The sequence below is a fragment of the Jaculus jaculus genome, chromosome 12 (assembly GCF_020740685.1).
Source record: "Jaculus jaculus isolate mJacJac1 chromosome 12, mJacJac1.mat.Y.cur, whole genome shotgun sequence".
Classification (NCBI taxonomy): domain Eukaryota; kingdom Metazoa; phylum Chordata; class Mammalia; order Rodentia; family Dipodidae; genus Jaculus; species Jaculus jaculus.
Genome location: NC_059113.1, coordinates 43,576,493 through 43,648,581, shown reverse-complemented (window position 1 = coordinate 43,648,581; position 72,089 = coordinate 43,576,493). Strand labels below are relative to the sequence as shown.

Below are 72,089 nucleotides of genomic sequence, written 5' to 3'. Positions count from 1 at the left end.
CAACAAGGAGGGTCCACTGGGAAGGGGTAGATCATGGATGAACCTAAACAATGGTACCAAACTGCCTGTATTGGCTGAAAAGAAAACTAATAAATTAAATTTAAAAATAAAATAAAATAAAATTTAAATTCCTTAATGAAATAAAACAACTCAAATTCTACATATATGTTAAGGTTACTAACTGGCTCTTCTTTAATCCCTAGAAAGGTCAGCCTGATTATTTTTAAAAGAAGACTGTATTATGATTAGACAGTGACTCTGCATAGGAACTGGACATGATAAAGCTAAACATGGAAGTGCCCCTTTTGACGTAAAATAATCATTAATATTTACTACTTTTTCCATGTGTAAACTAGGATTTTTCCCATTTACAAGTAAGAAACTGAATCACAGAGGGTGACTAATAGCCTGTAATTATAGAGCCAGTGTCAGGTTTTGTTTGTTTGTTTTAATGTACAAGGGATCCTGGAGCCCATCCATGGCTTACCCATAGCTCTGATTTCCACATTTTATGGGATTCCTCTTTTTAGTGAGATTCTTTCTGAGGACAGTGACTCAAAATAATCGATGTATAAAAGTAATACCTTTCCTACCTACAGATATTGATGAAAACAAATATGGCATTTTATACACCAGAAACTAAAACTCACTATTATGTTTTAACAACATCTATTCAAAATGTTTTGTACTGCATTGTTCACAAAACGTATTTGTAGCAAAATGATATTGAAAAGTTAAGAAAAATCCATTTTGACTCATAGAGTTTAAAACTACCATATATTTGTGTATGGTAAAGTATTGGAACTCAAAATAACTTGTCTAGGAGAAAAATGGCAGTTCCCACAAGATCAGTCCCTGGTTCAATCAATTTTTCTCACTATTATGATTTATTGCAAGCTAAGGTGGTCCAACTTTAATAACTACAGCCACTTAAATTTGAGTTCTTGAAGATCTAGCTAGAACAAAAAGTTCAACTAAATTTAAATAAAGAACACAACTCTGTTTTGCTCACAATGATTGCTATGATGTAATATATTAAAATTTTCTAGCATAATTATTACATGATATAATTATTCTACAGTGTGTTTATTCATATATATCCACATATATATGTAGACACTTAAATGAAATTATATATATATAAAGGTCTCAGAATGATCTGTTTGAAAGAGTTACATCTTTTGGAAATATTCTTGTTTTCAAAACTAACCGTTTTATGGCATTGTTAACAAGATAATTTAATAATGTTGAACTGCAAAGTAGGTTTTCCTTTCTAAGTTTGGGTGTCATTGTAGGTTTTTGTGTATCTTTGGAAGGTTGTTTATCTAGTTTAGGGCACTAAACTTCACAAAGGTCATGCTTTCTTTCTCTTTTTTTTTGGGGTGGGGGGAGTCTTTTTATTCACCCTGCTCCTTCCTCAAGTATGTTTGACAAAGAGCTCACTTACCCACAGACTAAATAACTCATCCATGTCTCTCAGATAGATCTCATAACTTTTCAGTAAATTTTAAATGATGGCTCTTTTTCACTAATAGCATAACAATAGTACATTTGTATTTATTTAAAAAAATGTTTTTATTAAGTATTTGCAAGGAGAAAGAATTGATTGATGCACCAGAACCTCTTGTCACTACAAATGAAGTGTAGATACATGTTCCATTTTGCATCTGGCTTTATGTGGGTACTGGGGAGTTGAACCAAGTCCATCAGGCTTTGCATGCAAGTACCTTTAACCATTGAGCAATATCTCTATCCCCATACTTTTATAAATACGAAAAAAGATCTTTTTATTCATTTAAAAAGTTTAATGTTTAGCCAGGAAAAAGTGGGAGAAGATGATGCATCCCACTTTTAATGGCAGATTCCAAATGTCAGTACGGAAGTGTTTCACAAAGGTTACTAGGTGGCTACTGTGTTCAACTGACAAAGCTGTATGGAACATCAGACACAAAGCAGACATAACAGAGTAACTAATACAACATCAGCAGGAGAGAGAGCCCTTCCCAAACCCTGTGGTCTTAATCACCAGCCAATTATTGACTGAGTGGCTGTGCCTGAAGTAGTAGCCAGAATTGGTGGTTGATGGCAGCTGTGGACTTCATCCTTGGCGTTGTGTATATTGGGTGGCTTTGGTTAGGGGTATGTCCACAGGGTGGATCTGGGAAAAGAAATGCAAACAAGCCAGTGGTGTGGTGCATACCTTTAATCCTAGCACTTGGGAGGAAGAGGTAGGAGAATCCCCATGAGTTTGAGGTGATCCTGGGGCTACAGAGTGAGTTCCAGGTCAGCTTGGTCTTGAATGGAACCTTACATTGAAAATAATAAATAAATAAATAAAACCAAAAATAAAGAAAGAAAAAATAAAAAAAATTGTCAAACATTTTCATATTTAAAATAAGAAAGTTGGGCTAGAGAAATGGCTCACCTATTAAAGGTGCTTGCTTACAAAGCTTGATGGCCTGAGTTTGATTCCCCAATACCCATGTAAAGCCAGATGCACAAAGTGGCACATGCTTCTGGAGTTTGTTTGTAGTGGCTAGAGACTCTGGGGTAACTATATTCTCTCTCTCTTTCAAATTAATAAATAAAATAAAAAAATAAGAAAATCAAGTGTCATTAATTAATATAGTGTTACACAACACAAATACAATAAAATTGAACAAAAAATTGTTGTGTGGTTAATTATTAATTTATAAATTAATTATTGTTTTATTTCTCTTGTACAGTTTGGGAGAGAGAAAATCAGCAAAAAGGAGTCCATATGCTTATGAGAACTTAGTGGAAAATAAAGTGCAGGGGCTGGAGATGGCTTTAGTAGCTAAGGCATTTGCTGGCAAAGCCAAAGGACCCAGGTTTGATTCTCCAGTATACCCATGTAAAGCCAGATACACAAGGTAGCACATGTGAATGGAGTTCATTGTAGTGGCTAGAGGCCCTGATACACCCATTTTCCCTTTTTATCTCATTATGGCTCTCTCAAATAAATAAAGTATTAAATATTAAAAAAGAAAAGAGCATTCAACAGGGATTATTTTTAAATTGTATGAGTTTAACAGAGTGCAGTGTGATGTAGGTGAAGGTATGCACCTGAACTGAAATGAGGGAAGGTATGAACATTTACATAAGAACCCTTATGGGAGGTTACATGGATACATAGTAGTGTGCCTGCCATATAGAATCACATGGAACAGTTTAACTGTCATGAAAATCCAGTGACTCTGCCTGTCATCCTTCTTTCCAAAAACCCTGTTAACTGCTGACCTCTTTCTGTCTTCATACTTCACCTCCTCTCGAAATTATATATCTGAAATCACACAGTTTGAACGTTGTCAAATTGGTTTCTTTTAGTTAGTAATATGCATTTCCTTCCTCCATGTGTTTTCTGACTTAATAGCTCATTTCCTTTCAGAGATAAATAATACTCCTTTATTTGGATGGACCGTGACATTACAGCATTAGTCACTGGGTGATGATAGGGTTGGGCTGGAGGGAAATTGCCAGGCAGTGAGCAGCTTTGTGATATGAATTCCCCGTGTGTACCTAAGGACCTAAGGATTACCAGAACCTTGATCAAATGTAGGGCAGAGGAAACAGAGGGAAAGGTGATGCTTCAAAAATATCAGATAGCAGTAAATAGAATCATTAGGTTATGTAATTTTTAATTATCACATACATGCATTGATTAGTTACAGAGCCATTCTTGAACACTCGTACTGGGTAATATGATACAATTATTACCCTAAGTAGGTAAAACGTGTTTTATGTTATAGTTGATGGTATAAAGTAATCCTTCTTAGTGGTTCTGTATACTATATCCTGGGTCTTCATCAATCCCAGACCCTTAGTAGCTGTACAACACTGTACACTATTCAGTTATCCAATGATTAGTTACAAATGCTGGCCTGCCAGTCATTTCCTCATGTTCAGAAAGCGTTCTGAAATATACAGTCACTGACAATCTGCAATTCATCTCCTACTGTCTGTTCAAAATGAACTCATCTAGTTACTTCTAAACAGAGGAAGAGCTATGGATGGGCTGCAGGTCCTGTAATGCCTGAACCTCTCTACAACCAACCCTATACTTGGATGCTTACCTTGTAGTACACAATGATGTCACAGCAACTTTCAATCATTTTCTTTAAGTAGGATTTCATTGTAGTCCAGGCTGACCAGGAATTTACTATATAGTCTCAGCAATCCTCCTACCTCTGTCTCCCAAGTGCTGGGATTAAAGGTGTGCACCGCCATGCCTGGCTCAGCCTTCAGTTACTTTAAAAAAAATTTTTTTTGTTTGGTTACTTTTGCTTATTTATTTGAGAGAGACAGAGAGAGAAAGAGAGAGAATGGGCGCACCAGGGCCTCCAGCCACTGCAAACGAACTCCAGACGTGTGTGCCCCCTTATACATCTGGCTAAGGTGGGTCCTGGGGAATCGAGCCTCGAACTGGGGTCCTCAGGCTTCACAGGCAAGCGCTTAACCACTAAGCCATCTCTCCAGCTCCTTCAGTCACTTTTAATCAGCTTTCATTTATCATTTTATTCAGTTGTCCTCTGTGATTTTGCAGTCTCTACTATATGGTAAGCACATGGTTTCCTATTACTTTAGCACAGGATGTTTTCAAAGGAAAATGCTACTCCTCAGGCCACACACTGCCCATGAAATGTCACCAGATGTCTCGGGGGGGAAGACACACATTGATTTTTTATGTTGGAGTCCCAGATTTTGCTCTTGACCCTGTCTGCTGTCCACTTAATCATCTGCCTCAAACATCTTCTAGATGAATGATAAGGAGCCATATTTACCCTAGGAAGTCATAAAGCTGGGTAATATAGCAAGGATTTGGGGCCCAATGCCCTGGGTTTAAATGAATCCCAGGCTATTAGGAGCCACATGGCACTGTGCAGACCATGTGAACATAGCTTTTAGTTTCTTCATCTGTAAAATGGAGACGAAAGTAGTTCCATTCTCAAAGGAACAGTGTAAGGCTAAATGTTCCATGTGAAGGGCAGGTCCCAGGATCTTGCATGTCTCCAACACTCAGTATGTGTGTGTCCCATGCATTACCAGCATGCTATCTTCAGTGGTACAGAAGTGAGGGTCTGGAGGCAGCTACCATGCTGTCCTGGCAAGTTGTCACATGCAACCTGATGTCACCTTTCATTAACTTCACTACTTTTCTTTTCCTTAGTTAGACATCCCAGAGTTCTTATGTTTAACATAGTATGATGATTTACTAAGTATTAAAAGTTGTCTTACATATATACAATGCCAAACTATTAAGTATCCCCCCTCCCTTCCTTTCTCTTCCCTTTATATCTCCTTTTTAACTTCCTGGCCTCTGCTACTGAGGCATTGTATATATGTAAGTTGAAGAATAGATTAGTGGGGATGATAAGGCCCATAGTGAGGTCAGGGGAAGAGATTGAGTAAAGCAAAGGTGGAGGGAGGGCTAATCAAAATCTAAGAGGATACAAATAAATCATATGGAATCCTCTGGTTTTGGACAATGGAATACTCAGGAGCCATAGATCATTGTTAGAAAATTTTCAGTGCCAGAGATGGGATACCTCCAGTGACTTGTTGGCCAGGGAGTTCCCTGATGCCCCCAAAACATATAGGCCATTGTCATAGTCCTTAGTTTCCCACCAGGAATAGATGGTAAGACCCTATTGCTGAAGACTTCACATACTTGAGCTGCAAGGCCACTGAGAAATCCTGCTGGAACTGAGCTGATAACCTCCTCCATGTAGACCGGCTGACAGAAAGCTAGAAGAAGCAATTCTACATGTAGTTCAATGGGAGGAAGAGATACCACCAGTGAAGATACTCAACAGTGGACACTGCAAACCTTATAATTGTCCAGCCTGGAAAATGAGCCAATGGGTGCAATAGTGGCACATCTGTCATGGTGGAAACGAACTGCCCTCCAACTGGATTGGAGGCCCACTCCATGGGAGGGAATACATCCCTGATACTGAAAACTTAAAATGGGTAGTCATGAACCCTAGGGGTGTAACATCTGCTGATGTCTGGATAAATGCTTATCAAACTGCCCAGTAAGTACTTCTATTAATACTTATATCCTTATATTAACTCTACTCTCACTTTTGGTAGAGATTCATCTCTTTTCAGATGGTAGTGACCTTGGGATTACTCAGAAGGGATCATGGTGCTGGAAAGAAGTGACAGGTGTGCTCAGTACTGCAATATCTCTATCACAACCTCCAAGGCTCAGGTTCTAATGCGGAAGATGTGGCAGAAAGAATGTAAGAGCCAAAGGAAGGGTAGGACTCCTTACAATGTGCTCCCTCCAGACATAAAATGGCCTGGATATCCATGACCTCATAGTGCCTGACATTACCTAAACAAGACCATCATAAGAGGAGGAAAAGATCATGACATCAAAATAAAAGAGAGACTGATTGAGATGGGTAGGAGATATGATGGTGAATTGAATTTCAAAGGGGAAAGTGGGGGAAAGGAGGGTATTACCATGGGATATTTTTTTATAATTATGGAAAATGTTAATAAAAATTGAGGAAAAAATTTAAAAAATAAAATCTGTCTTAATAAATCAGTTCATTTTCACTTTGGGTATATTTATTTTCTGTTTTTGAGAAATATGGTCTCACATAGCCAAAATTAAAGCTTTACTATATAATTGAGCATGACCTTGAACTCCTGTCCTGTAACTTCCACCTCCAAAGTACTGGAATAAGAGGCATGTAGCACCATGCCCACTTTTAAAATTTTTGTTTATTTATTTATTTGAGAGTGAAGGGCAGATAGAGAGAGCAAGAGTCAGATAGACAGATAGAGAATGGACGCACCGGGGCCTCCAGCCACTGTGAATGAACTCCAGACGTGTGCGCCCCCTAGTGCATCTGGCTAAACGGGTTCCTGGAGAGCAGAGCCTCGATCCAGGGTCCTTAGGCTTCACAGGCAAGTGCTTAACCACTAAACCATCTCTTCAGCCCACCATGCCCACTTTTATATGGTTCTGGGAATGTAATCCAGGGCGTCATGCACACTAGGTAAGAATTTTATGATCTGAGCTATACCCTCATCCCTTCAATTTGGGTGTCTACACACTCATTTTTGTCACTTGTGTTAGATAGTCATTATTGTACGTGTATTTTCTTTTCCTTTTCCTTGACAGCTTCCCTATTTACAGACAATAAACAATGATAATTTACTGTCTTCCTCCACTATCTCCTTCACAAATCCACACTCCATCATATCCCCTCCCTCTCTCTATTAGTCTCTCTTTTATTTTTATGTCACCATCCTTTCCTCCGATTATGAGGGTCTTGTGAAGATAGTGCTAGGCACTGCAAAATCATAGATATCAAGGCCAATTTCTGTCTGGTTGATTGCACTGTAAGCAGTGTACCCTCCTTTGGCTCTTACATATTTTTCTACAACCTCTTCTGGAATGGACCCTGAGCCTTGGAAAGTGTGATAAGAGATGTTTCAGTGCTGAATATTCCTCTGTCATGTCTTCTCAGCACTATGGTGCCTTTTGAGTCACCCGAGTGGTCACTGCCATCTGAAAAGAGAAGATTCTCTAACCAAAAGTGAGAGTAGCATTAATATATGAGAATGAACATTAAGTGCTTACAGGGCAGTTTGGTGAGAATAATATATGCATTTAGCCAGGCAAGAGCAGGCAGTACACTCCTAATGCTGATGATCTCCTCCACCATAGGTTTTATAGGTTTTTGATTAACTTTTCAGCACCAGGCATGTATTCCCTCCCATAGAATGGGTCTCCAGTCCAATTCGAGAGCAGTTGGTTTTCCCCATAACAGATATGCACAGTTGCACCCATTGGCTCATTTGGCCTGGCTGGCCAAACTGGAGGCTTGTAGTGTCCACTGTTTTTACCACTGATGGCATCCGTCTCCCATAAGGCTGCATGTAGTGCAGCTTTTTCCAGCTTTCTATCAGCTGGTCTACTGTCAAAGGTTTTCAGCTCAGCCCCACTTTGATTTCTCCATGATCTTGCAGCCCAGGCATGTGGAATATTCAGCAATAGGGTCTTATCATATATTCCTGATGAGAAACCCAGAGCCTTGGCAATAGCCTGTAATGTTTTGAGGGTGCCAGTGACCACCCCCCCCACCACCAAGTGACAACTCACTGGAAAGTATCCCATTCCTGACACTGAAATTTTTCTAGTATGAGTCTATGGCCTCTGGGTGTGCTCTTATGCAAAAATGTGGGTTACCATGTGGCTTATTCGCAATATCCTGAATTTTTATTAACCCTCCCCTACACTCCTTTTACTCAGTCTCTTCCCCTGACCTCACCTAGGCCTTCCACCTGCAGTAATCTATCTACTTACATATATACAGTACCATCCCCATAAGTCCACCCCTCTCTTCCCTCCCTTATAGCCCTCTTGTAGCTTACTGGCCTCTGGTACTGATTTTTAATTCAATTCACACACAAGGATGATCATTTGTAACTAAGATCCACATATGAGAGAAAACATGCAATGTTTGGCTTTCTAGGTCTGGGTTACCTCACTTAGTATAATCTTTCCCAGGTCTATTCATTTCCCTGAAAATTTCATAATTTCATTTTTCTTTACCACTGAATAGAATCCCATTGTATAAATGTATCATGTTTATATTATCTACTCATCAGTTGAGGGATATCTAGTCTGGCTCCATGTCCTAGCTACTGTGAAAAAGTGGCAATAAACATGTTTGTGCAAGTCTCTTTAAGGTAGCGAGAAGAGACCTTGGGATATATGCCTAGGACTGGTATAGCTAGGTCATATGGTAAATCTATTTTTAGCTTTATCAGGAACCTCCACACTGATTTCCACAGTGGTTGTACCAGATTATATTCCCATCAACAGTGTAGAAGAGTTCCTCTTCTTCCACATCCTCACCAACATTTATTTTCATTTGTTTTCATGATGGTAGACATTCTGACAGGAGTGAGATGGAATCTCAAAGTAGTTTTAACTTGCAGTTCACTGATGGCTAAGGATGTAGAACATTTTTCATATATGTTTATATGCCATTTGTATTCCTTCTTTTGAGAACTCTATATTTAGTTCCTTAGCCCATTTTTGAGCTGGATCATTTAATTTCTTATTACATAGTTTTCTGAGTTCTTTTTATATCTTACGTATTAATCTCTGTCATATGTATAGCTGGCAAAGCTTTTCTCCCATTCTGTAGGTTGTCTCTTTACTCTATTCACAGTGTTCTTTGATGTACAAAGACTTTGTAATTTCATGAGGTCCCATTGGTTAATTAGTGGTTTTATATCCTGAGCAACTGAGGTTATGTTCAAAACCTCATTGCCTATACCAATATGTTGAAGGATTTCCCTGCTTTTTCCTCTAGCAGTTTCAGACCTTCAGGTCTGATATTAAGGGCTTTGATCCATTTGAACTTGATTCTTGGGCATGGAGAAAGATAAGGTTCTACTTTCCTCCTTCTACATAGAGATATCCAGTTTTATCAGCATCTTTCGTTAAAGAGGCTGTCTTTTCTCCACTACATGGTTTGTTTTTTTTTTTTTTTGTGTGTGTGTGTGTGTGTGTGTGTGTGTGTGTGTGTGTGTGTGTGTTTGGCATTTTTGTCAAAAATCAAATGGCTGCAGCAGCCTGGATTTCCATCTGGGTCCTCTATTCTGTTCCATTGTTCTATGTGTTTGTCTTTGTGCCAGTATCATGCTGGTTTTGTTCCTATGGGTTTGTAATATAGCTTAAATATATAGCTTTATTTTTGTTGCTCAAAATTGCTTTGGGTGTTTGAGGTTTTTGTGCTTCCAAATGAATTTTAGGATTATTTTTCTATTTCCATGAAGAATGCCATTGGAACTTAAATAGGGATTGCATTAAATGTGTAGATTGCTTTTGGTAAGAGTGACATTTTCACAATACTGGCTCTTTTAAAGTCTTACAGCAAAGCAGTAAATAGTTTACTTGTGAATTCTCTAATTTCTTAATATGGGCATTTAGAGCTATAAATTTCCCTCTTAGAACTGCCTTCATTGTGTCCCAAACATTTTGATATATTGTATACTCATCATATGGTTCTATATATTTATTGATTTCTTTTTTTAATTTCTTTAATGACCCATTGATTATTCAATATTGTACTGGTTTAGTCTCTATGAATTTCTGTATGCTGTGTAGTTTTTCTTGTTGCTGATTTATAGTTTAATCCCATTGTGGTCAGATAGAATAGAAAGGGTTATTTCAGTGTTCCTTTATTTGTTAAAATTTGCTTTCTGTCCTAATATATGGTCTATTTTGGAGAATGTTCCATATGCTGCTAAGGAAAAATAATGTATATTCTCTAGCATTTGGATAGAATATTTTGCAGATATCTGTTAGTTCCATTTGTACTATGATATTATTTAATCCAGATGTCTCTCTGTTTAAGTTTTTCTGGGTTGACCTGTCAATTGATGAGGGTGGGTATTGAAGTCACCCACTATTTTTTTTTTTTTTTTTTTGGTGTTATATGTGACCTTAAGTCTAATAATGTTTGATGAAATTGGGAGCCTCCATGTTAGATCCATGTAAGTTTAAGATTGTAATGTCCTCCTGTTGGAGTGTTCCTTTAATCAGTATTTATACCTTCTTGGTCTTTATCTTTATCATCTTTATGTTCCCTCACTATTGTTGGTTTGAAGTCTATACTGTCAGCTATTAGGATAGCAACACCTGCTTTTTCCTAGGCCCATTTGCCTGAAATACCATTTTCCATCCTTTCACCCTAAGATAGTGTCTTTCTTTTATTGAGAGATGAGTTTCCTGGAGACAATAAACAGCAGGATCTTACCTTTTATTCCAATCTGCAAGTCTTTGTATTCTGTTTGGAGCATTGATGCCACTGATATTAAGAGTTATTATTGAAAGGTATGTATTCATTCTACCCATTCTTGTTTTGTAGAGCTTCCTTTTTTTCTCTTTACTCCCTTGTTTTAACTGTTATTTGAGTATGTTCTATTTTTTCATATTTCCTCAAGTGTGTGTTTTGCTTTCTCTTCAGCATGAAGGATTCCTTCAAGTAATTTCTGTAGATCTGGCATAGTTGTCATAAATTCCTCTAGACTGTTTTTGTTGTGGAATGTCCTTATTTCTCTATCAAGTTGGATAGATAGCTTTGAAGGACAAAGTAATCTTGGTTGACAATTGTTATCTTTCAGAATTTGGAATACATCATTCCAAGTGCTTCTGGCTTTTAAAGTTTGTGTTGAGTAATCTGCTATTATCTTGATGGACTTGCCTTTATAAGTGACTTGCTTTTCCCTTCTAACTGTTTTTGATATATTTGGTGGGGGGGGGGGTTGTGTGTTTAATAGTTTAATTATAACATGGTGAGGAGAAGTTTATTTTTTCCAAGTTTTGTCTATTTGGTGTGATAAAAGCTTTCTTTGTCTGCATTGGCATTTCTTTGCCAACATGGGGAAAATTTTCTTCTGTGATTTTGTTGAGAATGCTTATGAAGCCTCTGGTTTAAAATTCGTCTCCTACTGTTTTACCCTGAATTCTTATGTTGATCTATTCATACTGTCCTGAATATCTTGAAATTTCCATTCATACCTTCCTATTAGCTTGTCTTTCTCTTTGTTGGACTGTATTAGATCTGCTACTTGGTCTTCTCATTTAAATATTCAGTTCTCTCCTTCATTCATTTTACTAGTGAGACTTTCCACAGAGTGTTTTCTTTGACTTACTGTGTTTTTCAGTGCTAGTATTTCTGCCTGATTTTTATTCAGTATTTCTATTTCCTTATCCAACTCTTACAATAATCTCCTTATTTCATTAAGTTGGTTTCCTGTGTTCTCTTTCAGGAATTTTTTTTTCTTTATTTCCTGTGATTTCTACTTTGATTTCTTTGAGTATACCTAAATATATCTTTTTTAAAAATCTTTTCAGGCATTTCTTCTAAAATAGTCTCATTGGGGGTCATTTCTGATGGAGTTATAATTTTTGGTGGGAATGTATCGTCTTCATATCTTTGTGTTTCTTGTATTATAGTGTAGCAATTTGTCAGTCCTAAATTAATTTGATGTTTGGTATTTCTAATTATCTGTAGTGTTCTTAGAAGTAGAAATCCAGCTTTATGTACTTTCAGGGTAGAAGTTTTAGGTGCCAAGTGTAGCTCTTGTACTCCAACCCAACCACAGAAGTACTCCTAGGTGTTGAGTTTGCCTGCTATTCAAGTATTCTAGTGGGTGGGATGAAACAATGTACTGGCAAGTTCTAAAATTCAACTGAGCAATATACACATTCAACAAAAACGAGCACAAAATATGCAAGTGTGGAGAGTAAAACAAACAGATAGCCTTACAAATCCAAAATCCCTAAGGCTGTGTGTTGCTCTACACCCTGAATCCTGTCAGCTGAAATGGGTCCCAGGTCAGCCAGGGTCTCTATGAGACCTTGCCTCCAATAATGACAGAAGAAAGACAAAAGTCCTTTAAATCTGAAATCATCAAAGACAACAATAGTCAACCCCCAAATGCAGTTTACTTGAGAATGATAAAGCCAACCAAGAATATGTACCATAACTTGTTTGAAATGGAAAGAGATATTAGCACTTCCAGTGCAAGCCGATGTGCCTGCTGTTTCATCAGTTGGCCTCATTACCTTCTGGGGTGGTTTCCAATCTCACCAATGCTGAGTGTCCACCTGGATCTCTCTGTGTTGTGCTATGGATCCGCTGTTCTGAACAGCTATGCTGGGATGCTCTGCCACCAGAATGAGGGCAGAATGAGTTTTCCAGAGGTTGGTTGTTCTGATAGTTGGGGGTGGAGAGTGCAGGAAGCCTTGAGTTATACTTGAACTGCTCAGATGGTCCTTCCTGTGTCTCCTTTAGCAGCTCCTCAGCTGGTCTCTGCTGTCTTCCCTTTAGGTTTCTTGACTTTGCAAGGAGGCTGATACAAGTGGAAAAACTCCTACTTTGATCTCTGCTCCTTCAGCTCAGTGCTGGGCTGGGCGGGTGTGTGGATACATGGGGCATGGGGCTGCAAGTGCCTCAGTGGGATTCTGGCAGGCTTCCTCCTTTCTGGTAGGTCTTGGTCTCTTTGCTTCTCTGCTGAGGCTAATAGTCACCTATACACCTTCGCTTTTCAGAAGAAGAGTGTTTTCTGTTTTTTGGGTGTTTTTTGTTTTTGTTTTTGTTTTTGTTTTTTGCTGTGGTTTTGCTTAAATCCTTTCCTATGTTAGTTTGGCATGACTCCTATGCCACCATCTTACCTGGAAGTCTCTATTGCATGTATCTTTAAGTGGCTTATTTTGACTGATTTTCTTGTGTGGATATTATAGAAATTGCAGGGATATTCAATGAATTTATACAAAGCACTATTTTTCTTTATTTTTTTATGTGCATGTGTTTATGTGTATGTGTATGTGTGTACACATATACATGCACCTATTGACACGTACATATGGAGACCATAGTACAACCTTTGGAGTTATTCCTTTTTCACCAACTACCTTTTATTCTGAGGCAGGATCTCTCATTATTTTTGAAGTGCTGTGCTTCTGATGTGTGTTTACATCAAACAGCACTATTCAAAGGCAGAGAAATAGTGCCAAAAGGTATGTCTCATTGCTCAGCTGAGGTGGAAACAATCCTGTCTAGAACACATTGTGAAAGACCTGTTTCTGTTTTCTAATATCACAGCTTGTTCAGTTAATTAGCTTGGTACTTAATTTTAAAGCTCAGAAATATAATCATTAAACTCGGTGTTTAATAAATTCTTGTTTTTAAATTCTCCATAGTATTATTATTTTTGTTGAAAGTAAAAATCAATTTTCATGGCACTTGATATGAAGTTAGTATTTGTGAGAATGTGTGCACATGTGTGGATGTAGTACATGTACGTATGTGCACATGTGGGGTGTGTGTTTGCATTTGTTGTATATTGTGTGTATACATATCTGCACATGCATGCGTGCCTTTGTGACTGTGAGTACACAGAGGTGTGCAGCTTATGCAGTGTGGTTTTGTGACCACCACTGCATTAATTAATCAGTATTTATGCATGCCAGGAATGCCACTGGGCTATGGTGAAACAGTAGTGACACATGGTGACAAGGGCTCCAGCTACCATCAGCATGCTGAGAGACAAACCCAGACATAAACTGATGAACAGCACTAGGGCCATTGCTGGTGGCTGCGGGAAGGTAAGGGGCTGGCTAAAGCTTTGACTCAGGTACCTACTGTGGACATACCATTTCCTCTGAGCTTGGACAGTGTTAGAAAGTGCAAAGGCCTACACAGGCAGAGGTCAGGGCCCAATATGGACAGAAAGTCTTTCTGTAGTTGAGTGGAGTGAAAAATATGGAGATAGAAGGTGATACCAAGAAAGTCGCAAGGCTCCAGTGGTCCTCCAAGGTTGATATCCTGTTAGAATATCTGCCTCCTTCTTGTTACTGCTGCCTTCCATTCTGCCATGCAGCTCAGCTTCTACTAGTGGTACCTCTTCTTATGTGGCTTAGGGCCATCCATGGAGTCGGTCTGGCCAATAGTAACACACAGACAAGAAAACATGAGTACCGAGTGTGTGGTTCTGTTTCACATAAGTTTTCTGCGGCTTAACAAGGAAGTGGGTGCATATTGCAAACAGCTGGAAGAAATGATGAATAAGCATAGTATGAGAGGAGTCTGCAAATTACCCAGATGTGATCATCCTGTAATACGTATCACATACTACAACCAAATATGCATTTACTGTTGCAATGTGACAATCCAAACTATTGTAAGTTCGTAAAAAGAAATAGGACCTTTCTGAGGCGACCACACTCTGACGAAGCGCAGGCCACTTCCAGAGAATTTCTGTCTATAGCTAAAATATACAGATATGATCCAGTCCCAGGCACATGTACTGAAGATGCCTCCACTGACTACTCCCCTGCCTGCTAGACATGCTCATCTGTGAAGATACCTCTCTTAAGGTCCTCAGATCTCCATGCTATTGTGCACATCCAGGATGCTCATGCCAACTCTCACAATCTTGACTTATGAGGACTTGCTGCCTGATCAGGGAGTCACCATCTGTACCAGAAATTAAAGCCAGATTCTCTCTTCAAGGGACAATGTACCCACTGAGATAAGTTAGATAAATGTAAGAAGATTATAATTTATATTGTGCAACTTCTAAGAAAGAACCATGAAGATCTGGTCATAAACCCACCAAAAAACTCTTAAATCTGATAGATACTTTCAGAAAAGTAGCAGGATACAAAGTCAACATTCAAAAAGCAGTAGCTTTTCTGTATACCAATAATGAATTCAAGTGAGAGACTTTGGCTCAATAAATAATGTGAAGTGTGGTCAAGGTCAACACCCATCTGGCCTCTTCAAACATGCAAACATATATACTCAGACACACACAGAGAAAATAAGTATAAAAGAAATAAGAAAATGAAACATCAATCTCTCCTATAAAAAGATTCTATAATCATGAACATAACATTTAAAAATCCAATTCAACACATAAAAATAATAATACATGGCACACAAGTTGAGTTTATTCTAGGAATTCAAGTTTTCATTTAACTTAAAAGATATTATAAAAAGCAATTAATAAACTACCTCATCATAACAAAAGGTTAAATGTCACATGATACCCTAAGTGGGCATAGAAAAAGCATTTGGCAACATTCAGTATTCATGATCACAATATAAATAACCTGGGTAGAAGGAAATATGTCCACAGGAGGCACTCCTACACATCCTATGAAACATAATGGAAGAATCCTGATATTAAGAATGAGTGCAGGAGTCTTGTTATCGCCTCTATTGCTGGGCATTAGATTCCAAGGTCTAGCTGGCCTAATAAAACACAAATGAGACAACAAAGTATAAAGACTTAAAAGAAAAAAATGGTAAAGTTAATTTTTATACAGTGAATGTATATGTAGGAAATACAAAGACCATCAATGAAACTGTTATTCTGAGCAAGACAGTCCAGCAGGGTTATTAGGCAAGTTATCTCAGGAGCAGAAAGCATGGAACAAAACTTAAATGCATTGTTTGTAATTAAGATAGTTAAGAAATCACATAAAAGATCCCTGTGTGGAATATTATAAAACATGTTGAAGAATTATCCAAGATGTAATTGGTCGGGGATGATTTCCTTTAGGAGAATAGCAGGCTAATGGGATGGGAGATTAAAATGAGCCATCATCAGTTGTATCCACAGAATCCAGGCTGCACAAGAATAATCACAGCAGGAAGACTTGCACCAGTTGGCAATGTGATTTTAAAATTTGTGCAAGAATTGTCAGGGCTAAGAATAGCCAAGATGTGCAAACTGGATAAATTAACCCAGAGCCACACACACAACAGGCTTTCACATTGTAGTCCCTGTAATGCTCTCCTGTCCTGCAAAGTAGCACTTAAAGTGGCAGTGGATTATGGGAGCTGTCTCCTGTCTACTGGGTCATTAGAATTTTTTTTTCTCACCCCCTTCTGTAGGAAAACATGCTGTCATTTAAATCTCTTCTCCCTTTAACACCAGCTGAAGACTCCAGTGATGCATTTTCTGCTGCTATAGAGACAGATTAGCCTTAACATAGGTGTGAAGGATGTTTTTCTTGGCTTGTTTTTTTTTTTTCCAAACATATCTTGAAACAAATGAATAAACATGGTTATGACATAACTTTATATAGTCCTATTGAGTAGTGGCTACAATCACTGGGAAAGTAAAAAAAAACAGATGAGGGTGGCTGAAGGAAGACCTTGCAAAGCTAAAAGGAAAAAGCTGTGCTCAGTAGTTGCACACAAACATTGAATCTCTGGAAAAATATTGTGTGAATTTGAAGTTTTATAATTAACTATAATTCTGTTTTACATATTTATTTGAGAGAGAGAGAAAGAGAGAGAGAGTGCACCAGCGCCTCCAGCCATTGCAAACAAACTCCAAGAGCATGTGCAACCTTGTGCATTTGGCTTACATGGGACTTGGGGAATTGAACCTAGGTCTTTTGGCTTTGCAAGCAAGTGCCTTAACTGCTGAGCTATCTCTCCAGCTCAACTGTAAATCTCTTTAATCAATATTTTTCCTTTTGTGTATATGACTCTATATTGATGTGTGTATGCTCTCACATGTGTTAATGTGCACATATGAAAGCCAGAGAACAACCTCAGAGTATTGGTCCTTTTCATCCACTTTGTTCTGCTATGACAGAATACAATAGTGTGAGTGATTTAGAAACAACTTGTTTCCTACAGTTCTTGTGATTGTAGTTCCCATATGAAGATGCAGTGTCAGCTGAGGAATGCCTAAACAGCTTCTTCCCTGTGTCCTCAGATGGTGGAAGAGACAAAGGAGCTCTCTGTGGTCATTTATAAGGTCATTTATAAAGCATTCCACATGCTAGGAGTTTTGCCTTGGAGCTAGGTTCACAACATATCAATTTGGGAGAGACACAAACATACAGCCCACAATGTCCTGTCCTGTATATTCTTATATTTTCAAGGTCAAATGTACTAAGTTCCCAAGAGAACTCTCTTGATATCTGGGACTACCAAACATAAAAACTAGCTGGTTTCCATAATTACACATTTCTCTTTACATATGCACTTTAGGTTTGCTGATATCCTCATTAATAAAGATTTTTCAATAGACACTTGTATTACTGGCAGTATTTTCTGGGCCAGATGTTTTCAGGTTCTTGATGCCTTAGTCAAAGAATTGGAAGAATGTGCACATGTAACAAACAACACAGAGTCTTATTTAAAGCAATATCACAGGGTAGAAACACTGCAAGGGAGCAGGGTCTACTCTAGGAAGGTTGCCCAAGATCCCTAATTATTCCCTGGGGCTCCCATTTATGGACCAAGGAGGAGGAGCTTGTTACTAGGGATGACTTTCTGTTTTGACTGACAGGCTTGGTTTATATAAGCTTATGCATAACCTGCCCCATAATGCATCTGATTTTAATCATATGAATGCCCAATCATTCAAAGGCAGAGTTTTAAGTAGGAACTTCTCCCTAAGATTTCATCTTGAAGGCACAATTTATCTCACTATACATGCACCTATAACCAGCTCATTCTACATCTGCCCATTGCCTCTAGTTCTAGGTGGTATTTGAACAGAAACTAACCAGAGTGGGATCTTTTATGGCTTGCTAAGGCAGTGTTGTCCTTGTTTGGTGGGAGGCAGTATCTTAATATGGGTGAGGGTCAGAATGCAACACATTTTCTTATAAGTGTGTATGTAGCTCAGTCCAAGAGGAGGTCCAGGTTGCTAAACTATCCCTACACTCACCTCCTTCCCTTGCAGGTATCACTTTACTTTTGATTCATTTTCTATGCCCATGCTTTTGTTTTTTTTAATTTTAGGACTATTGTATCAGTAGTGGGATAAAAGATGTGTTTTCTGGACCTGAAGAAATGACTAAGTGGCTAAAAGCAGTTTCTTGCAGTCTGCAGACCTGGATTCGATTTCCCAGTACCCACATAAAATTCAAATGCACAAAGTGGCACATACATCTGGAGTTCATTAGCAGCAGCAAGAGGCAATGAGGTGCTTATTCTCCACCCCCTTTTTCATAAATAAATACTTTTATGTGTTCTCTAGATCTGGGGAGTTCTCCTGGGAGCCCCCTCCTCCTCATTTCACTGAGAAATATCCACAGCAAGTGAAGAGGCCATTGGTTGCCAGTCTCCTCAGCTGCTGATACCTTCTAGTTCTCTCTGCCTCCAGCTGGATAGAGTAAACCAACCATCATGGTGTCATTTGAAATGGAATGAAGTGATGGACCCCAATGAGAAAAACACTTCTTTCAGATGGTAAACTGCAAATACGAATTTTTCTGCATGTCTCAGCTGCCCGAAACTTAACATCTAAAATGTAGCAACTTAAAATATTTCCTTTTTGCATTTTATGCAAATTTTAGAGAGACTGATTTATGTTCACTTTTTGGTTACTATGACAAGTTACATGGAAAAATTAACTTAAGAAAGATTTATTTATTTTCGCATGAATATCTGTGGGTGGATATGTATATGAATGTATGTGTGGGGTGTGTGTGTATGTAAGTGTGCATGTATGTGTGTGTGGGTATACACACACACAGATGCATAAACAGACAATAAGTAAACCATGGTGTCTTCCTCACTGGCTCTTCCCAGTACTCACTGGATCACCTAGACTAGCTAGCAAACAAGCCTGGCAATCCTCCTGTCTCTCCCCACTGGCACCATGCACTGCTTCTATATGGGTGCCATGGGTGCTAGGGATCTGAACTCAGGTCTTTATGCTTCTGTGGCAAGCACTTTACCCACAGAGCCATCTCCCTAGCCACCCAAAGAGGGAAGATTTAATTTGGCTCACAGTTTCAGAGTGGAACCCAGTCAGCTGCTTCCTTGTTCTTCGGCCTGAACATCATTGGTAAAGGCATGACAGAAGGAAACTTTTGGGTTCATGAGAACTAAGAGTCAGAGAAATAGAGAGGAAGTACAGGAACAAGGTACATTTTTAAGGGGTCTCCCCTAGGGATTCACTTCCTCCGAATAGATCCACTGCTTTACAATACCAACATATTATGATTTGATTGGATCCCTCATTATCCAATTACCTTACCAAGGCCTTGCCTTTCAATGCTACACTGGAGAACAACCCTTTAATGTATTAACTTTGGAGGGTGGGTGGCACTTTGAAATCATAACTGTTATTAAAATGTTAAATGAAGTTATGTATATTTAATGAAGTGTTATAATTTTATTGTACAAGCTCACAAAATGAAATGACAATAAAACTAAATTTGGTTATTCTCAGAACCCAATATAAACTCTCAGTGGTGGGCTAGAGAGATGACTCAGCAGTTAAAGGTAGTTACTTACAAACCCCACTGGCCTAGGTTCAATTATCTCATGCCCACATAAAGCCAGATACACAAAGTGGCACATGCATCTAGAATTTGTTTGCAGTGGCAAGAAAACCTGGTGTGACCATTTTTTCTCTCTCTTTCTCTCTCTCTTTCTCTCTCCTCCTATCTCTTTTTATCATTCTCTCCTTGCAAATAATAAAATTATTTTTTAAAAAGCCCCAGTGGTTATGATACTTTGTTAGAATCCTTGCTGTCAATAGAGATCTCTGCTCTCTATGCTATATGGACAATGGAAACAAATGAACCTTGTCTGTTTTGGTAGACAACACATCAATGTTTCATGCATCAATTTAAAGACGCAGAGGTATGAGGAAAATAACTCCATTTGTGTGCTACACAGTGGTGGAATAAGATTTAGCCGAATTGGAGGGAGTACAGCCACTCTTCAGAAGGAACAATTGTGCTGTTTTTAAAGGAAAGACCTAGTTTTCATTCAAGGCCTGAAGTTCTCCATTGACCTCTCAACTCCCAGTGGTCAAAAAAAAAAAAAAAAAAAAAAAGAAAACAAAACAAAACAAAACTTCTCAGCAAAGATCTTGACTTCATGCAACAGGTTAACAGAACACATGGAGTTGTGCTCAGAGTGTTAAGTATTCTCCTAGGAGTTGAGTGTATGCTTGCCTCTCAAACACTCAGTTTCTTTATGTGTGTCTATTTCATTAAATGGACATCTGGAAGACTTAATGCCAGCCTAAGCCAACAATAACAAATTAAAACAGTTTTTAAAACACAGGACAAAATGATCTTAAACATGCTTCAGTATAATTGTAGCATTGAAATTTATACATACATACATATATATAATTAACGGCATCTACCTATCAGTAGTGATGAAATGTTTTCATGTTTTTACTAGTCACAGATAGTGGTATCAATATTGGCAATTCAGCAAGAGAACACCATTGTGCAAACACATCCCTTGTCTTCTTCCCGCCTGGTTACAGAACCTCAACAAGGTTACATAATTTTGTCAGAGTGTACAACTTCACACTACAAAACATAGCAGATCTGAAGACATTGACATCCAGAGAAAATACTCAAAACAAGGATTCCCCTGAGCTCTATTAGCTCATGTCCAAAAATAGTTTTATTTCTTTATGAATCTCTAATACAATCTCTCTCTTCTTTTGTAAGGGAAGTAGAAATGCCACTAGGAAGATAATTGTGGGTTTCATAACAGCTCTGTACCAACTCTCTCTTTCATTCCATTGTCCTTCAGCTCCTACTTGACTGGGGAACCGATACACACATGCTTATATAAGAATAGCTTCAACAATGGTAGGAAGTAAAAGGTCCCTATAGTCTTGTTGAATATCTTCCAAACACTCTTCTTATCTTTAAGTAGTGCATAATGTGTCTAAGTTTGCAACACAGTCAAGAAACTTCATTTTTGGTATTCATGACCTTCTTTCATAATTTGATAATTTGTTGAAATATTTAAGAGTATGTGACAGTATATCATGCAGATTTCACCATTATTCTTCAAAATATGTCTGAGTCATAGTGTCACCTAGGGCCCCAGTGAAATAAATTGGCTGTTCTGCTTTCTCCTGGACTGGCCATGGAGGAAGGTGATGCTGGGAAAGAAAAAAGTTCCCAGACATGGTGTCATGACAGAGACTGGCTTTCAAATCGATTTGCATCTCTCACACTATGCTATATAACTCTGTATTTCCAATCAATATTTAGCTCACCTTGTATAAATACCAATTGGGAGTCTCAGCTCCCTGGAACAGCTCTAAGGTCTGTCCACCAAGTGAGAAAAGCATCCTCATGCAATCCATTCCTCACCCAAGAAAGGCTGCCAGCATGGAAGCAGGATGCCCTCAGGCGATGAGGCGGTGCTTTCTAGGGAAAGAGGCTAAGCATGATAAAGTTACTTTGACTGCTTTGGGAAATCGCTTTGTCCTCTTTTCATATTTTTGTAGGATTGGTAAAAGATTTCAAATGTATTACTGGCATATATTGAGCAGTCTTGTTCCAGAAGCCGGATAAAGGACAGTTACATCCCTTGTTGCTTGTCACATTTTCCACCAAATTACCTTTGTGGATAGAGTTTTTATTATGAGATATATATATATATAACATAACATGTACTATAGGGATTACTTTCCTGTGACTGGAACAAAACACCTTACTAGAAGCATTTTATGGAAGAAAAGGGTAAAGTTCCATCATGGTGGGAAAGCATGGCAGGAACAGAAAGCCAGGACGTACGTCTCTCTAGTAGCGGGGAGGAAGTAGAGAGAGTGAGTTTACTAGCACTGGTAAAAGGAGTCAGACTGTAACACACTCCAGTGTCATACTTTTTCCAGCAAGGCTCTAACTTCCAAAGGGTTCGCCAGCTGGGGATCAAGCTTAATTACAAATACATAAATCTATGGAAGACATTTTACCTTCAAACCACCACACCTGCTAAAGGCGTTTCCCATCAGCGAAATCATGCAGAAAATTCTTTTTGTGTCTGGTTTGGCCCACATGCCATTATCCTCACCCATGATGTAGGATAGGTTAGAATATACTTTTTCTTAAAGGCTGAAAAATATGCAACTCTTTTTTAAGCACTACATTGTATTTATCTGTTCACCTGTTGATGGACAGGTATGTTGGTTGTACCATTTGTGAATGAAATACAATTACTTCTTAATGTCTCTAAATAGCTGTGAAGTCCTGATAAGTTAAAAAATTAATAAGTACTGATATAACACTTAAAAATGATCAGTAAAACCTGTATACATTTTACACACACACACACACACACACACACACACACACACATACACACACCTAATCAGAGAGAACTGCTCTAGATTCTCCAGCTCTTGAACATAGCAAATATTTTATGCCCTTACTGGTGGTACTATTTTAACTTTACTTGAATTGCTCTGTATTTTATAGTAACTCAACTTTCAATTTCTTTTTATCTCAATTTTTCTTAACATTTTCCATGATTATAAAAAATATCCCATGGTAATATCCTCCATCCCCCCATTTTACCCTTTGAAATTCCATTCACCATCATATCCCCTTCCCATCTCAATCAGTCTCTCTTTTATTTTGATGTCATCATCTTTTCCTCCTCTTATGATGGTCTTGTTTAGGTAGTGTCAGAAACTATGAGGTCATGGATATCCAGGCCATTTTATGTCTGGAGGGAGCACAATGTAAAGAGTCCTACCCTTCCTTTGGTTCTCACATTCTTTCCATCGCCTCTTCCGCATTAGAGCCTGAGCCTTGGAAAGTGTGATCAAGATGTTACTCTATACTCTAGTCACTTCTTTCCAGCATTGTGATACTTTCTGAGCAGTCCCACTGTCACTGCCATCTGAAAAGAGAAGATTGTCTACCAAAAGTGAGAATGGCATCAATATAAGTGTATGAATATTAAAAGAAGTGCTTACTGGGCACTTTGATAAGCATAGAATATACATTTATCCAGACATCAGCAGATGTTACAACTCAAGGGCTCATGACTACCCCTGTTTTAAGTTTTCGGTATCAAGCATGTATTCCCTCCCATGGAGTGGGCCTCCAGTCCAATAGGAGGGCAGTTGGATTCCACCATGATAGACGTGCCACTGTTGCACCTGTTCACTTATTTGGCCGGGCTAGCAAATTATAAGGCTTTCAGTGTCCACTGTTGAGTATCTTCACTGGTGGTATCTCTTTCTCCCATTGAACTACATGTAGAATGGCTTCTTCCATCCTTCTGTCAGCCGGCCTACATGGAGGAGCTTATCAGCTCAGTTCCAGCAGTATTTCTCAGTGGTCTTGCAACACAAGTATGTGGAGTCTTCAGCAAAAGGGTCTTGCCATCTATTCCTGGTAGGAAACCAAGGGCTATGGCAATGGCCTATAATGTTTTGGGAGCATCAGCGACCTCCCTGGCCAACAATTCACTGGAGGTATCCCATCCCTGGCACTGAAAATTTTCTAGCAATGATCACCTCCTGAGTGTTCGATTGTCCAAAAATGCAGGATTCTATATGATTTATTTATTTTTTTTTCTCAAATTTTTATTAACATTTTCCATGATTATAAAAAATATCCCATGGTAATACCCTCCCTTCCCTCCCACGTTACCATTTGAAATTCCATTCTCCATCATATCCCATCCCCATCTCAATCATTCTACTTACATATATACAATACCAACCTATTATGAACCCTCCTCCCTTCCTTTCTCTTCCCTTTGTATCTCCTTTTTAACTTACTGGCCTCTGCTACTAAGTTTTTTCCTTCTCAGGCAGAAGCCCAATCATCTGAAGCTAGGATCCAAATATGAGGGAGAACATGTGGCTCTTGGCTTTCTGGGCCTGGGTTACCTCACTTAGTATAATCCTTTCCAGATCCATCCATTTCTCTGCAAATTTCATAACTTCATTTTTCTTTACTGCTGAATAGAACTCCATTGTATTAATGTGACATATCTTCATTATCCACTCATCAGTTGAGGAACATCTAGGCTGGTTCCATTTCCAAGCTATTATAAATTGAGCAGCAATCAACAGGGTTGAGCATGTATTTCTAAGGAAATGAGATGAGTCCTTAGGATATATGCCTAGGAGTACTATAGCTGGGTCATATGGTAGATCAATCTTTAGCTGTTTTAGGAACCTCCACACTGATTTCCACAATGGCTGGACCAGATTGCATTCCCACCAGCAGTGTAGAAGGGTTCCTCTTTTTCCACATCCCCACCCACATTTATGATCATTTGTTTTCATGATGGTAGCCAATCTGAGAGGAGTGAGATGGAATCTCAATGTAGTTTTTATCTGTATTTCCCTGATGACTAGTGACAGAACATTTTTTAGATGCTTATATGCCATTTGTATTTCTTCCTTTGAAAACTCTCTATTTAGCTCCATAGCCCATTTTTTGATTAGCTTATTTGATGCCTTATTAGTTAACTTTTTAAGTTATTTGCATATCCTAGATATTAATCCTCTATCAGATATTTAGCTGGTGAAGATTTTCTTCCCATTCTGTAGGTTGCCTCTTTGCTTTTTTTCACTGTGTCCTTTGCAGTGCAAAATCTTTGTAATTTCATGAGGTCCCAGTGATTAATCTGTGGTTTTATTGCTTGAGCAATTGGGGTTGTATTCAGAAATTCTTTGCCAAGACCAATATGTTGGAGGATTTCCCATACTTTTTCCTCTAGCACATTTTAGAGTTTCTGGTCTGATGTTAACGTCTTTAATCCATTTGGACTTAATTCTTGTGCATAGAGAGATAAAAGGATCTATTTTCATCCTTCTGCAAATATATATCCAGTTTTCCCAACACCATTTGCTAAAGAGGCTGTCTTTTCTCCAATGAGTATTTTTTGGCATTTTTGTATAATATCAGGTGGCTATAGCTACCTGGGCTTACATCTGGGTCCTATATTCTGTTCCTCTGATCTACATATCTGTTTTTGTGCCAGTACCACACTGTTTTTGTTACTATGGCTCTGTAGTATAGGTTAAAATCAGGTATCGTGATACCACCAGCCTTATTTTTGTTGCTCTGTATTATGTTAGATATTCGAGTTTTTGTGATTCCAGATGAATTTTTGGATTGTTTTTTCTATTTCCATGAAGAAGGCTTTTGGAATTTTGATGGGGAGTGTGTAGATTGCTTTTGGTAAGATTGCCATTTTCACAATATTGATTCTTCCAGTCCAGGAACAAGGGATGTTTCTCCACTTTCTAGTGTGTTCTGCAATTTCTCACTTGAGAATTTTAAAGTTCTCATTGTAGAGATTCTTTACTTCCTTTGTTAGGTTTATTCCAAGGTACTTTATTTTCTTTGATGCAGTTATGAATGGGAGTGATTCTGTTATTTCATCATCTGTGTGTTTGTTGTTAACATATAGGAAAGCTACTGATTTCTGTGTATTTATTTTGTATCCTGCTACATGGCTGTAGGTGTTTATCAGATCTAACAGTTTGCTGGTAGCATCTTTAGGGTCCTTTATATATAGAATCATGTTATCTGAAAATAATGATAACTTGATCTCTTCCTTTCCAATTTGTATCCCTTTTATGTGTGTCTCTTGCCTTACTGCTATGGCTAAAACTTCCAGTACTATATTAAATAAAAATGGGGACATTGGACACCCTTGTCTTGTTCCTGATTTTAGTGGAAAACCTTCCAGTTTTTCCCCATTTAGTAATATGTTGGCTGTAGCCTTATCATAAATAGCCCTTATTGTATTGAGATATATTCCTTCTATTCCCCGTCTCTGTAGGACTTTTATCATGAAGGGATGTTAGATTTTGTCAAATGTTTTCTCTGTGTCTAATGAGATGATCATGTGATTTTTGTCCTTCAATCCATTTATATAATGTATTACACTTATTGATTTGTGTATGTTGAACCATGCCTGCATCTCTGGGATAAAGCCTGCTTGTTCAGGGTGAATGATATTTCTGATATATTCTTGTATTCTGTTTGCCAATATTTTGTTGAGAATTTTTGCATCTATGTTCATGAAGGAGATTGGTCTGTAATTTTCTTTTTCTTTTTCTTTTTTTTTTTCTATCTTTGCCTGGTTTTGGTATCAGGGTGATTCTGGCTTCATAGAAGGAGTTTGGTAGGATTTCTTCTTTTTCTATTTTATGAAAAAGCTTAAGAAGCAATGGTGTTAGTTCTTCACTGAAGGTCTGGTAAAATTCAGCAGTGAATCCATCTGGTCCTGTGCTTTTTTTAGTTGGGAGATTTTTGAAAACTTCTTGGTTCTCCATGATTGTTGTAGGTCTATTTACGTGATTAATCTCATCTTGATTCAATTTACATAGGTCATATAAACCAAGGAAATCAACTAATTCTTTATAGTATGTCCCTAGTATTTTTTGAATTTCTCTGGCATCTGTTGTGATGTTACCTTTTTCATCTCTAATTTTATTAATTTATGTCTCTTCTATCTTTCTTTTGGTCAGATTTGCTAAGGATTTATCAATCTTATTTATCCTTTCAAAGAACCAACTCTTTGTTTCATTGAATCTTTAGATTGATTTTTTTTTCTTTTTTTGGTTTCTATTTCATTAATGTCTGTCCTAATCTTTGTTATTTCTTCCTGTATATTGATTTTTGGTTTACCTTTTTCTTCTTTTTCCAAGGCTTTAAGGTAAAGCATTAGGTTGTTCACATGTGACCTTTCTAATATCTTAATATAGGTACTTAAAGCTATGAATTTACCTCTTAGGACTGCTTTCATTGTGTTACAGAAATTTTGACATGCTGTGTTCTCATTATCATTTGACTATAAATTTTTTGATTTCCTTCTTGATTTCTTCATTGACCCATTCATCATTTAGTAGTGTTTTCTTTAATTTCCATGATTTTGTGTATGCTCTATAGCCTTTATTGCTATTGATTTGTAGTTTGATTCCATTGTGGTCAGATGGAATGCAAGGAATTATTTCAATTTTCCTGTATTTGTTAAGATTTGCTTTGTGTCCTAATATATGGTCTATTTTAGAAAATGTTCCATGTGCTGCTGAAAAGAATACATTCTGCAGCATTTGGATGAAATGTCCTGTAGATACTTGTTAGGACCATTCCTTCTATGACCTTATTTAGTCCAGATGCCTCTTTGTTTATTTTTTCCCAGTATGATCTGTCAATTGATTAGTCCCCCATTACTACTGTGTTTGGTGTTTTCTGTGACCTTAGTTGTAGTAGTGTTTGTTCGATGAATTTGGGGGCCCTCGTGTTAGGTGTATATATGTTTAGGATTATAATGTCCTCCTCTTGGAAGGTGCCTTTAGTCAATATAACATGGCCTTCCTTATCTTTCTTAACTAATGTTGGGCTAAATTCTACCTTGTCAGATATTAGGATAGCAACCCCTGCTTGTTTTCTAGGTCCACTTCCTTGAAACACTATTTTCCAAACTTTCACCCCAAGATAGTGTCCATCCTTGGAAGAAAGGCGGGTTTCTTGGAGGCAACAAATTGAAGGACCTGACTTTTAACCCAGTCTGCAAACCTATGTCTTTTTGTTGGGGCATTGAGTCTGTTGATATCAGGAGATATTATTGAAAATTGTGTATTTGTTTTTGCCATTTTTTTTTGTAATTCTTCCTGTTTTACCTTTGCTCTCTTGTGTTAACTAGTATTTGAGTATTGTTTGTTTTTTCCTGGTTCCTTATATGTGTGCTTTTCCTTTTCTTCAGCATGGATGATTCTTCCAAGTATTTTCTGTAGAGCTTGTTTTGTGTTCAAATACTCCTTTAGCCTGCTTTTGTTGTAGAATGTCCCTATTTCTCTGTCTATTTGAATGTATAGCTTTACAGGATAAAGTAGCCTCGGTTGACAGTTGTTATCTTTCAGAATTTGGAATAATCACTCCACACCCTTCTGGCTTTTAAAGTTTGTGTTGAGCAATCTGCTGTAATCCTGATAGGTTTGCCTTTGTAGGTAACTTGATTTTTCTCTCTGACTGCTTTCAATATTTTTCTTTGGTTTGTGTGTTTGGTAGTTTGATTATAATATTGCAAGGAGAGGTTCTTTCCAGGTTTTGTCTGGCTGGGGTTCTAAAGGTTTCCTGTATCTACATTGGCACTTCTTTCCCAATTTGGGGGAACTTTTCTTCTATGATTTTGTTGAAGATGCCCACTATGCCTTTGGAGTGAAATTCTTCTCCTTTTACTATGCCCTGAATTCTTATGTTTGATCTTTTCATAGTGTCCTGAATATCTCAAAATTCACACTCATACTTTTCTATTAGTTTGTCTTTCTCTTTGTTGGACTGTATTTGATCTGCTACCTTGTCTTCTAGCTTAGATATGCTGTCCTCTCCTTCATCCATTCTACTGGTGAGATTTTCTACAGAGTTTTTTTTTATTTCATTAACTGTGTTCTTTATTGCTCATAATTCTAACTGGTTTTTCTTTAGTATTTCTATTTCCTTATTTATGTCTAGTATTAACCTCTTTATTTCATTAAATTGGAATACTGTGTCTTCTTTTCTTCCTTTGATTTTCTGTTTGAGTTCTTTGAACATATTTATAATCATTCTTTTGAAATCTTTCTGAGGCATTTCCTCTAACTCCTTCTCACTGGAAGTCATTTCTAATGCATTAATACTTTTTGGTGGATTTATATTGTCTTGATTTTTTGTGTTTCTTGTGTTATGTTATAATGTATATATTTTTGCATCCTGGATTATTTAATGATTGGATTTTCTAGTTAGCTGGGTATTCTTAGATGTATCTATCAATCTGATGTTATATATATTCAGGTAGGAGCTTAAGGCACTAGGTGTGGCTCTCAAGACTCTCAGAGTATCTAAAAAAGTGACTCTAGATGTTGGGTTTGCCTGCTATGAGAGTATTCAAGTAGGCTGAGTGGAACCAAGTACAGATATTTTCTAAAATTTAACTAAATAATGTACACTTTAAATGAAAAAATGCACAAAGTATTTATCCAAGAGTAGTCAATATGACAATCAGATCTTCCATCTGTTCCTTAGGCTGTGTGGTGCCTCACCCACTCCTTTAATCCTGACATAAAGGAGGTTAAGATTTCTGGTCTGTAGAAGGTTCCAAGTCAGCTTGTGACTAGGTGAGACCCTTCCCTAATGTATAACAGAAGAGGAAACAAAGCCACTATAAATCAAGAAGCAACAAATAACGAGCCCAAAATACAGCTTATTTAAGAATGGCAAACCTGACCATCCATCCGATTTAACATATAATTTATCCTGATATGGAAGGTGCAATTAGCACTTCTGGCTCAGGCTTATACACCAGTTTATTAGGCAGGTACTGACCTGGTATAATCCCAGTTACCTTTTGGGATGATTTTGGTCTCAGTTAGCTGTGCTCCTGCTTGTGTCCCTCTTTGGTGCACTGTAGGTTCAAGTAGGCATGGCCAGGTCCCTGGACTGCTGCTATGTTCATTGGAGCTTGGGCACTGGCGATTGGGGTGGGGAGGCTGCTGATGCTTCACTAGTTCATTCACTGTTCCACATATTCTTCTACCTTGTGATCTGATCCTCCATTGTTCACAGCTGTTCTCCCTTCTCATTTCTTGAGTTGGCAGAGAACTCCAGTGTGAGCAGAATATCCCTTCACCTGTCTTTTCCTATGGCTCAAGCCGAGCCTGGTGGCTGGCTGGCATGCTGCCATTGCTGAATTCCCACAGACCTGCTGGAGCCACTCTGCCAGCCTGTGTGGGCTCTGGATGCTCTAGATCTCTCCTACTTCTCCATTGCCATTTCAATTTCTTATACACCTCACTTTTTAGTAAAAGTGTGTATTTTGCGGGTTTTTTTTTTTTTCTTTTAGTTTCTTTCCCCCTAAGCTGCTTTGGCATGGTACCTATGCCACCATCTTAGCCAGAAGTCCCTCTCAATTTCTTCAATTTGTTTTCATTCCACACCAATATCCATACTTTAATCTTCAGGATTCCATTTGACATGTGAAGAAACCAATGAAGGCTTATGGTTCATCTTGATAGCTATTCCAGCTCTTTCCTTGACCTTCCCATTTCCCAGGACCATGAACTACAGAACCAGCTCCTTTCTACTGATTATCTTATTCATCAAGGCCACTAAATGTGAGTACAAATGTCTTTCTTCTGACCATTATAATCTCCAAGATCATGAACAGTAGATCCAACTTTCTTCCACTGACCTCATTCTCCAGACTCAGCTCCAATTCTATTTCCCTTAGAGCCCTCTCCTCCCTAACCTGCTACCAAGATCATTTCCTCTTCTGATGTCTCATGGTACTGCTCCTCTCATCTCTCATGTTTTTATGATAACCAGCAGGCCTACCAAAAGCAATCATGTATTTACTTCTTAAATTAAGTTAGAAGGGAGTAACATATTAGAAGCAAGAAGCAGAGAAACAAATACTGTTTATATGTAGAAGTGTGCAATGTGATGGAGGTACCCTGTTCATAGAATTTAGGAAAATACCTTCCATCAGGAAAGACAAGTTAGGTTTACTAAATAAAATTGTATTGTAAAACAAATAGTGATTACATGGAACTACAATTGCACCCTTATTTTCAACCTCAGAGAAACTACTAGCAAAGGACTCAGGTTCAATAATGGGACTGACACCCTTCAGCATAGTTCAGACAAGGTTAGAATATGCACAACACAAAGCTCTGCTTTGGCTATAATGTGTCAGGGTTTCATTTCTCAGAAACACCAAGCTCAGAATTGCATGTCTTTTTGGTTCACCAGACAAGGAAAAAATAAGAGGTGCTAAATATTGAGGAAGCCAAGATTTTTAGGAAAAAAGGACATGAAAATAATAGGAGAGCTATGAGGTGTGTGAAACGGGGTAAGGGAGGAAAGAGGAGGGATCAGAGAGAGTCATGGGACAAGCAGGATTGAAATATGGTATATACATGTATGCGAATTTCTCAGTTAAACTCCTTCATACAATTAATGTACTCTAATTGTGATTTTAAAAGATCTGTTATACTAAAATACTGATATGCAATATTAGTGATATAATAAAGATGCTCTTTGATCCTATAAAAGTAACTGATCTTACTCTATGTTCATTAAACAATATCATAGACTTAAGAGGAGTTGTTTTTGAAGAGTGCTACCTCTGCTTCTGCTGCGGAGCTGGCCACAGTGGTGGAAAGGTGTCAGCCTCCACCATGCTGCAAAGGAAGTTTCCCAAAGCTAGTGCACAGTGGATGGGGCCCTTCTCACTTACATCCTGCAAAAGAAATACATGGCTGAAAAATACACTGGGTTCAAGAAGTGGAACAGAGAAAAACAATGATGTGCTCACTATGCTTTTCCTTCAGCTGACCAATAAAACAAGCAGTCAGAATATTTTTGTTTAATGAAACAAAATCTTATGTATCTGGTCCTAAGAGCCTGATTCAGGATGTGGTATTTGGTACAGATTCCTATAGAAAGAAGTGTACATGAGCCACATGGAACAGCCAGGACCACACAGTAAACTCCAGAATGGACAAAAACTGAAAATAGTAACTGGTGAAAACCTTTCCCACTTCCTTGCTTTCTTGATACAAACTACACTGGAACCATGCTAGACTAAGTTTAATAATTTGTACTCAAAATTCCTGTGGTGAGGCATGTAGCACACTTTTTCTTTCCTGGTAATGCGGGGGAACAAACACAGGGCCTCATGTAGGCTAGACAAGCACTCTACCATTGAGTTGAGCTACCTCTCTCTCTCTCTTTCTCTCTTTCTTTTTGGCTACTTCTGCTATTCTCTGCTAAGTATCTTTTACCTGGCTCCCGCAGCCCCACTATTCTTGTATGTGCACCTACCCTGCTCAGTTATCTTTTGTTGACATTGGAACCAAGTTTCCTCAGCCTTCCAATCCACACTGGAAGACTGAAGACCAGCGACTCTCCAGGAATCCTCCAGGCCTTCAGTGCCAGATTGGGACTGTTGAGTTATCAGACAGGTGGACTAGCAGCTGCCAGATTCCTTGAAATCTCAAGTCTTCAGGCCACTATTGTTGAGCTCCATATACTAATCCAAAAAATCCCCCTTATAATACCAATCTATTCTACTCCTTCTGTTCCTCTAACAAATCCTGACTAATACACTATACTTCCTAAAACATATAGAAGGTGTGTGATGAATACATCTCAAATCATACATAGGGCTTTTGCCTCCTGTCTCTTCTGATGGTTATAACTAAGTGTCATGGCATTTATGAAAGCACTAGCCCAGGACTATGCTCATGAAATGCCATTTTCCCTTTTGTGCTCATGGAATCAATGTCGGATGAAATAGTCCTGAGGTTGTGAGCCAAGTGTACTGGGTCTATCTTTTTGCTCTGTCCCTCATTAGCTCCAGCTGACTCTGCTGTACACAGCAATCACACTGCACTAGAAGAATAAGAGAGGCTTACAGAAGACTAACAGGAATGCTCAGAGCAGAAGTAGGACAGCTTCCACAAAGGAGGCATTGTCATTGAAAACATGTAGTAAATTAGCATATGCTTCTATTTCTACTTCAGAAGTCTCTCTGCGGTGACTTCTATCACTTGTTTTAAAGGAAAGGGGCTGGGTCTATGTGGGGTATTAAGTATTTATGCATGACATACCTCCTCTCATAAGCCAATCAAAACTTCTGCTTGTTATCTTGTTGACTTCAAAATGACTGTATTCCTTTGTGGGTTCTGTGTAAGTGACAATGCATTGTGTTTTTTGTTTTTTTGTTTCTTCACAAGAAAAGGCTTCTTTTGTAAAAGAAGGTACATTTAGCCTATTTTATTGGGTATTGTCTTCCATGAATAAAATATTACTTTATTCTCATGTAAACTTCGTGGCATGGCTTCTGGGAAGTTTTATCAAAGCCAGCACAAGAGACTGATGCTTGAAAGGTTAGTTACACAAATAACCAGTCAAGAGTTTATCATAGGGAAAAGGTGAAAGGCCAACAGGGAAATGCTATACCAAACAGCATTAAAATGCAGAGAACAGGATTCAGAAGAAAGATCATTGGTATTGGGCAGGGCATTGTGATGGATACGTAAGAGAGAAAGATGTGTGATGTGTGAGGATCAGGACCTGAGCTATGCCAAAGTGACTCAGCAACCAGAAACCCCTTGGAGGATGCCCTCAGCATGGCTCTGAGGTAGGGTTTTAGCACACTGAGCCATACAAAGTAGTGAATTTTCTTTTCCTAATGCAGGTTGAGTTACATGTTCTGAAGACTATTCCTGGCAAATTTTCCCATAAATTAGTAGCATACACAAGCCACCATTTGGTTCTGTTCATGAAGAATGGGGGCCAGGAAAGTTGAAAGGGCACAGAGAAGAAAGTGGGTAAATTTATATTCCATGTGTTCATAGGTCTATTTTGGGTACAAGATATAAGATGAATCCTTTTTTAGAAAAAATGCATGTGTGGCTGCACATATGTATATGGGTGTATGTGCACAGATATGCACATGTATGTATTGGCCAGAAGACAACCTTGCATAATTCTTTGAACATCATCCACATATTCTTTTTTTGGTTGTTGTTTATTTTATTTATTTATTTGAGAGCTATAGACAGAGAGAGAGAAAGAGGCAGGGAGAGAGAGAATGAACGGACGTGCCAGGGCCCCCAGCCACTGCAAATGAGCTCCAGACATGTGCACCCCCTTGTGCATCTGGCTAATGTGGGTCCTGGGGAAGCGAGCCGCAAACCTGGGTCTTTAGGCTTCACAGGCAAGCGCTTAACCGCTAAGCCATCTCTCCAGCCCTCATCCACATATTCTTAAGAGCTTATCTATGAACTGGCACACATTCCTGTCTGGCTTTTAGTTTGGGAATTTCCAAGGACCACTTATCGCCGGTAGTGGTTTGAGGCAGGTGTCCCCCATAATCTCACATGTTCTATATGCTGGGTCCCCACCTGATGACCGTTTGTTAGTTGGAGACTTGCTGGGGGAGTTGTGTTGCTGAGGGCAGACATTGATGGTTTATTAGTTCTAACTTGCCAGTGTTATCTCCTGCTGCTGTTCACCTGATGTTGACCAGGACGCTGTGCTCATGCCAAGTTTTCTTTTGCCATAATGGAGCTTCCTTCATGGAGCTTCCTCTTGAGTCTTTAAGCAAAAATGAACTCTTTCCTCCCACAAGCTATTTTTGGTTGGATGCTTTGTGCCAGCGAACATGAAGATTACTGTAACACCTGCCTTACACTCAGACATGTTCCTCATTCCATAGCGGCATTAGAAAACCTTTGACTTTGCTCAGGGTGGCTTGGCCCACATGCTAGGATTCTAGGCAACACTGTATCCTCTTCTTTGCCAGCATCAACACTCACGGGATACCAAAGCTTATTCTTATCAAATATCCTAGGCTGCCTGCCCCAATCAACAGAAGAAATTCAGCCATACTTTTTATTGGGGACATCATGATCACACTGGGTCGCAGCATGTTCCATAAACAAACACAGGCAGCCATGGAAATCGAAAGTACACACTTTGCCCCTTTTGTCCTGCAGCTCAGTCCTGCCTCACAGGGCCCTCAGATAGAACAACTCTTTATCCTTGTTCAGGCTCAGGCTGAAGAAGGATAAAGTAATGAGAAGACACTAGTGGTAATGTTTAATCTGTCCATTTTTCTTCCTTTTACGATATACCATTTTAGTCATTAAAATAGTACCTCAGCAGTTTACAAGTGATATATTTTATTATAAAACAAAGAGCTTATAATGAAATAAAAATGTAAAGAATTGAATACAATTTCCTATAGAACTGCAATCTAGGGGTAGCCACTCTTAATGACATAATTAATATTTGATGTTTGAAAGATATCCCTGTTGGGAGCTATGAACCAAACCTCGGCCATGTTAAAAGAAACCGCCATATAGCAAGCTAAGTTTCTACTTCCTCACCTAATATTCAACTACCAGACACAATGGGATTGTACACCTGGCTAAACACTCCCCCATCCTGCTGGTAGCTGATGAAGAAACAAAAGTATTACAGTTTAACCAGTAACTCTGTGATCTTTGCCCTAACCACGTCCCCTTCCCCCTACAACTCCTTGCCCTGACCACGTCCCCTTCCCACTACAAACCTATATAAACCTACATGGAAAAAATAAAATCTCAAGGCCTTGACAAACACCTAGCATTGTCTCCTTCTTGTGTCTGTTTGCCTTTTTCACTCAGGTTAGCCTCTCCTCAGGTCCTTGTTCAACTCACCACTGGCTGGGGCATACCCCCATGGCTTTTCTTTATCAGAATCCTTTAGTACAATTTTTAATTAAATAGCATGAAAAGGTATATTTTCTTCTCTAGTGTAGGATTTTTTTTTTATTTTTATTTATTTATTTGAGAGCAACAGACAGAGAGAGAAAGAGGCAGAGAGAAAGAGAATGGGCAAGCCAGGGCCTCCAGCCACTGCAAATGAACTCCAGATGCATGCACCCCCTTGTGCATCTGGCTAACGTGGGTCCTAGGGAATTTAGCCTTGAACTGGGTCCTTAGGCTTCACAGGCAAGTGCTTAACCGCTAAGCCATCTCTCCATCCCTAGTGCAGGGTTTTTGAGAGGAGAGTCCTGACTCTTCTGGGTAGTGGATGCAGATGTCACAGAGAGAACAGAACTTGAACTTGCCTCCTTCCCACAGCCACAAAGGGATCACTGTTCCCTCCAGATGCCATAAAGTCTGGGCACCACTATGTGCCTCACGACTGCCCTTCTCCTTCCCTGACTTAACACATAGAAAATATACATATGCATTGTCACCTTTGCTTCTGGAAGGAGCTATGGTATAAACACATGGGGATTATTACAACTCACCCTTAGTTAAAGTGCAACCTCATGAGTAGACTAAATGACTGAATTGCATTTGTTATGTCTGAATTCTCTCCCAGGCTTCCCTCTGAAGGTGCTACACAAAACACCTTGAGTGAAGCAATCATCAAGGGATTCAACCTCTCCTGAGACTAGAGTGTATTGTTCATTGCTGTCAAAAGTAAACATGACATTGTTCAAATCCTTTGAAAATATTTTAAATAAATAGACAACATTATAAATATAAATAAAGGTAGAAACCAGGTCTTAATATTGAAAAATATACTCCATGTACTTTTTTTTTTTTTTTTTTGCAACTGGGAGAATTTATTTTTACCAGAGGAAAATAAACATATGTTATTTAGAACAGTGTTAACTTTTGTGGAGTAAATTTTTTTTATCAAATTTTATATAACTCAATCTAAGACTCAAATAAAAATCCAGGATGCATGGACCATTTAATTTATATACAGTCTGGGTTGGGTTGTGTACTAGTTATTTTTCTTATCACTGTGCCCATGATATCTGAGATAAACAAGTTAAAGAAGACAGGACTTATTTTGCTTACAGTTTCTGTAGAGTCAGTCCATCTGTGGGAGGAAAGTATGGCCAGGAACAGAGAGAGGAGGTTATAACTGCTGTTCTCCTTTTCTCTTTTATTCTGTTCCCCCCTTAGTCCAGGAATGGGGTCTCCACTCTCAAGATGGATATTCCCTTTTAGTTAATCACTCTCTAGAAGCACCTCACCAACATTTCGAAGGTGAGCTTCTATCATGCAAATGACTTTTCAGTCTATTTAAATTTATCATAAACATCACAAGTCCACCTCTTGTCAAATTGAAATTAAAATGCATGACTAATCATTACATTCTGCTCTTTCTCTCTGAAAAAATTTTGTGTCAGTTTCTTTTTTTATTTTTGTAAACATTTTTATGCATTTATTTATTCACAAGTAGAGAGACAGAAAGAGAGAAAGGATGTTTGTAACAGGGCCTCCTGCTACTGCAAACAAACTCTAGGTGTATGCAGCACAGAATGCATTTGACTCTACATGGGAAATGGAGAATTGAACACAAGACACCAGGTTTTGCAAGCAGTACCCTTAACTGTATAGTTATCTCCCCAGCCCTCATGTCTGTTTCTTAATGCAAACACATTCACACCATAGTTCCAACATTGTTCAAAATTCTAAATAGCAACTCATCGCTGAGACTCTAGAAAAACTATTAGCTGTGAGTCTTGTAACAACACAACATTTTTTGTACTCTCTATGTACAATGGCTTAGAGTAAACATTCTCTTTCCAATAGGCAGGAAGGAGTACATGAAAAGGAGGGAGCGGAGCTGGGCATGGTGGCACATCTGTTTAATCCTGGCAGGAGGTAGGGGGATCATTGTGAGTTCGAGGCCAACTTGGGACTACAGAGTGAGTTCCAGTTCAGCCTGGGCTCAAGTGAGATCCTACCTTGAAAACAAGCAAACAAAAACACACCAACAACAAAAAGCAGGAGGGAAGGGACCAAAGGAAAACTGAAACCCAGGAAGACAACCATGAAACCCTGCAGCTTCATATCTGGTGAGTGAGTGCATGCTGTCCTGACGTGAAGTTCAATAGGCTTGGGAAGACTCACTGTTAATAGCCTCAACATTTGAGGCACACATAGCCTCACTACAGGGCTTGCTCCACACAAGTTTGCTGCTCATGGGGCAGGTATGCTATATTTCTGGCATTGCCCATATACCAGAGTCTCCACTGAAATGTGGATTCCATCCTCAAACTTCACATATGGCTTTCTTAGAGGCCCTCTAGAGGGGATCTGACCCTGATACACATAGCATGGCTTCCTAGACCAGGACCCCATACTTCTTGCACCTGATTCCTAGAAAACCATACCACTTACACAATGACAAACTCTGCCACCAGAACCAGAAGTAGTAGGGTTTTCTGAGATGATGGCTAGGGTGGACGTGGGTACTTGGGTGGTTGAGTCTAGGAAAAAAACTTCCCTAAGTGAATCTGTGTGAGTGAGGGCAGTGTCCCAATGGATAGTTTTTCTTAAGGGAACATCTTTTAAATGAGTTTATAAATATACATCCTGAAGCCTATAATGGATGGAGTTTAGCCAACAGAATACTTATTGTTCCACAACAAAGTTTTACTTCTCTTTACTGACACTGACCTCATCAACAATAACACCATCCTTGTCTACAACTTAATTAACTCTTTTTCCGGCTAAACTGAATGTTTTTTAAATCTTCTTCTGTCTTTCTTCTGATTCTCACTGTAAACTTAGCTAAAACAAGTAACCACGCCACAGCCTGAATACTGAATACTATGCTATCCTGAAATTTCTTCCACCAAATTAATCAAGCCCAGCCAGTCACAATCTGCAGACATGAACAAAAATATAGTTGCAGGCAAATAAATTGCATAGACCCTATCCAGTTTCCAGTAGTACCCTGGTTTCCATCTGAAACCTCATGAGTACAATTTTTACTCACTTTATTTCTATCAGCATTTTGTTCTGTTCTCCTGACCTCTGATCAGAAATATCCAGTATGCTTTCCTAACAACTTAGGACTTCTCTAACTCGCACTTGTAAACTTTCCCAAATTCCTCCTGTGAACCAGTTCCAAAGGCCTAAGTACTACCTGGCCAGGTTTACTCGCAGCAATGACTAGACTTCTCTAGCACCTGTTTTCTGTGTTTTTATTTTACTTTCTCCTGTGACCAAAATACCTAACAGAAACAAAGTAAGAAGGATTGCTTTTGCTTATGGGATTAGAAGGCTCAGCCCATGATTGAGGAACAGAACAGTCAGTACCATGCCATCCAGGAAACTAAAGGAAAACAAAAGGCTCTCTGCTCGTTCTGTTCCAGCAGCGGCAGCTCCTGCCTCCTTCCTTCCTTCCTTCCTTCCTTCCTTGCCTTACAGTGCCAGCTGGGTCCCTTCACACGATGGTGAAGTTTGGAGTGAATGAATTTGGCCGAATTAGGTGTCTTGTCACCAGGGCTGCCTTCAACTCTGGCAAAGTGGATACTGTCACCATTAATGACCCCTTCATTGACCTCAACTATATGGTCTACATGTTCCAGTATGCTTCCACCCACAGCAAGTTAAACAGCGCGGTTAAGGCTGAGAATGGGAAGCTTGCAGTCAATGGGAAGGACATCTCCATCTTCCAGGGACAAGACCCCACCAACATTAAATGGGGTGATGCTCTTGCCGAGTAGGTTGTGGAGTCTACTCATGTCTTCACTACCATGGAGAAGGGTGGGGTCCACTATAAGGGTTGGACACAAGAGGGTCATCATCTCTGCTTCTTCTGCTGATGCCCCCATGTTTGTGATGGGCGTGAACCACGAGAAGCATGGCAACTCACTCAAGACTGTCAGCAAGGCTTCCTTTACTACCCACTGCTAAGCACCCCCTGGCCAAGGTCATCCATGACAAGTTCAGCATTGTGGAAGGTCTTATGACCACAGTCCATGCCATCATTGCCACCCAAAAGACCATGGACGGTCCCTCTGGTAAACTCTGGTGTGGTGGCTGTGGGGCTACCCAAAATATCATCCCTTCATCCACTGGTGCTGCCAGGGCTCTGGGGAAAGTCATCCCAGAGCTGAATGGGGCAATCACTATCATGGCCTTCTGTGTGCCCACCGCCAATGTGTCTGTAGTGGATCTGAGAGAGCTGCCAAATATTATGACATCAAGAAGGCAGTGAAAAAGACATCAGATGGGCCCCTTAAGGGCATCCTGGGCTACATGGAAGACCAGGTTGTCTCCTGTGAAGTTAACAGTGGCACATGCTCTTCCACCTTTGATGCTGGGGCTGGCATTGCCGTCAGTGACTACTCTGTCAAGCTCATTTCTTGGTATGACAATGAATTCAGCTATTGCAACAGGGTGGTGACCCTCATGGTCCACATGGCCTCCAAGGAGTAATAAACCCTTGTTACCCACCCCAGAGGCAACATGAGGAGAAGAGAGGCCTTGGCTGCTGGGGAGTCCCTGGCCCAACTCAGCCACCAACATACGGAGCATGTCCATTCTGAGTTTCCATCCCAGGAAGAAATGGAGAGGCCTAGGGAGCCTTTTCTGTCACTACCATCAAATGAAGTTCACTGAACACAGGAAAAAAGGTGAAAATTCCCTTATTTTATTTTTTCTCTTTTTATTCTATCTCAGACTCTCCCCATGTGATGCTGTGGGCTCATTATGAGAAGGTCTTCCCTTCAGTTTATCCTCTTTGTGGAGATTTCCTCACAAGCATACCTCACAGAAGTGCGTGTCAAATTACTCAGTATTTTAAATCCAATCCAGTTGATACTAGAGATTAGCGATCACAAGACACCGTAAACTGAAGTTCCCGGAAAACACTGCATCTGCTACACCTACTTCCAACAATGGACTGATAGAACTCTGTGATCACAGAGAGATGGGATGTTATAAAATCATAGCCAAATTACCTTGGGCTATCTCTTTAGCCACTTTATACCTATTTATTGCCCACTGCTGTGTTTGACCTAACATCCTGATAACCATCAATTTATCAGATGAAACCTTTCCAGAACATACTAACAGCTTCACCAATATAATATTATACCAGCTTCCAACAACCCAAGAGCTAAGAATTTCATCAGATAGCACCTGAAGCCTATGGAGGATTTTCCTCTACTTTTCTATAACCCACCTACCCGATGGTCAGCCAGTGTATTTAAAAAGTCTCTTGAGGGCTGGAGAGATGGCTTAGTGGTTAAGCGCTTGCCTGTGAAGCCTAAGGACCCCGGTTCGAGGCTTGGTTCCCCAGGTCCCACGTTAGCCAGATGCACAAGGGGGCACACGCGTCTGGAGTTCGTTTGCAGAGGCTGGAAGCCCTGGCACGCCCATTCTCTCTCTCTCCCTCTATCTGTCTTTCTCTCTGTGTCTGTGGCTCTCAAATTAAAAAAAAAAAAAAAAAAAAAGTCTCTTGATTCATGATTTTCTTTAGTTCTGTTCTTGTGTTCTGGAATCAGGGTAACCGAAATCGGTGTTCCTGAGTCATGGTCAGTCATATTTAACTTTAGAATAAACTATCGATTATTCTTTTTGAGGTGAGAGCTGTGTCTTTTCTGTTGACAACACCATCCGTCCCCCTCCCATACACACATTCCTCTGCTGGATTCTAACCACAGGACTCCACAATATGACTATATTTGAAATCAAGGTCCTTGCAGATGGAACTGGTTTAGGTAATATCTTTTGGAGTAGTGTGGATCTAATGAGTAGGGAACAAAATTTGGAGATAGACAAGAACACAGGGAGAACTCCACATGAAAGTAGATATAGATACTGAGTCAACCCTGTGAGCCAAGCACACCAAAGATTACTGCCAGCACCAGGAGTGAGGAGATAAGCCTGAGTATTTCCTCACAGCCTCAGAGGACCATATCTTGATAACCACCTTCTAAGTACAGAGTAAATTCCTATTATCTGAGACTTTCAGTTGCTACATGTTGTGACAGCAGTCCTAGAAAACCTATATATGCTCCACTGTAATTTTCTCTTCTAAAAGGATTTTGTTTGATAAAAATCAGCTATCTGACAGAGGGCACCATTAAACTTACATCCCAAGGCTGAAAGAATTGAGACACAGTTTGAGGATTTTGTGTGTTGTGACTGAATTGGAACGGCTACACACTGTAGGGCTCAATCCTGGGTTGGCCTTGAATTCTTCTTGCCTTGCAACACATTCCGAGGAAAGAACCACAGTGTCACCCACAGAAGGAACACAGAAGATGTGGTAGCCTCTCTCCCCTGACTCCCATATGGGGTAATTAGGCTCTGACTCCTGATTCCTTGATGGCATCTCACCTTTTCCTGTGAGCATTTCAGCCTATCTTTATTACCATTACCCCAAATCACTGCATGGAAAGCAACAAAGAGATGAGTACTGCTGGCCAGTTGGTTAATTCTCAATTCAGTCACTTATGTGTGAATATAAATGAAAGCTTGCATTATTCAGCTGTTTTATGGTCCATTTTTGATAGTCTCTTTCATTTGTCAGTCTTTCAAATCCTGCTGCAATGTAATCCTCTCCCCAGTATCCAAGGGATCAATTGCCCAGCTATTTCCAGCCACATTGCCTCTTCCTAGGGCCTTGCAATTACACTTGGGGAATGTCCCCCAAATAGTACATGCCATGGCTACAGCACCTTGTCTTAACAACTCCTGACAACCTGGATTAGTATAAATGGCTGTTCTGAGACCTCATACAACTCAGTCTATCTTATCTCATTGCTCTGGAACTTGATTACCCAGAATCCACAACCCAGAGGAATTTGACCTCAAACTTTTTACATCTCAGCTTGAAGCTAGGAGGTAGTTGGGGAAGCAGATGATGGCACCCTTAGAAGTCCCTGGTGGAAGCCAGGAAATGAAGAATTACTCGGTGTCTGCAAAACTGTGATTACAAAACTCCACAGAAACAGATGCACAGGAATGGGGCACTGTGACCAAGTAATATCCAAGAAAAAGTAGTGATGATGATAATAGTTATAAATATCAACAATCAAGTAGCTTACCCCATAGCTAATTTCTCCTGTACCCAGTGTTAAGGGATCTGGTGTTGTACAAGTAAGACCATCAACTCACAGAATGTGAAACAAAGTTTTATTGGGTAAAAGACTGATGCATCAGGATTACACCCTAGAGGTCAGGATCTCTGAGTGCAGCCTAAGTTGCTGGGGGGAGGGGGCCCAGCCTTTATCTTAGAGAATGTTACAAGATGTTTGTTATGAAAGCAGGATAGTAGTTAAGCCATAAAGTTTTACAAAGTTACTGTTAAACAGGGTGGTCATTACAAAAAGTCACATCGTATTCTTTACCTGAGTTGCTTAAGCAGAACTAATCTGAGACAAAGGATATTCCATACTATTTATCATGTAAACAGAACAAAGGCAAGACCACAAAGATTACTTTAAACAGAGGGGTCATGGTACATTGCTTAGGGACATTTATTAAGGTGCAAATAACAGAAAGCACCTGCATTTCACAAAAAAGCCTGTGGTAATGATTACTAAAACTTCTCCTTTTTTCTGTCCAGAAGCTGGACTTGGGTAGTGACCTATGACCTCCATTATGTGTGCCCCAGAGGAAAGGGCAAAACAGGAGAATGTTTAACATGGTCTATTGTATCCCTTTATACCCATTAGGTAGGTTGTTTGGTAGTCACCATCCCAGGATGTATTCTGGAAGCACCCCTTTTGCAGTCAGTTTCTCATGGCTGGCAGAAATCACTCCACCAAGAGCAGCTTTTGGGGGAAAAATGGTTTATTTCAGCTTAAAGACTCAAGGAGAAGCTCCATGATGACAGGGGAAAATTATGGCATGAACAGAGGGTGGCCATTACCCCCTGGCCAACATAAGGTGGACACCAGTAACAGGAGAGTGTGCCAAACACTGGTAAAGGGAAACTGGGTATAATGCCCATAAGCCCATCCCCAACAACACACTGTCTCCAGGAGGTATTAATTCCCAAATCTCTATCATCTGAGAACCTAGCATTCAGAATATATCAGATTATGGGAGACACCTGAATCAAACCACCACAACCCTATACAGAATCTCATGACACTATGAAATTTAGTGACTATGAGCTTAATGGTGGGCCAAAGTTCTTTCTTCTTTAAATAATGTTTGTAGGGCTGAAGAGATGGCTCAGGGAATAAAGCACTTGCAACACAAGCCTGGGCACCTGAGTTTGAAGCCCCAGACCTCAAGTACAGCGAAACACTGTAGGATTAATGTCTGCAGCAGTAACATGCCTGCAGCAAGAAGGAAGGAGGAAATATGAGAGTTTTCTGAAGCTCAGAATCCAGCTATTTGGGCATACTCAGTGGTGAACAACAGGAACCTGCTTCAAACAAGGTAAAGATGTGGACCTACACCCTAAGTTTCTCTCTAACATCTACACATATGCCATGCCATATGTATACTTCCCCCTCACACAGGAACATGTACACACACACACACACACACACACACACACACAGTTTTAGTATTTTACTCTGTGCTTGTATCATATTATCACAGAAGGGTTAGGCAAATATTTATTTAAAAAATATAAAGCTTGGGCTGGAGAGATGGCTTAGTGGTTAAGCGCTTGCCTGTGAAGCCTAAGGACCCCGGTATGAGGCTTGATTCCCCAGGACATATGTCAGCCAGATGCACAAGGGGGCACACGCATCTGGAGTTTGTTTGTAGTGGCTAGAAACTCTGGCATGCCCATTATCTCTCTCTTTCTCTCTCCCCCTTTTTCTCTCTCTGTCACTCTCAAATAAGTAAACAAAAAAATTTTTAAAAAAATAAAGCTTGGCATGGTGGCACATGCTTTTAATCCTAGCATTTGGGAGGCAGAGGTAGGAGTATGCTCATGAGTTTGAGGCCACCCTGAGGCTTCATAATGAATTCCAGATCAACCTGGACTAGAAAAAGTAAGAATCTACCTCAAAACCAAAAATCATCACCACCTCCACCACAACAACAACAACAACAAAAGAACAGTTTCTCTAAGCCATTTTACTTTTTTTTACACATGAAACACTGATGAGATAAATGCCCCTGGAACAGCCAGTTAGGGACCATGAAGAATAAACCAAAGAAAGGTCAGAGATACCACCATGAACAAGTTGACTAAACAAAAGCTAACAGTTGTGGAGACATGGATCCCTACTTAAATGAGGAGAAAAGAAAGTAAACATAACAAAATGCTGTGACTGAGCTTTCTTTGCCTGACACAATCCTCTGTGATATGCGCCATTGTTTTACTGATGAATAACTGTGCATGAGAATGCACAGTATGTGCTGGTGTGAATGCAAAATATCTCCCACAGAATCATGCATTGGAGTATTTAATATCCAGCTAACAGCAGTGTTTGGGAATTTTGTAGAGCCTTTTGGAGATAAAGTCTTTCTGGAGGAAATGTTTGGTTGGGAGCAGGCCTTGGGGTGTTAAAATCCATCCCTGCTTGGTGCTTTTGAGTGTCTCTACTTTCTCCCTGCTGATGTGGTAATGTCAACTCTGCCATGCTTTCCCCGCCATAATAAAATTTTCTTCTCAAAACTGTGAGCTGAAATAAACTCTTTCTTCCCTAAACTGCTTCTGGTTGGATGTTTTTTATTTATTTATTTTTTTCAAGCAACAAGTAACTGCTACATATTAATTTAATTTTCTTTGTGTGCATAGATGTATGGGTGCATAGGTCTGTGTTTATACTAATGTGTGTGGTGAAGCACATATATATGTGTGATTACATTTACATGTGTCTGTGTGCTCATGGAGGCCTGAGAAGAATCTGAGGTTTCATTCCTCAGACATTAGTTACCAGAGAGCCTCAGGGATCAACCTGTTTATGCTTCCTCAGCACTGTGATTACAAACAGGAGCCACCAAGCCTAGCTAGCCTTCTGAGAATTAAACTGATGTCCTCATGTTTGCAAGGCAATTAATCATCTATGTCCCCAGGCCCCTGGTTATATTTTCTTTTATGATTTATTTTATAATTATTGATAAATTAATTCAATTTTTGATATCTTTGTGAATGTGTGTTTGTTTGTGTATAGGGGGAGGGGATTGACCCAGTGTCCATGCACATGCTAAACATACATTCTATCATTGTGTCACTTTCTTAACCACGCAAATGTCTTTTAGCTCCTCACACCAGTATTGTTATCACATTGACCATTACTGAGGAAAAACCAACTCTCTACCTTGCCAGTAGAAAGGAGTGTATTGGGCATTGAATCACAGAAGGGGCATTTGAAGGAGATGGGCACAAGCAGTCCAGCTATTAAGACCCAGGCAGCCACCAATTAGAGATGTATAGTCCTGTCACAGCACACCATAGCCTCCTCCTGCATAGATTAATAGATAAGGAAATGTCTTCCAAGGGTCAGCTGACCTTTTCAATGGCCAGATGAATATTATGTGGAAATAAAGGTGCAATGTGAAGAGATTTCTGAAATGAAATAATAAAATAAACATGATTCTTTCTTTGAAGGTCATTGCTACAGGAGTGAAGCAAAATGGGAATGAGAGAACATTCTAGTGAATATTGGAGTTTTCATCCCATTTTAATTTTTTCTTAGAAATCTCTGCTGCATAATTCACACAAGGTTACTCTGTGTGTTTTATTTCCATCAAAACTACTTCAATGTAGAGCCTGCTAAGCTAGGAGGAAGGAGGCACTGAGCTAATTACCAAATAGTTACTAATAATTAGGTGGGTTAGCATAGATAGAAAAAGTATAAGTATAACCAATGCATATTCAGTATTTAATTTTGAGTTTTCCCAGTGGGAAAATGTGTGAAGCTCAGTTTTATATCACATAGCTTCCTCCAAAATTTTTTTTAATTTTTTTTTTAATTTAATTTATTAGTTTTTCATTTCAGTGAACACAGGCAGTTTGGTACCATTATTTAGGCTCATCTGTGATCTACCCCCTCCCATTAGACCCTCCTTGTTAATGAAAATGGGTCGTGCATTGTGGAGTTAGCCCACAGTTATTGGTATGATAAATGTCTCTGCAAATCATGACCCAACATGTAACTCTGCCATTCTTTATGCCCCCTCTTCCGCAAGATTTCCCTAAGCCATGTTGGGTTCATTTTTGGTCTGCTTCAGTGCTGAGGTGTTGGGGGCCTCTGAGGCTTTGGCTCTCTGATTTGGTAGGAGTTGATTTTTCTCTGCGTTGATCTCCTTCCCCTTTGTGCTGGTATCTGGTTCACAGGAAAACATCACCCTTGCTTATTTCGCCAGTTGTCCTTAGTTTCAGTTGGGCCCCTTTTGAGGTATGTTGGGGCAGCTCTCTTCTTAGGATCTGTATCTATCTGGAAAAGAGAAGCAGATTCTCCAATGGAGAGTAAGTTAGCACCCGGAAAATTGAGATAACACTTACTTTTTTGATAGACAGTTTGATAGGTGTAGGCCCTCTTATACCCCGTGATTGATGGTAGCTTGATATTGTAGAGTGGGCTTGTGTTTGGGTATGGTTCTGACTTGTTTCCCAGCTCCAGCTAAGGGTCTAGTACCACTGAGTGGATCAGTTAGCCAAATCAAGAGCAATTGATTCCTCACCATGGCTGTGTACCACTATTGCACTTGTGTGGGCATCACATCCGGTTATTTGTTGCTAATTAGGTTAAACAATGTGTTGCTTGGACAGATCTTGGTCATTTCCCCCAGTCGCCTATGTAGCGCCTTCTGGCACTAGACACGCTGACTGTCTGGGGACTGACTCTCTCTTGGCTTCCAGCCATGCCATTCCATTTTACGCGTCAGCTGTGTATGGAGTCTTCAGCAATAGGGCTTACCACTGGCCTTTGGTGGGTCATCAAGTACTCTGACAGAAGTCTGTCATTGTTTTGGGAAACCTTGTAGGTTTCTCTGATCAAAAACTCATTGTGGATGGTAGGCCCAAGCTGGAAGTGGGGGTTACAGGTCAGTGTCCACTAAGAAATTGAGGAAAAAGATAACTAATATACTAGAGTTAGAGAGGAGAGAGATAGAGGGGAGAGGGGGAGAGGGAGGGAGGGAAGATGTAGGAGATTTAGGTCAGTCTTGATCCTACCCTCTCCAGTGTCTTGTGGTTCAGGTGTTTCCTGTAAGGGTCTAGTGAAGGTTCAGCCATTTGGTCTGTCTTTTAGGAAGTAGAATTTTATGGTACCATTGCTGTTTGTGTCCGGATTACTGTTTTCCACCCTTTGATTCCCTCCCCGCCCTCCCATCCATCTTATTGTCTAGTCCATGAGGTGCTTGCTGGGTATGTAAGGCATCTTGGGCAGATTCAGTTTAGGTGTTGCAGATGAGTGAGACTATGTGTCGATTTTTTTTTTCTGTGATTGGGTAAGTTTGCTGAGAATGATCTGTTCCAGGTTCAACCATTTTTCCTCAAATTTCTTTATGTCATTTTTTCTTACTGCTGTATAGAATTCCATTGTGTAGATATACCACATCTTTGTTATCCATTCTTCTAATGATGCACATCTGGGTTGATTCCAGCTTTTAGCTATTATGAGTTGAGCTGCTACAAACATGGTTGAGCAAATCTCTCTGGCTTTTGGTTTGAAGGTTTTAGGGTACATGCCCAGTAATGGTATAACTGGGTCTGTTGGTATTTCTATAGTCAGCTTTTTCAGGAGTCTCCATATTGCTTTCCATAGTGGTTGTACCATCCTGCATTCCCACCAACAGTGAATGAGTGTCCCTGCTTCTCCACATCCTCGCCAGCATTTATTTTCATTTAAGCTTTTGATGTTGGCCATCGTTATTGGGGTAGGGTGGAATCTCATAGTTGTTTTAATTTGCATTTCTCTGATGATTAGGGATGATGAACATTTTCTTAGGTGTGTGTTTGCCATTTGTATCTCTTCCTCTGTGAATTGCCTGTTTAACTCTGTGCCCCATTGTGTGAGTGGGGTATTTGTCTTCTTATTGTTTAGACTTTTGAGTTCTTTGTAAATTCTAGAGATAAGGCCTCTATCAGTTGGATAACCTGCAAATATTTTCTCCCATTCTCTGGGTATTCTATTGGCTTTGCTTATTATATGCTTGTCTGTAAAGAAACTCTTCAGCTTCATATGATCCCAATGGTTGAGTGACTGTTTAAGAACTTGAGCCACTGGGGTTTTATTCAGGAAGTCTTTTTCCATTCCTATATCATGGAAGGTACTTCCTAAATTTTCTTCCAGTAGTTTTCGAGTTTCTGGTCTTATGTTGAGGTCTTTGATCCATTTGGATTTGAGTGTTGTGCATGGTGAAATGTGTGGATCAAGTTTTAGTTTCCTGCATGTGGTTATCCAGTTTGTCCAGCACCATTTGTTGAAGATGATATCTTTTTTCCAGTCTATATTGTTTGGGCCTTTGTCGAATATCAAGTAGCTATAGTTGCTTGGCCCAAAATCCGGGTCCTCAAGTCTATTCCATTGGTCTATACTCCTGTTTTTATGCCAGTACCATGCTGTTTTTATTACTATGGCTTTGTAGTATAACTTTATATCGGGTATGGTGATGCCACCAGAGGTATTTCTTTTGCTGAGGATATGTTTGGATATGCGAGGCCTTCTGCCTTTCCATATGAAATTTGAGATCATTTTTTCTATGTCTGTGAAGAACACTGTAGGGATTTTAATTGGAATTGCGTTAAATCTGTATATTGCCTTTGGTAAGATTGTCATCTTCACAATTTTAATTCTGCCTATCCAGGAACATGGGAGGTCTTTCCATCGTTTCAAGTCCTCCTCAATTTCTTTTTTGAGAGTTTTTATATTTTCGTTGTATAGATCTTTTACTTCCTTGGTTAACGTTATTCCAAGGTATTTTATTTTTTTTGTTGCTATTGAAAATGGGACTATGTCCTTTTTTTCTTTTTCTGTGTCTTTGTCATTTGCATACAGAAATGCTTCCGATTTTTGTGCATTGATTTTGTATCCTGCTACTTTGCTATAGGAGTTAATCACCTTCAGGAGTTTTGGGATGGAGTCTCTCGGGTCTCTTACATATACAATCATGTCATCGGCGAATAGCGCTAACTTAACTTCTTCCTTTCCAAATTGTATCCCTTTTATTTCCTTCTCCTGCCTTATTGCTTGGGCTAGGACTTCCAGAACTATATTGAAAAGCAGAGGTGAGAGAGGACATCCCTGTCTTGTTCCTGATCTCAATGGGAATTCCTCCAGTCTCTCTCCATTAAGTATTATTTGGGCCTTTGGAGCTTTGTATATTGCCTTTATTATATTAAGATATGAACCAGCCATGCCGATTCTCTCCAATGTTTTGATCATGAAGTGATGTTGTATCTTGTCGAAGGCCTTTTCTGCATCTATCGAAATGATCATGTGATTTTTATGTTTAAGCTTGTTTATGTGGTGTATTACATTGACAGATTTTCGTATGTTGAACCACCCTTGTGTTCCTGGGATAAATCCTACTTGGTCAAGGAGGATAATGCTTTTGATGTGTTGTTGGATTCGGTTTGCGAGAATTTTGTTGAGGATCTTTGCGTCTATGTTCATTAGGGAAATAGGCCGATAGTTTTCTTTTCTTGTGGCATCTCTGCCTGGTTTTGGGATTAGGGTGATACTAGCTTCATAGAAGGAGTTGGGTAGTTTTCCCTGTTCTTCAATTGTGTGGCACAGTTTTAGGAAGATTGGTTTGAGTTCTTCCATGAAGGTTTGATAAAATTCGGCTGGGAATCCATCTGGTCCTGGACTCTTCTTTTTTGGGAGGTTTTTTATTACTTTTTCAATCTCCATGAGCGTGATGGGTTCATTGAGGTGGCTGATCTGCTCTGAGTTTAGCTTTGGTAGATGATATGCATCCAGGAATTTATCCATCTCCTCCACATTTTCCAGTTTTGTGGAGGAGAGGTTTTTGAAATAAGTCCTGAATATTCTGCCGATTTCACTGATGTCTGTTGTGATCTCTCCTTTTTCATTTTGAATTTTGTTAATTTGGAGTCTCTCTTTTTTTGCTTGATCAAATTGGCCAGAGGTTTGTCAATCTTGTTTATTTTTTCAAAGAACCAGCTCTTTGTTTTGTCAATTGCCTTAATTGTTTCCTTGGTTTCCAATTCATTAATTTCTGCTCTGATTTTAATTATTTCTTTCCTTCTGGAGCTCTTTGGGTTGGATTTTTCTTGTTTTTCCAATGCCTTTAGGTGGATGGTTAGGCTATTAATTTGGGATCTTTCTGTCTTTTTTATGAAGGCATTGAGTGCTATGAATTTTCCCCTGAGAACTGCCTTCATTGTGTCCCACAGGTTTTGGTATGATGTGTTCTCATTGTCATTCAATTCCAGGAATTTTGCAATTTCATTTTTTATTTCATCCACTATCCATTTATTGTTTAAGAGTGTGCTATTCAGTTTCCAGTTGCCATTGGGGCTCTTGTTGGTTTTTTTGTTGTTGATTTCTAGGACTATAGCATTATGATCTGATATCATGCAGGGAATTATGTCGATTTTCCTAAATATGTGGAGGCTATCTTTGTGACTCAGTATGTGGTCTATTTTAGAGAATGTTCCATGGGCTGCTGAGAAGAATGTGTAGTCTGTGGATTTGGGATGGAAAGTTCTGTAGATGTCTGTTAGGTCTAAGTGCTCTATGATTTTGTTGAGCTCTCTTACTTCCCTGTTGAGCTTCTGTTTGGATGATCTGTCTATTACTGATAATGGTGTGTTAAAGTCCCCAGCTATGATGGTGTTGGTGGTTATTTCTGTTTTATTGTCAAGTAGATTTTGTTTTATGAACTGCGGTGCCCCTGTGTTTGGTGCATACAGATTTATGATTGTAATATACTCTTGATGGATTGTTCCCTTTACAAGTAGGAAGTAGCCTTCTTTGTCTTTTTTGATTGTTTTTGGTTTGAAGTCAACTTTATCTGATATTAATATAGCTACACTTGCTTGTTTCTTATTCCCATTTGCTTGGAATATTGTTTTCCACCCTTTCACCCTGAGGAGGTTTCTGTCTTTAGTGGTAAGGTGGGTTTCTTGAAGGCAACAGATTGAGGGGTCTAATTTTTTGATCCACCCTGTTAGCCTGTGTCTCTTGATGGGTGAATTAAGGCCATTAATGTTTAGGGTGATGACTGTGAGATTTGATTTGATCCCTGTCATGTTGTGGTGGTAGAGGTGTGTTGGCATTTTCATGGGATTTAATTTTTTTTTTTTTTTCCTGTCTTCTCTGGGTTTGGTTGCTGTGATCTTCTTCTTGTAGGCATTTGTGTTTGGTTATTTGTTTCTTCTCTGTGGAGAATTTCCTGGAGTACTTTCTGTAGGTTTGGTTTTGTGTTCATATAATTGTAAAGCTGAGTTTTGTCATGGAAAGTTTTCCTTTCACCATCTATTATAAGGGAGACTTTTGCCGGGTAGAGTAGTTTGGGTTGAAAGCCATAGTTTCTTAGAGTTTGGAGAGTATCATTCCAGGCCCTTCAGGCTTTCAGGGTTTCCATTGAGAAGTCTGAAGTAATTCTGATGGGGTTTCCTTTGAAAGTGGTGTACTGTTTTTCCCTAGCTGCTTTTAGGATTTTTTCCTTGGTGTCAATGTTTAGAGTCTTAATGATAATATGCCTTGGGGAGTTTCTCCTTTGGTCTAGTCGGTTAGGAGTTCTGTTTGCTTCTTGAATCTTGATGGGCCTTTCTTTTAAGAGATGGGGGAAGTTTTCTTCAATTATTTTGTTAAATAAGTTCTCCATGCCTTTGGTCTGAAATTCTTCTCCTTCTGGTATTCCAATGATTCTGATATTAGGACGTTTAAATGTATACCACAATTCTCTCATGTTCTGTTCACAGGAACTTTTGAACTTACTGAAATTTTTAGATTCTCGAACTCTTTCTTCCATCCTGTCTTCCAGATCAGAATTTCTATCTTCCACTTCGCTGACTCTATTCTTGAGAGCCTCTAGTGAGTTTTGGACTTGTTCGATTAAGTTTGCATTTTCTACTACTTTCCTATATATCACTTCCATCGCTTTGTCCAGCTCCCTTTTTGTCTCATTTTCTGATTTTCTTGCTGATTCTTAGAAATCATCCTTGCATTTCTTTATGTTTTCATTTAGTGTGGCCAGCTGATTTTTAAGGTCCTCTTTTTTTTCACTCTCCCTCAACTCTCTTAGCTCTCTTTGAATTCCTTCCAGTGTCTTATCATATTGCTCTAGCTTAGTGATGGTAGCATCCACACGATTATCTATCCTTTGTAGCTTTCCTGTCAGTTCTAGCAGTAGTTTGGTCAGGGTTGCATTGTTCATTGCTTCCACTTGATGTTCTGATCCTAAACACTCTTCTATGTTTTGGTTAGTTGTGATCCTTGTTGGACTGGGTGATCTGTCTGGATTTTCTTCCATTTTATTTTTTGTGTTATTTCTTTTGCGCTGTGGTCTACCCATGTCAGTGTATGGGCAGGTAGGTGGGTGGAGCAGGCTGGGATCTAGCTTAATGTGAATCCAAGGCAGCCTGGGGCAGTTGTAAGCAGCCTGGGTTTTTGCCCAGTCTTGCTAAAGCCGCCTACCTACAGCCTGGCAGGGGCACCAAAGTTGCCTGAATTCTCACCCAGTAATGCACCTAAGCTGCCTGCCTTTGAGCTTGAAAGGGGACTAAGGTAGCAAGCCCTGAAGGTGCCTAGATTCTGGCTGGGTACACTGGGGTCTGTTAACAGTCTGTGCTCTCCCGCCTCAGGGGGGTGGGGGCTGGGTGGCGACCTACAGGTAGGGGATGGCAGCTGCGCTGGCGCTAGTGATTCAGTGTGGACTTATGTGGCTCTTGCTGTGGGGTGGGCCCGCTGCACGTGCAATTGTAGTGCAGAGGCAGATGATGTGGGTACGGAATCAGGACACAGCAGAAGCTGACCGGCGTCAAGTGATGTGAGCACAGCAGCAGGGGATCTGGCAGCCACCTATTCACGGCAGGGGTGGCCCCCACAGGCCTGCCAACCGAGCACCACGTGGATGGTCTACTTGCAGGATCAGAGAACAAGGGCGAGGTAGGAGGTCTCAGCTTCAGTGCAGGGTGGCAGGCGTGACCGGTGGGTGCCCGATCAGAGCACAGCCACGCGGGATGTGCAGAAGGTGTGTGGGCGGGTGGGCAGAAGGGGGCGCGGGGTGCGATGGTGTGTATGGAGCGAGTGGGGCACACGGCGGGGAGGGGGTCGGCGTGCACCGGGGCACCGGGCAATCAGGGTGGGGTGTGCGGGAGTTGGCAGGGCTCAGGGGTCGTGGGGTGGGGTGCCCTGGAGGGGCGGGGGGCGTGGGGCGCTCTGATCAGTTAGGGGGCAAGGGGCGCGCTGTTGGTGCGGGGGGGGGGGGTGCGCATGCAAGGGGGGGTGTGGGGCGCGGCAGGGTGCCGGGCACCTGGGGACCGCAGGGGGGAGCGCGGGGCACACGGGGGTCACGGGGTGCGCAGGGGGCACAGAGGAGCTTGCGGGAGGCGCGGGGGGCTAGGGGCACAGGGCACGTGGGGGGTGCGCAGGGTGCGCGTGGGGGGAGGGGGCAAAGGGCACACGGGGTGCGGGTTGCCAAGAGACACTGCAGGGTGCTCTGGACGCACGGGGGGGGCGGGGCTTGCGGGGGGGTTGAGGGGGTCACACGTGGGGCGCAGGACGTGGAGGGGGCGGGGTACGCTGAGGCACTCCGGGGCGCAGGTCGCATGGGGGTGGGGCACAGGGGGCACGGGGCACGCCTGGGCACGCAGGGGCGCCCGGGGCCATGTGCGGCGGGGGGACAAGGGGCCTGCGGGTTGGGGCGCGGGGGAGCAGGGAGCGCTTCAGGGCGCACCGGGCTCAGGGTGCGGATGCTCTGGGGCGCTTGGGGGTGGGGGCGCAGAGCCTGTGGGGAGGGTGGACGGCTAGGAGCGCGGGGCGCTGAAGCCGCGGGGTGCTCTGGAGTGGGGGGGGAGGGGCGTGTCGTGCGGGGGAGGGGGTCAAGGGGGTCGTGGGTCTTGCAGGGGGTTGGAGCACGCTGAGGTAAGATGGAGCGTGGGACGCTGGGGGACGCTGCAGGACACTGCGGGGCACTCTGGACGCGCGGCGGGGGTGGGTCGCACGGGGGGGGGGGCGGGGGGCTCGAGGAGCGCGGGGGGTGGGGCGCGGGGGGTCTCGGGGCACGCGGGGGGCATGGGGCACACCTGGGTGCCCGGGACGCGGGAAGCTCAGGGGTGCTTGGAGCGCGCCTGCCGTGAGTGGGTAGGGAGCGTTGGGCGCACGGGGGGAGGCGGGGGCAGGGCGCGCGGGGTGGGGGCTCGAGGCGCGGGGGGGTGGGGCGCGGGGGTCTCGGGGCGCACGGGGGCGCAGGGGTGCGGGGCACACCTGGGCGCGGGGCGCTTGCTGCGTGCCTGCTAGAGTGTGGAGAGGGAGCGTGGGGTGCGGGGGGGATGGGGCGCGCGGGGGTTGGGGCGGGCGGGGCGGGGGGTGTCTCGAGGCGCGCGGGTGTGGGGCGCGGGGGGTCGGGGGCTTTTTGGGGGGGCAAGGGGGCACGGGGCAGGCCTGGTCGCCCGGGGCGCAGGAAGCTTCGGTTCGCTATGGCTGCCTCTGCGTGTGGATAGGGAGCGTGGGGCGCGCTGGCGGGGAGGGGCGCGTTTGGGGGGGTGCGCGGGCGTGGGGCGCAGGGGTTGTGGGGCGGGCCACCGGGGCGCGTGGGGCTTGGTGCGCACGGGGCGCCGGGCGGCTGAGGCGCCAGATGGCGCCCAATGCGGTGATTCGCGGTGGGCGGGGTGGCGGGGCGTGGGTCGCGGGGGTGTGTGCTTCTCTCTTTTACCCCGATCTGTGCCCTCCCTCTTCAAAACGTTCCTAATTTCCCTTGAATACTTACCTTTTTTCCCCTTGTTGTTTTTAGTGCAGCTAGGTGGTCGCCATCTTGACCGGAATGCTTTTTTAATATTTTTTTGTTCATTTATTTATTTATTTATTTGAGAGCGACAGACACAGAGAGAAAGACAGATAGAGGGAGAGGGAGAGAATGGGTGCGCCAGGGCTTCCAGCCACTGCAAACGAACTCCAGACATGTGCGCCCCCTTGTTTTTTTTTTTATATTTTTTGTTCATTTTTTATTTATTTATTTGATTCCTCCAAATTTTACAGCCATCCAATGTTCACAATTTTACCATTGAATTTCATGCATGTAAGAAAGTAAGAGTGTAAAATGACTGTTAGAGCCACACCCAGAGTTGGAGGACACCATGGCAAGGGATCATCTCTCCCCTCAGAAAGGTGGTCACAGCACTACAGATAAGGCTGGCCAAGGCACTGGCCGTTGAAAGACCTCGTTGTCATCTGAGAATCTTTTGCAGTGATTGTCATGGAGAAGGGACTGAAAAAGAGGTAGGTTTCTGCTATCCACCCTTAGAACCCCTGTGTGTGGCATTATTTTTACATACAAAACACTCCTCACTTTCTCTAGGGTTAATTTAATGACTGAATCTTGTTCACCATCCAACACAGTGTTCAGTACCTCTGGGTATTGTTTGGCCACCCTAAGCTCATTTAGCTGCACTGCATCATTGGACAAGGTTCCCATCCTCCCTAAAGGTCAGGGCATTTTGATGGCTTGGAAAGTGGGTTACCTTGCAACCCTTTTAATAATACATAGAAAAGTCATCTAGTTACTCTTGGCTCATGGAATGAAACTCTGACACCTCACGATATTTCAGTTCCCTATTCTCTTTGTAGCACCTAACAACAGAGTTGCAAAGGAATCCTTCCTCAGGAGGATGGCAGGATGGAAGCTTGCAATCAAGTTATCATTGCTGGTAGAAATCTCTCAACCAAGAGCAGCTTGTGGGAGAAAAATGTTTATTTTGGTTTATAAACTCAAGGAGAAGCTCCACCATGGCAGGAGAAAACAATGGCATGAGCAGAAAGAGGACATCACCCCCTGGCTAACATAAGGTGGACAATAGCAATAGAAGAATGTGCCAAACACTGGCTTAGAGAAACTGGCTATAACACCCAAAAGCCCACCCCCAACAATATACTCCCTCTAGGAGACATGAATTCTCAAATCTCCATCAGCTGGGAACATAGTATTCAAAACACCTAAGTTTATGGGGGACACCGAACTCAAACCCCCAAATTCCACCCCTGGCCCCCATAAACTGATATCCATACATGATATCATAAATGATACAATGCATTCAGTCCAACTTTAAAAGTCTAACCAGCAACAAGTCTCTAACTCACAATTCTGCCCCTCCAGCTAGGCTACTCACAGTCCTGGAAAGCTGCATTGGGGCTGGCAGCTTTTCTTAGCAGCCATCTAGTGTTCCTGGCATGGCCACTGGGTCTCCAATGCAATCAATAGTTCATCCTCATGGTCCCATTGGGTCTTAATTCAGGCATCCAGCAAACCTGCTTCACACTGGTCATGACCATTTCCAAAACACAAGACTGTGTTGCAAACTCAATAACCCTCTCTTTCCTGAATTTCCTATACTCAACAATACAAGGTAGGGTGCCAATTTGTTAATCCAGGGGGTAACAAAGCAAACTGAAGAATAGGACACTCCTTGAGCTCTCAGGCCCCTTCAAAAGAGTCTACATTCTTCCTGTTGCTCCAGTGAAGGTCAGCTATCCCATTCTCAAAGGTTGTAGTCTCTCAATTGCAGCTTAATGGGCAACAGTTCACCCAAAGATTTTTCTTTCTGTGTCATACTGCTCTGCTCACACCAGTTCATTTCTTTGCAATGCAACCCTGCACAACTTCTCAAGACACAGGCATAATAGCAATCTTTTTACTCAAACTGCCAGCCCAGTCCAAGCAAAGCTCTTCTCACCCTCATAAGCCAAACCTCATAGCCCATACTTCTTACTGCATTCAGGTCTTTCAACTCTGACCAGAATAGTCCATCAAGTTGTATGTACAGAACTGCAAGGCATCTCTTAGGCCAAGGTTTCAAATTCCTCTTGAAAGTCAGCTCCAAAAGGCCAAAGCCACACAGTCAGGTGTCTAGCAGCAATTCCACTCCTTGGTACCACTTTCCTATTGCAGTCAGGTTCACATTGCTGGTAAAAGTCACCCAACTAAGAGCAGTTTGTGGGAAAATTAGGTTTATTTATTTTGGCTTACAGGCTTAAGGGAAAGCTGCACCATGGCAGGGGGAAACAATGGCATGAGCAGAAGGTGGACATCACCCCTTGGCCAACATAAGGAGGACAGTAGCAACAGGAACAGGAAAGTGTGCCAAACATTGGCTTGGAGAAACTGGATATAATGCCCATAAGCCCACCCCCAACAATACACTCCCTCCAGGAATCATTAATTCCCAAATCTCCATCAGCTGGGAACCTAGCATTCAGCTCACCTAATTTTATGGGGGGACATCTGAATCAAACCACCACTCTTCCCTGCTCTATCATTTGGCTATGGATCAGAGTACTGACCCCCTAAGCCTATGAAGTTTGGCAACAGAATTTTCCTAAAAGCTAACTTGAAGGCTGGAGAGATGGCTTAGTGGTTAAGCACTTGCCTGTGAAGCCTAAGGACCCTGGTTTGAGGCTCAATTCCCCAGGCCCCTTATTAGCCAGATGCACAAGGGGGTGCATGTGTCTGGAGTTCATTTGCAGTGGCTGAAAGCCCTGGTGTGCCCATTCTCTCTCACTCTCTCTATCTGCCTCTTTCTCTCTCTCTGTCACTCTCAAATAAATAAAAATGAACAAAAAAATTAAAAATAAAAATATTAAAAAAATACTAACTTGATTTTAGGTATGTGGTTCCTATGTAATTTGCTGACAAGTCACTATATCAGATTGTGTTGTTGCTGTTGTTGTTGCTCTAGAATTACCTACCCAACCTTTACTTACTAAGGTTTTTCCATAATTTCTCCCTTTCCCCAATTTAAAATATAAAAGCTGAAAAGGAACCTGGAGCAATGAACTCAACTGTAGTCTAATGAGTAAACAATGACCTTTCTATAGCTTCATTATCATCTATCACCTACCTGTTTACCTATTCCCCATCTTTCTCTCTATACATATACCATCTCCTATCAGCTTCCTGTCATCTGCATCCTCTATATAGCTACCATCTAGCTCTCTATATTTCATCTGTCACCTTTCCATGTATCTCACTTGTGGGAGACAAGTCATGCAAGTCACTCTGTATCCCTCAAAGGCTGAACTGCAATAATGTCTGTATTACTTATCTGGAAAACTGACATTGTTTGATAATTACTCAAATCTATCAAAGTCTGTCTCCTCACCAACCACCCTATGAATGCCCTATTTATCAGTGCTGAACACTGAACACTGCCCATCACCCTACCACTGTGACAGTCTTCTCTCTAGCTTGTGTCTCTCACCATGTCTTATCTATTTCTGAGAAAAGGAGTCCCCACCCAGCTCTGTAGAGAAAATCCTCCCAGTCTACACCTCACGTTTTTTGTTCCCTGAATCAGTTCCCCACACCCTCAGCATGCTCTGTAAGAGGAGCACACAGCTAAGTCTTCATTGAAGCTCTCCTAGAAAACAACATGTTAGGACTGTTTGCATGTGATTCATGACATCAGACTACTGCTAGTCAGGGACATCTGATTCTTTGATTAGCTGATATTATTAAACAGCAAGATGGAGGCCTGGTATGTCTCTTTCCTCACTGTATTAATCTACACTACTCACTACTGATATTAAAACTGTAGTACTGAGAAAACTCTACTGTTCCAACAATACACTTAAAACACATCAAAATATAGAAATATACTCACTATGAATTTTTCTACTAACAAAAATATTTTGGTAGAGTATATTCAGGAAAAAAGATCTGTATAGAAGTATTAATGACACTTTTATAATGCCAATTAATACATCTGCTGAATTTTTCATTAATGATGTGTGTCTTATTTTCTGGATAATATAGCATGGAAGAGCTGATTGATGTGTCACATATAATTAATTATGTGACTTAGCACAGCTCTTCCTTCTTCTATGATATATTGTGTTATTTATTTAGTTCATGAACGACATTGTATAATGGAAAAATACTGGGTTCCCCAGACCCATGAGTTGACTTTTGACCCACAGTGATTGTGTTAGGAGGAGGTACTTTGGGAGGTGATGAGTTGTGAAAGGATCCCCAAGCCAGCAGTCCTAACTACTCTGGAGACTGAAGCAGGAACAGCACTGTAGCCTAGAACTTTGAGACCAGCCTGAGAAACAGACTGAGACTCCATCTCAGAAATAAATTAAAAGAAAGAGACCCCAGAGAGACCTTCCTCCTTGCACTGTGTGACACACAGATAATGTAAAATCCAAGGACCAAGAAGCAGCCTCCCTAGAGGCCACATCTGCCTTGTCTTAACCTAGCAGTTTCCAAGACTTTAAGCAATAAACATCTGTCCTTTACAAGCCACAGTCAGCTATAAGACACTGCCAGGCAGAGAATTTTACAGATGCAAGGTGATGCTCATTTTGATCATGAGAATGACTGGAAGCTGCAGTTTATCTCAAGAGCTAAAGATCATTGTGTTTTTACCCCAGTGCTAAATTGCTCAGTGTTGAGCTTGAATGAGAATGTGATCTTAAAATCACTATAAGCCAAGGTCAACATCACCCTTGTAAGCTGAAATGTTGGGGAACAATAAACTAAATAATTCCAACAGAAGCTCTATAAACCTGATAAAGAAGACAGTTATATGAGCAATATAGAACTGGTTTTTGATGACCACAATATATATTAGATATTATTGGATAAAGAATTACTTAAGGATAATGTGACTTAGTAGAAGGCTTGCCTAGCATGTAAGAAACCCTAGGTTTATCCCCAGAACCACATGAACCAGGTAGGGTAGCACACGTCTGTACTCCCAGAAATGTGAAGATAGGAGGATCCAAGTTCATAATGAGTTCAAAGCCAGCCTGTGCTAGAGTCTCTAAATAAATAAATAAACAAACAAACAAACAAGTAAATAAATAACAAAAATATTGACCCATCCTATTTCTTAGGGCAAGGGGAAGTAATAATTCTAAAATAGTTTCCAATGAAACCAAATACATAAATGATAATGAATACTGTGATTCACAGAATAAAAATAAACAATAAGTGTCATAAAGGTGTGTTTTGGAAAAGAAATTAATATAAAAATAATTATAACTTCATAAAAATATTTTTTTATCATGCAGGACCTACAAGGATTTTGAAAACATCTTGGTACAGTGAATCAATGAAGTTGAATAAACTATCTTTGTCTGATCAGTGTTTAGGGAGAAAAGGCATTATTTCCTATGCATTTTTCATCTAAAAATATCTCAAACAGACTTATTGCAAATAAAGCTTTGGGTAACAACCATAACTTCTAATATATACTGACTTTGGAGCAAGTAGTTCCTTTGCTCTCTATTTCAATGGAAACCAAAATAGAATAACATCAAAAAGAGCCTCTGCCCACAACAGTAACAGCGAAGCCCTAGGGTACACTTGAAAACATTCAATAAAGGTTCTGAGGTCTCCCTGGATGGCAGAACAATTGTAGTGAAGGGGATTCACACATGCTGCAGCTGGGGAGCATATGATCAGAAATAATTATATGCATGTTTTGCTCATATGACATCTCTTGTTAAAATTTAATTTGCCAAATTGGAGAGTTTCTAATGCTCTAATTTTCATTTCATTGCCAAACTTTTTAGAATTGTTCTCTAATTAAATTCCCCCTGGGCTTGTCAAGAAAACCCATATTTTTTGCCAAATTACCCTAGGAGACAATACATGCATCTATGGTCTCCCTTCCTACTGCTAGTTAATATTGGTCATATTTTATATCAAATTAGACAGTTGCCATCAAGACAAACATTGTGTCTCTGTATAACTTTCTGAAGGGTTTAATGACTATAAGAATGGGTTTCTTTCTTACATTAGTGTCCACATCTGGGCTGAGATGGGACAAACTCTTCAACTGGTCAACCCTGCACACGTCATGATGGGCAATGCCACCTCTGACTTTTGTTGTCCTCCTCCCAGGAGATACTATTGCCACTGTTTTTGTTCATTACTAGAATTACTTTCTTACGTATTACTGGATAGCATGTAATGTTGCTCAGTGGTCTCCATCCTAGTAACAGCACCCACCAGGAACATATTTTACTTTTGGTTAATAATCAATCCTTAGTGGCAAGAGTTGGCCTCCTTTCCTGGGCATCCTCTACTTCTACATTCTAGCACAACACTGGAAACAGCAAGGTGATGTCTCTGTTCTGACCTCTGACCACTTAGCAAAGTGTCAAATTCATAGTATGTGTGCAGTAAGTACATTCTGCATGGATTAAGCTGTATAATACACTATTCTAGTAGTAGGATTGTGGTTTTTTTTTTCCCAAACACATCAGGTTCCACCACAATATCAATGTCAACCTTTCTTCTGGGGAGATACTTACAAATGTCTACTCTCCCCAGATAGGGAGCCAAGCACAAAAACAAGAAATCATTCTACTCTACTACTGAAATATCTCTCTCTCCTCTGTTAAATAATATATATTTATACAGTACGCAGCATATTTACATCCATACTATATACCGGAAGGTTCTCATTATTCCTCTTTCTATAAATCCTTGGGGAGAATTGAAGCCTTATAAGCCCATTCTCTAATGACAGAAAGTGAATGAGTCCAATCTTAGGTAGGTCTTCTATTGGTAATCACAGCTCATGATAGTTAAAGAAGACAGAGTCCTGTCATATCTGGAGGACAAAATTCTATAGCCACTGATTTCTCTAGATATGCTTCCCCATCAGAAAGGCCTATGGAGGTTTATTTTGTCTTTATCAAACTCCAGGGTCGCCAATTGGTTCATCACCCTGTTGCAGACCAACAAAGCATTTGTAATACCTGAATGTTCTCTTTTGTTCAGGCTTCCACTAGGTTCTATTTTTCAAACAAAGAAATCAATCCTAAGAGACCAAAGCTATATGAAAAGTGCTTCATCCCTGAAAAACTATCCAAGAATTAACACTGAATCCATGGGGGAAACTGAATTCCCCCATAATTGTAATAAAGTGTCCCAAGGTATAAGGAACTTGGAATTCTTCTCATTCATTTCTATTCTATGTTTAGAATCTATTAGAGTAATTAAGCTAACAGTTGTTAATCTAACTTGTCTAGAACAAAACGCTGGGCCAAGACTGTTTTCAGAAGAAAGTTATAATATAAAGACTCAATATATTTCCCTAACCTACCTGCCCCTTAAAATAAAGGTCGAGTTTTGCTGATGTTGAACAGAAATTAACTCACTTTTAACATAATAGGACATATCAAAATATCTTTCTTTGATGTTGCTCATATTATTTTAATGTTTTTAAGTAGGACTATTGTATTTCTATGACAATTGGCATATCATATAATTCAAAGATATTCCATTTATCTTAACAAATGTTCATTATGTAAAACTCTGAGTCAAACTAGATAAATTGTCCATGCCAAGTTGGTTTTAATTTATTATCATAGATCATAAATAGCTATGGGATTGACTCAGCACTATGTTTTTGAGGTTTTCTTTCCTTTGTACAACTGATTCATCATCACTGCAATGTGAAATAAATATATAACAAAATGTGAGACATTGGAAAAGATCTATTTCATATTCTACATTCATTCACTTAGCTGAAACAACCTCAGCATGTGACATTGAGGAATCACATCATATTTCATGCCTTAAAACCATAAGCAAAATGAAGAAAAACACCAAGAGTAGGGTCCTTTACATGACTCTTCCTTAGGTAGAGGCCATTCCAGCAGGCATGATGACAGGCAATGGTTGAAGCTACTTCTGATGGGAATTTAAGAAGTGTTTGATATGGGTAATATACTGAACTGACGTGTATACAGTGAACACCTTCAGTTGAAAAGCACCAAATTGAAAATTCATTTCAAAAACAGTGGTATAGAGGCCAGGCATGGTGGCTCACGCCTTTAATCCCAGCACTTGGGAAGCAGAGGTAGGAGGATTACTGTGAGTTTGAGGCCACCCTGAGAATACAGAGTGAATTCCTGGTCAGCCTGGGCTATAGTGAAAGCCTACCTTGAAATGCCCCCCCCCCAAAAAAAAGCAGTAGTATAGATTACCCATCAGTAAAATGCCTACATAGTGTGTCCATGGAGTCTCCCACATATGCATATGTCATAATCTCAGCAGAAACCTCAACTTAAATACAGTCCTCTCTACTACATGCTGAATGGGTAACCCAAATGGACAGCTTCTCTGGTATAAACCTCTTTGTTAGGTCCCTCTATTATTTGTCTTGACTCAACTGTTCTTCTATCCCCCCTCCATTGAATTCCTTCTTCCTTCCAATTAGTGTCTCTTCTATTTTGATGTAAATTATGCACCTTTATGGATAGGACAGGGGGAACAGTAGAGGGGTTGGAGTGGATTATGATCATGGAATATTGTCTATATGTATGGAGGGTGTCAATAGAAAGTTAAGCACAATGTCCTTCTAGCTCCTTCCATCACACATGAACCGATTCTTAGCTAATTATTCAATTATTACTGTGTATATTTAAATGTGCCTCATAATAATCCAAACTTTAGTCTTTATGGACTTTTCTGCTTAAAATATGCAGGGTTTTCTCATTATATGATCTTGGATTTTTTTTTCATTTGCTAATGCATTGACATATGAAAAAGATTAGGGCTGGAGAGATGGCTTAGCGGTTAAGCGCTTGCCTGTGAAGCCTAAGGACCCCGGTTCGAGGCTCGGTTCCCCAGGTCCCACGTTAGCCAGATGCACAAGGGGGCGCACGCGTCTGGAGTTCGTTTGCAGAGGCTGGAAGCCCTGGCGCGCCCATTCTCTCTCTCTCCTTCTCTCTTTCTCTCTGTGTCTGTCGCTCTCAAAAAAATAAATAAAAAAAAATTAAAAAAAAAAAGATTAGACTTCTGTGTGAGTAGGAAGAAAACTCACTAGCAGAGGTCAGTAAGCTAGAAAGGAGATATAAAGAGAATAAAAAGGGAGGGGGGCTTTATAGGATGGTATTGTATATATGTAAGTAGAACAGAATAATGGGAGTGAAAAGACCTAATGAGGTCAAGGGAAGAGATTGAGTAAATGAATGGTGGATGGAGGGCTAATCAAAATCTAAGAGGATAATAATAAGCCATATGGAAACATTCTTCTTTTTAATTTGTTTATTTTTATTTATTTATTTGAGTGACAGACAGACAGAAAGAGGCAGAGAGAGAGAGAGAAAGAGGGAGAAGGAGAGAGACAATGGGTGCACCAGGGCCTCTAGCCACTGCAAAAGAACTCCAGACATGCCTGCCCCCTTGTGCATCTGGCTAACGTGGGTTCTGGGTAATCAAGCCTTGAATTGGGGTCCTTAGGCTTCACAGGCAAGCACTTAACTGCTAAGCCACTTCTCCAGCCCTGGAAACATTCTTTATTGGACAATGAAACATGCAGGAGCAATGGATTGTTACTAGAAAATTTTAAGTGCCAGGGATGGGATACCTTTCAGTGAGTTGTTGGCCAGGGAGGTCCCTGATGCTCCCAAAACATTATAGGCTATTGCTGAGACCTTTGGTTTCCCACCAGGAATAGATGATAAGACCCTATTGCTAAAGACTCCACATACCTGGGCTGCAAGGTCACTGAGAAATCCTGCTGGAGTGGACGTGAAAACCTCCTCCATGTAGACCAGCTGAAAGAAACCTGGAAAAAGTCATGCTGCATGCAGTTAAATGTGAGATAGAGAAATGACCAGTGAAGTTACTGAACAGTGGACACTGCAAGCCTTATATTTGGCCATCCAGGCCAAATGAGCCAACAGGTGCACTAGTGGTATATCTGTTATGAGGGAAACCAACTGCCCCCTAATTTGACTGGAGGCCCTCTCCATGGGAGGGAATAGATCCCTGATACTGAAAACCTAAAACAGGGGTAGTCAGGAGACCTAGGGGTGTAACATCTGCTGCTGACTGGCTAAATGTATATACTATGCTCACCAATCTGCCTATTAAGAATTTCTCTTAATGCTTATACCCATATATTAATGCCACTTTCACTTTTGGCTAGAGAACCTACTCTTTTCTGATGGTAGTGATCTTGGGATGACTCAGAAGGAACCATGGTGCTGAGAAGTGACAGAGGAGTGCTCAGCACTGAAATATCTCTATTACACCTTCCAAAGCTCAGAGTCCATTGTGGAAGAGGTGGCAGAAAGAATGTAAGATCCAATGGAAGGGTATGACTCCTTACAACGTGCTACTGCAGACACAAAATGACCTGTATATCCATGACCTCACAGTGCCTGACACTACCTACACAAGACCATCATAATAGAAGGAAAAGATCATGACATTAGAAAAAAAGAAAGACTGAGAAGGGGAGGGGATATGATGGAGAGTGGAGCTTCAAAGGGGTAATTGGGGGAGAGGAAGGGACTTACCATGGAATATTATTTACAATCATGGAAGTTGTCCATACAGAAAAAGAAAAATTTATGGAGGAAGGGATTTGATTCTATTTTTAAAAACACATGTAAAAATGCCTTCTCCTGGAGTAAAATGATTACCATGCAAACGTGGCAACTTGGGTTTGGTCCTCATAATCTTCTCGAGGAAATGGCGTAAGAGTCTTACCACCTCCATTGTATCAGTTAGGGAAAAGAGGCCTCCAAGTCTCTGGGTTACTTTCAGGGGTCATAGGGGTATGAGAGGTGAAGCCATGAGATCCCTCAAGCTCATATTCCAGCTAGTCTGATCTTTTCAGAAAATGAAAGAAAAAAGAGCAAGAGAGATAACTTGCCTCACAAACAGGTGGAAGGAGAAGACCAACACCTCTAGATTATCCTCTGACTTCCACATAGCACAATGGTACACATACACCCCCCCACACACAAATAAATAAAATGTATGATTAATACAGGGAAAATTCTGGTTTCAAGGAATCTCTGAGCAGCAAACCTGCCCTACACATGAAACTCCTAGCTAAGGAAGACAAGAGCCCTGTATTTTGAAAGATTATACTAAGGGTTTAATTCCATGCAATCATTAACTAGCCAAATAAGCACCAAAGCTGAATCAGCCAAATGTGAGATGTGAAATGACAAGGAGGATCCCAATGGAAATTCTGAAGAGAAAGGAAAAGGCCTCACTGAGGAAGCTAAAGGATGCTGGGTGTGAATGGAATAGACACACACATGGAGACAGTGAAAAGAGTCTTGAGATTCAAATGCTGGGATTCTAACAATTATTCGCCAAAGCCAACCTAAGCCTTTGGTGACTTGTATAAAGAGACTCTCATAATGAATTTACATTCTTAAAACATTGTCTTGTGACCCCGTGGCACCTGTGAGTATAGTGAGCAGGACAAAGGAGCCAGTGTGAAGAAATGCCACTTAGAAATGTATTCATGCATCCTGTGATCCAGGATGACAATAGTTTCAGGAAAAAGAGACAATTATAACAATGTGCAGGGAAATATCCTCCTTGGGAAAAATCTTTAGCTTAAGGATTTGGAGTCTCTTGAGGTGAGATTTCTGTTGGCTTAATTGGTGTTAATATCAAGAGAGAAAATAGACAATGTAAGTAACACTTTATAGATTTTGTTGTTGTTTGTTTGTTTGTTTTTGTTTTTTTGAGGTAGGGTCTCACTGCAGCACAGGCTGATCTGGAATTCACTCTGCATTTACAGGGTGGCCTTGAAGTCACAGTGATCCTCCTACATCTGCTGTGCTGGGATTAAAGGTGTATGCCACCACTCTCAGCTATTGACGTTTTGTAGTTTGAATTTGTCCTAATTTTGGCAACTATCCAACAACAACAACAAAAGAAGGAAAAAAAAAAATAGTCAAAAGTCCCTAGGAAGAAAGTGCCACTTTGTTTTAGGGCTTTAAAGTAATGCCTCTTTTTTTTTTTTTTTCCTTTTGGCAGTTTTGCATTTGAAACATGATGTTTAAATGTCTGAGCTTTTCTGGGCATCTTTACATCTTGTATATGAACTAAGTTGTCCCTTACCCAAAGAATGGCTCAAACAAGAGTGGAGCTGGATTGTTTCTTTCTTGATGCTCATAATGGAAAGATAGTAGCTCTGTTCTCTCAAACCAGCATGGCCCATAATCTTGCTGCCCATCTTCACCATGAGTATGGTCCTCACCTGTGTGAACAAATCCTGACACCTCCACTTCTGAGTTAGAATCCTTGGGGAAGGTAGAAGAACGAGAAGGAAGAAAAGTTATCCTTTCCAAACAAATGAATTTTATCATGATATATTAAGCCAACTTCAATTTTATTTCTATTAAGCCCTCACCATGGAAGCCCTCTCTGTATATAGGGACTTTGCTCAGCTGGAAGGTTTTCATTACTTACATCCCAGCTCTGATTCTCTATTTCTTTGTAACCAGATTTTAGTAACTAGTTCTTTGCTAGGACTGTCCATCACATCTAGGTGGCCAAAAGCAAGCTCAAGGGAATATTTGTTCAGAGACATGTACTCCAACTATTGTTCTATCATCGTGGGTATTTATGTGTATACATGCTTGTTGACAATCATGATTGCAGACACACACACACACACACATGCACACACACAGTGGCATAGCTAAAGATAGGCTTGAAGCAGTTCCTAAGGACAAATGTCCCTTAAGACCATAGCCCAGATTTCCCCTGTTCTTCCCATTATCTACTTCCTTTCTGAGCCTACAAGATCAAAACATGAGCATCACTGGAAGTAAACTAAAGAAAAAGGACTCAGTATGTTGTTTTACTGTTGTCTATAGAGGGTTTGTATGACACACTGATGGCCCTGGACTTGGGTAGCTATAGCCCTAGCACTCCACAGTGCAGAATGGAGGGCTCTTCCCTGGAGCCCTGGCTAACCCTGGAAATGAATAAGTGACATGATCATCTATTCTGCCTTAAGGTACAGATTTCTTAAGGTGGGATTTATACACATTCATGAGAATGGATGTTGGGTACTCAGGGTGACCAGCTACTAACAAAGGTCATGAATTCAGAATTTTGGCTAGTTTGGATGTCATATGCACCAGCAGAGAATTCTCACTTTGAATGGTTCATCTGTCCTTTCTTAACCTTAGATGTCTTTTTTTTTCCCCCTAAGAAATAGAGCTGGTTTCAATTATCTAAAATGGTCCTTCTATTTTTAATATCCTATAGCTTTCCTAAAGGAGAATTCAATATGAATTAGGGTACTTTTTTTGCCACTTTAAAAGAACTTTGGGGCTGGAGAGATGGCTTAGCGGTTAAGCGCTTGCCTGTGAAGCCTAAGGACCCCGGTTCGAGGCTCGGTTCCCCAGGTCCCACGTTAGCCAGATGCACAAGGGGGCGCACGCGTCTGGAGTTCGTTTGCAGTGGCTGGAAGCCCTGGCGCGCCCATTCTCTCTCTCTCCCTCTCTCTGTCTTTCTCTCTGTGTCTGTCGCTCTCAAATAAATAAATAAATAAAAATTTATAAAAAAAAAAAAAAAAAAAAAAAAAAAAAAAAAAAAAAAAAAAAAAGAACTTTGTACTGTCAAAAATTAAGTCACCTAGAAGCTCCCAAATGCACTCAAATTTATTTAACAAATTATAATTTAGTCAGTGCCTCCAACTAAGCAGCATAAGTGACATGCTCCCCGACTGGCTTTTCATCTTGGCACACTGAATTAATGCATTTCCTTTTGCTCTAGGCTAGCACATTTTTTTTTACTAACTCACTTGTGTTGTCTCGCCCCCATGGTTTAACCTGCCACAATGCAGCATGCATTTTAACAAAAAGCCAAGGTGAGGAAGAGTTAGGCAATGATAAGAGATCCCAGGTGCTGACAGGAGGGGAGAAGATGGTCAGAGTGGAGAGTCTCAGTGGGACAGGTATGACATTTATGTGCATTCATTCAGATAAATGCACAGCATGATAAACACAGTCGTTAATTCATCATAGTTTTCACTTACCATACTTTGAACAGTAGCACTTGACTTAATTGAAATAACATTACTGTCATTACTTTTGTCTGTTATTTTTTTGTTTGTTTGTTTATTTTTACTTGAGAGTGACAGAGAGAGAAAGAAAGGCAGAGAGAGAGAGAGACAGAGAGAATGGGCGCGCCAGGGCTTCCAGCCACTGCAAACGAACTCCAGACGCGTGCGCCCCCTTGTGCATCTGGCTAACGTGGGGCCTGGGGAACCGAGCCTTGAACTGGGGTCCTTAGGCTTCACAGGCAAGCACTTAACCGCTAAGCCATCTCTCCAGCCCTTGTCTGTTATTTTTAATCATGGTTATCATAATCAACATTTCCTGAGTATCAGGCATATCAGCAACACCTACCTTAGATCTGAGTACTGAATTGTCTAAGAGACAAAATGCATCATGGGTACCAGTTCCTCTTGCACTAATTCCTTTTCAATCCCCATGATTTGAGCCTGTAGATTTTTGTTGTTATTTGATCAGTGTCTGGATCTATTTTAAGAGTAATGCTAAACTTAACCAGGAATCTTTTTCTTGCTCTCTTTAGAAACTGCATTCATTTCCAATTGTTCATATAAAAAATACAGCATAGGGCTGGAGAGATGGCATAGCGGTTAAGCGCTTGCCTGTGAAGCCTAAGGACCCTGGTTCGAGGCTCGGTTCCCCAGGTCCCACGTTAGCCAGATGCACAAGGGGGCGCACGCGTCTGGAGTTCGTTTGCAGAGGCTGGAAGCCCTGGCGCGCCCATTCTCTCTCTCTCCCTCTATCTGTCTTTCTCTCTGTGTCTGTCGCTCTCAAATAAATAAATAAAATTAAAAAAAAAGTTTTTTAAAAAATACAGCATATATTTGTCACTTCTCATAGGCTGCCCAAGGCCTACTAAATGTAAAAGCTTGCCTTCCCTCGCCAAGGTCCTGATAGAGGGTGAGGTGGTCAAAGGGGAGGCATGGAATTTACTGACATGGCCAGGGCTGAAGCACAGGAGGAAACAATCCAATTTCAAGAGTTATTTAACAGTATCAAGAATAGGCATCTGTTTTTCTTAAAATAAATACTTTTAAGTGAATGGTTGTATTTTCTTATTAGTATCTTGATTGGCATGTATCATTTGAATACTTATAATGTTCTAGAGAGGTTTGCTTCTTGCCCCTCCATACTGCAGAAGGATGGACCAGCCACAGTCTCCTCGGAGACTACAGGGAACAGTGCTATGGTTTCTGTGACTTCCAGGTAGCACTACTTTAAGCACATACTTTCTATTCACATCCTGCAGGCTGTATCTGAATGAGGAAAAGTAGATGGATGATGAAATTTTATGTAAATACAACTTTTAAAGTTTCCTTAGTCTCAATGTATTATGAGAATGATAGTGTTTAGTACAAATACACATGTGACTTATCAGAAAGCCTCAGCCAATGAGGATTGCTGTTCTCTTGGTTTATCATAATTTTGCTGAAAACTATATTCACAAATGGGACTCCTCCTGCTGGTTTATTGCAGGCTGGTACACCCGTTCTGAGACATCAGAGGAATTTCCTTTATTATAGTATATAGCTTGGTATTTTAGCATTCTCTTTGAAAAAGTTCCTAAGCACAGAAAGTTCTTTAACTGACCTGGATGCGTATTTCCCAGTGACACAGTCCACATGTCTCTGTGATCCTTCCTTTCCACTTTCCTCTGGATGGATACAGTGGGAGCTATGACTCCTTGAAGAAGTCCACATGATTGCTGAGCTCTCAATCAACATCAGTCCCCAAGGATGGCCTCCTCATCACTAGCTGGCTTCTTGGAACATGTGAAAGCAGTCACCACTGGCAAATTTTCTGAGACAGGCAGTTGGTACCTCTTAGAAACTAAAGTTTCTTGCTATGAGAATGTGTGTATATGTGTTTCTTGGGATTGAACCTAGGGCCTCACTCATACTAGACAGACACATTAGCATTGCAATATGCCCAGACCACATTTTACTTATATATATGTGTGTGTGTGTATATATATATATATATATATATATATATATATATATATATATATATATTATGTATGTATAATGTGTATGTATAATGTGTATGTATAATATATATGTATAATATATATGGAGAGAGAGAGAGAGAATAGGAATACCAGGGTTTTCTGCTAATACAAATGAATTCCAGATGCATGCACCACTTTATGCATACGGATCCACATGCATACTGGGATATCAAACCCAGGCCATCAGGGTTTACAAGTGCCTTAACCACTGAACAATTTCCCAAGCCCCACATTGTAATTTGTAATCTAAAACAGGATCTTACTAAATTATCCCTGCTGAGAAGAAGTGAAAGTTGAGTGGTCAAGACATCTTTATCATACCCCAAAGGTTCAGGGTCCATTGTAGAAGAGGTTGTAGAAAGAATGTAGGAACCAAAGGATGGGAAAGATTGAGTTAGGATGCTATCTTCCAGACATGAACTGGTGGCTGAATTATTACTTTACAATAGCTATTGCTCCTGAAAAAGACTTGCATAATATGAGGGCAAAAATATGAGCTCAAAATAGAAGAGGGACTG

The 72,089-nt window shown here is 40.6% G+C and overlaps 1 pseudogene; it reads left to right on the top strand.

Moving 5' to 3' along the window:
• The first annotated feature begins 39,086 nt into the window (after window positions 1-39,086).
• Window positions 39,087-40,077, top strand: LOC101617241 (annotated as a pseudogene).
• The last annotated feature ends 32,012 nt before the right edge of the window (window positions 40,078-72,089 follow it).